The 72089-nt window shown below is 34.3% G+C and overlaps 5 protein-coding genes across 5 annotated transcripts; 2 read left to right on the top strand and 3 right to left on the bottom strand.

Moving 5' to 3' along the window:
• Window positions 1-35019: 35019 nt before the first annotated feature.
• LOC136803908 (uncharacterized) lies at window positions 35020-36121 on the bottom strand. Its single transcript, XM_067060632.1, has one exon. It carries the CDS (start codon window positions 36119-36121, stop codon window positions 35120-35122), a length of 1002 nt encoding a protein of 333 aa, XP_066916733.1. The 3' UTR covers window positions 35020-35119.
• Window positions 36122-42438: 6317 nt separating this feature from the next.
• On the bottom strand, window positions 42439-49284 carry LOC136803907 (uncharacterized). The gene is made up of 11 exons (XM_067060631.1): window positions 48989-49284; window positions 47098-47208; window positions 46898-46938; window positions 46204-46263; window positions 45799-45852; window positions 45639-45701; window positions 45340-45385; window positions 44049-44200; window positions 43386-43439; window positions 43049-43226; window positions 42439-42776 (listed from the first exon to the last, which is right to left on the bottom strand). The coding sequence occupies exons 1-11, from the start codon at window positions 49179-49181 to the stop codon at window positions 42643-42645; spliced, it is 1086 nt and encodes a 361-aa protein (XP_066916732.1). The 5' UTR covers window positions 49182-49284; the 3' UTR covers window positions 42439-42642.
• Window positions 49285-51108: 1824 nt separating this feature from the next.
• LOC136803909 (uncharacterized) lies at window positions 51109-53059 on the top strand. The gene is made up of 6 exons (XM_067060633.1): window positions 51109-51393; window positions 51512-51596; window positions 51812-52211; window positions 52337-52428; window positions 52639-52729; window positions 52849-53059. The coding sequence occupies exons 1-6, from the start codon at window positions 51109-51111 to the stop codon at window positions 53057-53059; spliced, it is 1164 nt and encodes a 387-aa protein (XP_066916734.1).
• A 56-nt stretch (window positions 53060-53115) lies between these two features.
• LOC136803906 (uncharacterized) lies at window positions 53116-56249 on the top strand. The gene is made up of 9 exons (XM_067060630.1): window positions 53116-53248; window positions 53659-53918; window positions 54045-54242; window positions 54380-54476; window positions 54696-54893; window positions 55016-55173; window positions 55327-55436; window positions 55549-55905; window positions 56006-56249. The coding sequence occupies exons 2-9, from the start codon at window positions 53664-53666 to the stop codon at window positions 56118-56120; spliced, it is 1488 nt and encodes a 495-aa protein (XP_066916731.1). The 5' UTR covers window positions 53116-53248; window positions 53659-53663; the 3' UTR covers window positions 56121-56249.
• Window positions 56250-58800: 2551 nt separating this feature from the next.
• LOC136803905 (3'(2'),5'-bisphosphate nucleotidase 1-like) lies at window positions 58801-65032 on the bottom strand. Its single transcript, XM_067060629.1, is given in 5 exon segments — window positions 58801-59666; window positions 59668-59807; window positions 63660-63708; window positions 64198-64302; window positions 64897-65032. Coding segments are annotated over 5 exon segments (774 nt in total). The 5' UTR covers window positions 64954-65032; the 3' UTR covers window positions 58801-59243.
• Between the last annotated feature and the right edge of the window lie 7057 nt (window positions 65033-72089).

Raw genomic sequence — 72089 nt, 5'->3', positions numbered from 1 at the left:
TGGATTTTTGAAAATTCCAAGCCATGGAAAATGCAAAATTTCCAACCTTGGAGAATGTCCCACATTTCCAGGTTGGATTTTCCATTGGGTTTTATCTTTTTTCCAACTAAGAAAACTTGAAATTTCCAACCTTTGAAATCGAAAATTTTTTCCTGTGTAGTTTGCAGTCTAAATACACAGCTTGAAAAACAAAAAACACTTATAATTACATCTCTCTCGACATCCAGCTTGGCAAATGTATAGTTTTGTTTGAGAATTCAAATTCATTAAATTAAATTGGTCAGTGTAGGTTCAGATGCTTATTTATGCCAGAGTAATTCTAACTATTTCCATTAATAAATGTTTGAGTATTTAGTGTCTCTCATTGTCATTCTCTCTCTGCCAAAACTGTTATTTTTATAAGGAACCTTAACTTGGCTCCAAGCCTGGAGTTCCTTATTTTTTCAGAGAATTTCAGCCTCAAACTTCCTTATCCAGTTCCTTATTTACTTAGCTCCTAAGTTTGGACTAGCTAAGTATGTAACTTTTGTATAAGTATAAATTCTGTATATTTTCTCTTTTTGACATACCTTTTTGACACACCACACCTTTTTGACACACCTTGTGTTTAAACTTTTTCATTGTTTCCACAATAGTTCAAATCCACAAAGAAATGTTAAAACTCTTACTGCTCCTTAACTTGTTTTCTTATTCTCAGCATGAGCAGTTCCTTAACAATTCGTTACTTTACGAACCATTTTCAGCCTCAAGTTCCTTATAAACGTGTTCCTTATAAAGTAAAAGACGTGTGTGATATGAAACTTTCTTTTCGCTCTACATCTCTAGAAAATATAACCTTCATATACAGGGTGACCACAAAAAAACTAAATGTCTGTAATGTACAGAGCAATTAGTGGTATAGAAATTTTAAATAATAGAGTGAATCCCTTTTTCTAGTCGCATCATTTTAGGAAATCCCAAGAAAGCTAATGAAGAATTTCTAACAATGCATTCCTCTAGCCTCAAACAATGGATTGATAAGACAGAGATGGACTAATAACAATTGAGTAAGTGATACTTTTTAAACAATTATATGCTTTCCTCTATCCTTTATCTACTAAAGAGTGACATTTGTTGAATTTTTTTTCTGAAATGATCATTTCTGAGGAATGAATTAGGAGAAATTTTTCCTTAATTCTCTTGGGAGGTCGTAAAATGATGTGGCTACACAAAGAGATTCACTCTTTTTTTAAGTTATATATCCCCAATTGCTCTTACAGATAATTTGTTTTCTGACGCTTTTTATGGTCACCCTGTATATAGAACAAACTTTTTCTTCAATTTTTGTATTTTTACAACCCTGCCTAAGACTCGTGAGGTCAAAAGAGGTATCCCAACCAGCTACTCTTAGGTTCCAAATAAACGGCCCCCCCCCCCGTTTATTAATCTCTAAGAATATTTTCAGCTGTCAAAGAGAAGGCCCCTTATTTTGCTCTAAATAGCCTGATTTTAGCCTATTTTTACCTTATTTTTGGGTTTCAGAAATACAATTTCTAACCCCCCCAGCAATTAGGTCCCCCGCGTTTATTAAAATCTAGAAAATTTTCCAACCCCCCCCCGTTTATTTGGAACCTAAGAGTAATCCCTGTACTCCTTTTCAACCAGGGGGTACTCCACAAGATTCAAAAACCAAACTGTAAAAACCATCTTCATACCTGGTGGTTCAGACGTTTGGCAATGCCTTTGAGCAGATTGAATCAAGATATGAACTTTAATTTAATGTAATAAGAAAGTGGAAGGTCTAACTTAAATTTTGAGCTATTACTCTTTATTTTTATTTTATTTATTCTTTATTTAGAGTTAGGTATTAAGAAAATAGAGATTTTACAAGGAATGTAATCTCTAATTATATCCAACTTAGTAAAAAAAACAAGAAGTAATAAAGACAAAAAAACACGTTAAAAGTAAAATATACTATAATTTTAAATGCAACCTTTGCAGGTGCATATTTGGGAAACAGATTTCAGAGCAGCCTTAAATGAATTTAGTGAGTCAAGATTTTTTATATTGGATGGTAATTTGTTCCAGCTGGAGACTGCTCTGAAGTCAAAGGTATTTACAGCAAAAACACAATCATATTTTTTGTATAATGGTAAAGCTTAAGTGTGACCAGAACAGAGGGTATAACCGATTGTCCTGTATTGAAAATATCATGCATAATACTAGGTCCGATGTGCTGGATTGACTTGAAAACTTCAACAGACAAAAGTTTTAGATTACGTGCATGAGTAGTTTCTACATTACAATCTGCTAGTAAGTCCTCATAACTAACACCACTACTGTTTTGAATACCACGGAGTGCTCTGTAGTGGCATTTGTCTATAAGGGTGCATCCCTCTTTACCACAAAACATCCAAATCAGTGGGCAGTAATACACCGTTTAACAGTGTCGACTGCGCAATGAACAATTTGCCATTGTTTTGATTTTGGCAACCACGGGAAACTTCACTCTCCCCCGTAAAAAACGGTAGGTAAACATCCAGTTCTCATAAGAAAACCCAGCAGAGAAATGGTAGGTAAAGAACTTCTTTTAATCTTCTTTTCCTCTAGATGAATTTTTGTGAAATTTTCAGGAGAGATACATAAAATTGTCATTTACATCATGTTCAAAAATCTAAAAAATTCTCTTTAAAGGAAAGAAAAAAAATGGCAATGTTTACATTTCTCTAACCTTCCACAGTACTAAAGTGAGCATTTTTACCTACCGCCTCTACGGTGGAGATGGCGAAACTGTTAAACGATGTATTAAAAGGTGACAAGATATAAGAGTTAACAAGAATCTTACTTTGGTCATCAGACAGAAAGTTCCTCAACCTACGAAGGGCCCTTAAGTTTTGGTTGGATTTTTTACAAAGCTCAGTCACGTGAGGAACAAGAGAAATTTTATCATCGATTTTGAGCCCTAGAAGTTTAACAACCTCAACATTATTTAGAACAATATCCTTGATTTTCAAAGAGAGATTTTGATTGAATGTTCCCGGGTATATCAGCTGAAGTTTTGATGGGTTAGCAACCATATAGTTATACTCAAACCACTCTAATAAAATATTCAAATGATTTAATAAATTTCTATTTACATCGTCAATACTCGAACCAGTAGCGGATAAAGTATTGTCATCAGCAAAGTTTGAAATTGCTTGAATAATATAAAATAAATAAATCATTAATGAATATGTTGAATAGTAAAGGACCTAAAATAGATCCCTGGGGAACGCCTAAGAAAATATCGAGCCAAGAACTAAGATGTGAACCTATACGAACACGATGCTTTCTATTACTGAGGTAACTACGCATGAGTTTTAGACTGTCCTTCCCGAGGCCCCCAGGGGGGGGTACTTAGGCAAAAATAGGTGCTGGGTATGTGCGGACGGTAAGGGTCGGGTTTTTCACCTTTCAAAGTCTCTCTAAGGGTTACAAAAATCAGGAAATTTCAAAGTAGTCTCTCTAAGGGTGGGAAAAAATTTGATTTTGAGAGAAAAAATTACAAAAAAGTCTCACTAAGGGTAGGAAATTTTTGAAAATCAGATAAAATTTTTCGAAAAAGTCTCTCTAAGGGTCGCTTTTTCACTAAAATTTGGTCTCTCTAATGGTCGGTTTTCGGAGGTCCCGTCCGCACATACCCCTCATTCACCAACCCTAGTATCCCCCCCCCCGGGCCGAGGCCATACGCTGAAAGTTTGGCTAACAAAAGGTCATGAGGTAAGCAGTCAAAGGATTTTGATAAGTCAATTAGAACAGCACCCACTTTTTTGTTATCAGCAAGAGCATTTTGCCAATTTCTTAATAGATTTAATACGGCATGCTGCGTGCTATGCCCCTTCCGCAATCCACAAAGGAGTTTTGAAAACGAAGATTCCAAATGCTCGTTAAGCTGATCTGCTAAGATACGTTCAAAAATCTTGGAGACGACAGGAAGTAAACTGATGGGACTTATCAGTCAAGGAGCCTTTTTTAAAACTTGGAATGATGTCAGCGAGTTTAAGCCTATCAGGAAATGTTCCTGACAAAAGACAGTCATTGAAGCAAAATGTTAGAAATGGAACACACGACCTGGCAGCAATTCTAAGCACTCGAGTCAGTATATTTCCACTTACAGATTTTTTTGGTTTAAGGCTCAAAATAGCTTTGAGAATGTCTTGCTCTCCAATTTGGGAAAACTCAAACTTAGCATCAGAATTTCTGTGTGTAATGATTTCCCTGATGCTAGGATGATTTTTAGATTTTGAAATTAAGGAATTATCAGAATTCAAAGACAGCTATCGCAGTCCCAACTTGGAATATCAAGATTTTCGGTGATCCTATTAAAATAGGAATTGAAAATATTTCCAACTTGATTATCAGATGTATATAAAATATCATTTTCAAGCAATTGAATTCTTCCATCATTTACACAACTTTTATCAGAGAATTTAGGTTTAATGGCATCCCAAAAGTGTTTTGACTTATTAGTTGTGTTCATGAAGTAAGACTTCTTCCCTTTTTTATTCATTTTGACAACCAAATTTCTCTGACGCCGATATCAATCCCGGTCCTCAGGTTTTTGAGATGTGATCTCATCATGATAGCTTTTCTGAGGTTCTTGGTTACATGGGGTTTGCTATTTGCTCTAAGATACTTGGTTTTCAAAGGTGCATGTCTATTTATAGTGATGGGCGCACGGGGGTCGTAGACACCGAAATACCGACGCATATTTCTTGAATTACCGTCAACATCGACCGCAAAAGTTGGTAAAATCGATATTTTGTCACCGCATGGCATGTATTACACCGAAATACTGTCACTTTTTTCTTCAAACACCGAAACACCGACAGAAAAAAGGGTTAATACCGTCACACCGTCAAACCCGTACGCCCCCCCCCCTTATAATATTTGTAAAAACATTTTCAAATTCATCATAACTACTCATAGCATTGTTGAAAATACAGCTCGTAAAGAAATTGATCTTCGTTAAAATTTTTATAATCTCGATATTTTATAATTCTAGGTGGTAATTTTACATACTTAGTCTAAGCATAGACACTCAATCCCGTCTCTACGTTTCCTGATTTTTTGATAGAATTTGAATTATTTGTTAAAATCAAATCAATGCATCTGCCATTGACCGATTTAAAGCATGTTTTAGATTTTATTACATTGGGTAATTTATAAAATTCAAGGAAGTTTTTTTAGTTTCAAATCAGTAGGTTCAAGATTGAAATCTCCAGAGATATAGATGTTGTTATAATTTGGTTCATAATAATGAATAACTTCAGATAAAGTAGTAAAAAATAAATCAACATTTATTCTATCTGGTCTATAAATATTGATGACTAAATTTTTTTTAGATCTGAGCCTTAGTTCCAAGGGAAGATATGTAAGGTAGGGTCTATTTCAAACTTAGTTAAATGACGCGCAGGGATGTCGTTTTTTACATAAGTTAACAAACCCCCACTGTTTGAGCTACAATCGATACGAAAGGGAGGAAAGTGATAACCCTCAAACTTAAAATCTGCACTCGGAAAAAACTCATCTAGTTTGGTTTCTGCGATGGTGAGAACATCAAAGGCATTCCCAACAAAAACTTTTAGACCAGAGAACTTATATCTTATCGAGTTTATATTCAAATAGGCAAGAAGAATATTGTTAGAGTTTTTGAACTTAAGATTAACTACAGTGTTCAAACCATTCAATGCATTCAAATCTTCATCAACAACATCATTAACAACAACAAACTGGTCATCACCGTCAGCTTTATCATATCAACAATTTTTCAAAATAAAACATTTTAAATTTTGCGCGAAGCAAGATATTCCTGACCCATTGAGATGCAATTTTCTCTTGGAGAGCATCTTAGGAATAATTAATGTTTTTATGGGTGATCATGTAGAGGTTATTTTCCTCACAAAACTTATCAATAACAGTGTTTATACCTTTTACCATACTCTTCATCCCTGGTTTATCTTCTCTCACCAAGACTTGTGACATAATCAATTCAGTCGACGGACTATGATCATTTATCAAATTACGAATGGTGTCAAGGTTCTCTTTCGTATTGCATCCACTTGTCAGGTCGTTTGTCCCCACATGAAGTATGATACGTTTAGGTTTCCTTTTCACCAGCGGTCGAATATGGTGGATCATGTCGTCACTATTTGCTCCTGGGAAATTCCTCACTGTAACTTTGACATTTTTGTCGGAGATTCCATTTCCAACAATATTATTCAAGATTTAATTGTTATTCTTACAATACCTTCTGGTATCTTTTAATATTCAATGGGGTAGTTAATCACATCGTAAAAATGCGTGTACGTTCAATTGAAACAAAAGAAAACAAATCAAACTAATTTTAATCACCCTTTTTTGACATATTTTTACACTTTTTGAAAAGTGATAACTTTTGAACCAATAGTCCATAGTCCAAATGAATAAAGTAATACATCAAAATTTAAGTTAGGCCCTCCTTAATGCCCTTAATTTTAATGAAGCAAGGTCAACTTTACAGATCATTTGATAGCTCTAAAAACGTCGCCAAACGTCCGAAGTTTATTTTGAACCACCACCCGGTACTTGCATGTATTTTAATTAACTTTTTTTTGCAGAAATTAACTTTTGAGAACTTTTACTTTGGTCGTTATCTAATCATAATTTTGCAGGAACTTGATTTTGTGGGAGCTTGATTAGTTTCCACAGATATTTGCAACCTTTAAGTATGGCAAAGAATCCTGGGTTCAACAGGGGGGGTCAAGCAGTTACTCCAGAACACTATGTGTACTAATTGATTTTTTGAAAAATCTGTACCCTACCACCACCCGCTGTCACTAGTACACAGTGTACTAACTGATTTTGAGGTCAAATTTCAATACACCACCCTCAAACTAACCCAAAATTTTTGGCAGATGCATTTTTCAATATTTGCCATTCGGGTAACTTTTCAACATATTTTTTTATGTTAGAAATTAAACATTTTTTAGAAAAAAATTTAAAATTTTGAAACTTTATTTTATTTTCAAATTTTCTAATTTTTTTTAAGATTGAAATTTTCCCCAAAACCCCTTTTTTTGCCAAAAAAGCTCGACTTTTTGCAGTTAGTACACAACATTTGCTGTTAATTCCCAAGCCTACCACCAGTTTTTGCGCTTAGTACACTGGGTGTACTAACTGCATTTTGCCAATTTTGAAAAAAGACCACCACCATACTAAGTGTCATGGGTGTAATGTACTAGGTAACTGCTTGACCCCCCTGGGTTCAAGAGATATACCAATTTCAATACCCACATACATGATCAAATTTACGACAGGGCAGGGTTTTTGTTTTCTTCTTCTGGCTGTTTCAGCATTGATGCAGGATCCTTTTAGATGTTATTTTGATATTTTTTTGTATTTTTGAGTACTGAAAACTTTGAAAAATGGAGTTTTCGGCAAGATTTGTTGAAAAAAAGAGCATTGCCAGTTTTAAGCTACTAAAATACACCACTGGATACTGGTGCTATGGTAGGTTATCGTCCTTAATTCCTGCAACGGGAGACCAAGGTTCAATTCCCACTCGCGGTGGTTCACTTAGCAAGTGAACGTACCTCTGCATGGGTCAACCTTACCATGTGAGGGGAATTGGGTAGTCAGTTTAAGGTGCTGACGGGACACTAGTCATAATTGCAAAAATGAGCTATAAGAGGCTTACTGCAATTTAACCAATAGAAAAAGCAAGCTGTCTCTTAAAAATCTTATAAAGCAAGCGCAACAGAGGAACAGAGACTCTTAAGAGAGAGATAAAAATATTTGGGTCAAATTTGATAATGACGATTGATATCCCAGACGGTGTCAATAATAGACCTTTTGCAGATCACGATGATGTCATGTTGAATAATTAAAAACTCCAGCATCAAAACCATGACAAGACAAGTTTATTACACTGTTTTACTAATCATGTACTACATTTGTTATTGTTTTATTACTGGAGTTTTTAATTATTCAACATGACTTCGTGATCTGCTAAAAGGTCTTACACAGTGTTTCAATACCATCATCATTAATCACCATTTGCCCCATTTGCACATGACATGGTGGTCTGCAAAAGGTCTATATGGATCATTAACTCTTTGTAATGATGTAAACAAACAAATATAATAAGGAATAATGATTGAATCTCAAATCCTGTCCTGTCAGAGCCTGCACTGCCACTGCGCACTGGGTGCTGCGGAACCGCTTTAGCTGTAAGCTGACCCTGTATAAGTTTGACTTTACTGGGATTACCTGAAGAATAATCCCAATCTTCTTTTCCCCACTGTGGTTTTCACAGATATCATATTCCTTTACACAAAGTAGTTCACCCTGCCGTCCACTAGGCTATTTTTAGCTATCGCGAAATAATCATCTATAAATAACACTGTCTATCGCTGAACAAACCTGTCTATGGGGTTATTTTATTTCACGATAGGGAGTGAAAAAGTTTTCACTCAAAATTTTATCCAATCGCAAAACCTTTGTTTCGTGATAGTTTTTAACAATAGAACCACCTGTTTCTTTTTTTTTCGATGTTTGCATAAGATCGAATTACATTTGATCGAATTAAAACTGAGAGAAAATCATTTTGCGATAAAAACATCTTCATCGCATGAGAGCATTTTTGACTTTTGGTGTGTGCTCTAGTGTTGCGGTTAGTGTAAAACGCAGGTCACAGGTCGCAGGTCAGTGATGACAGGTTGACTCTAATCAATGTCATTGCAGAGGAAAATGTTTGGAAAACACAAAGAATTATCAAAAACATAATTCTCAAGCAATTTCATCCATATAAAACCATTTCAAACATCAAAATTTAACCTTGTGCTTTTATCGATCTTTCGCAGTTTGCGCCGTGTATAACGCAGACCAGAAAATATTTGAAACCATATTATACGTATAACAGGTATATTACATATTGTTATGTTTGTAATGTTATATGATGGTTACATATAATAAAACACATCGCTCTAAAACTACCTTCTCAGAGAACTCACGAGCTTCTGATTGGTGTAATTTTATATCCAGCCATATTGTTATCATCACATTCGGTATTAGCCAAATTCTGGAGCCGCTCGCTGCGCTGCCGTGCGCAGCTTGTAGGGACAAAAATTACTTTCGCTTTCGTTTTTAGGCGGCATTCGCAGATATTTGGTAAGAAAACAGTGAGACTCCCCCCTTCTTTTTACCAGCAAAAAATAGGAAAAAGAGATTGGATAAATGTTGGAACTTTCATTGGATTTCAAGAAAAAGCCTCTTCCAAACATGAAACGTTTATAATCACTCATAGTTGGGGGAATTTTCAATTATCCCGGGCTCAGTCTTTGGCCTATAGCCTATGAACTTTTTGTACTGTATATGCCTTATTTGGACTATTACTTTTCGTAGAAAATCTTTTCTGCTCACTTTGGGCCTCAGTTGAGTATGATAGGTAGATTTTGGGTTGGGAAATAGGTAAAATGAGTGTTTGAGAGTATTTTGACTTGACTTCATGTTATGTTTTTCTTATCTTTACCACCACAAAATTATTCAACAGAATAGAATTTAAAACCAATTTCAAGCATAAAAATATTTGGCTGAAGCAAATTTTGTACAAATTTTATATATTTAAATAATAATCCTTTGTGACAGTACTTTTTCTGTTGGGAAGTTGGAAGCTTTTCCGCCGAACAGAATTGAGCACTGATAACTAATAATCCATATAAAAAAATAATTTCAGACAGTGCTTTAGGCATCATAACTTTGCCTGAAAATGCAATGACTACAAAGTGGATTTGTACCGTCAAGGGCTCTAACTGGGACCAGTCTGACAAAACATGGGACAGCAATTCGGCAATCATTTTACCGAACCTCTACCTATTAAAAGTCATTTTAAATTAACATAGTCCCAAATCATAGAAAACAAACTTGTTGTCAACAGAGATTTAACAGTGAAAAAACAGTTCAGAAAGTCAACCATCCCATGATATGACACTCGTCCCAAGTTAGAGCCGTTGACGGTATGCCGGATATCCAAAACAATAACAATCCATTATATGATATACACAATCATATGTCAATGTCATAAGGTACTTTCAATTTTTTGCGGTACTTTCAAAATTTCAGAATTTTTGGGCACTTTCTTTGGATTCGCTTATCCTTTTCTTGTCCTGGATCCAATCAAAACCTGCACGTAAAACATACCCCGAAATCAGTCACGTTTATAACATTATAACTCGGTCTTTGACGACTGGGAAGATTCAACGACAAAATTTTGAGAGTTAAAGTAAAGTTTATCCCTCAGCGCATTCAGCGATGAATCCGATCTGACCGTTAGTGTCTCTTCAGCCATTTTTGAGATGAATAAAATGAATCATGAAATTTTTGTTATCTAAATAAAGGGATGGGTGAAACCATGTTTGAATGAGCCTATATCATCTCTGGATATCTCTCTCATATCAAAACTGTTCAATGCGATCGAAAAAATCTTTCTCAGCTGAATTCCATGATAGGGAATGTTTGTGAAGCTATTATAGTCATTGTTTGCACCAATATAAAGTTACTTCAGCAAGTCAGTAGTCTCCATCAACAGCTTTCGAAAGCAGCGAAATCGACGAAACTACTTGAGTGAAGTTTGTAAACAAAAAAGCAAGTTTCACACATTCATTATGTTCAAAAAGTATTGTCTTTTATTCCAATGTATGGTATAAGTCTATTCCAATACATTTGATGTTGGTTCCAAGTAGTATTCTTCTTCTTTCTTCCCAAGAATCACCAAATCTACTCAAAAAGCACTGTTTTGCAGTGCTTCCCCAGCCAAAAATGTAAACAAAATGGCTTCCGCCTCGATTTTTGTCCCGACACGCACATCAACTGCAGCGCAGCGAGCGGCTCCAGAATTTGGCTAATGCTAAATATTTTTGGTGTTTTTGTCTTGTAAGACATGATATTTTGTTATTCTGTCAATATTTTTGTCAAAAATTGTCATTAAGTATTAAAATTAATGTTTAGAAAAAGGGGTTACGCGCGCTCCAGAACGCTTTAAAAAAGCAAGTTTCACACATTCTTATGTTCAAAAAGTATGTCTTTTATTCCAATGTATGGTATAAGTCTATTCCAATACATTTGATGTTGGTTCCAAGTAGTATTCTTCTTCTTTCTTCCCAAGAAACACCAAATCTACCAAAAGCACTGTTTTGCAGTGCTTCCCCAGCCAAAATGAACAAAATGGCTTCCGCTCGATTTTGTGTCCCCACACACATCACGGCAGCGCAGCGGCGGCTCCAGAATGCTAAAGTATTTTTTGGTTTGTTTGACAATGAGGTTGTCTTCATTTTTTCAAAAATTGTCATTAAGGAAAAAAAATGTTTAGAAAAAGGGGGGGGAACGCGCTCCGAACCGCTTAAGTACGTTTCCTCCCTCCCCTGCGCTGCAAATATATTGAGGATCCAGGTAATCAGACGATCGGCGAAAAATTTAAGGCTAGTGAAAAATATTTTATTGGTTGAAACGCTGGGCCGGTTACGGGGTGGGCCGTCGTGCGTATGCCGAGGGTGCTAGTTAACCTCACAAATATTTAGAGGGTAGAGTCTTGAGAAGCACTATGAAAAGGTGAAAACAACACTTTTAATTGGATATTCTTTTCCGGAAATCTTTTAGACAAAACTAGAGTGCCTTTTCTGGGTAAATATGTCGGGGGAAAGTGACGAAAATTATAAGAACTAAGGCGACGACATTTTTCCTAGTTGAAAAAACTTTTATTTACCTGTTTTTTTATCCCCAGCCGAAAATTTTACAACAGCCTCAGGATCTATAAAGTCCAAAATATCTGAAAAACACATCTTCCGCCTTGTAGTTTCGAATGTTTTTATTCGAAAATCTAATTCGAACGTTATAGATTCGAACGAAAATATTCGATTTTAGTGTTTGCATCTTTTGACAAAATAGAGAAGCATTTTTCGATCCCAGAAGCTTTGTTTCGCAGTGAGGGGTGTTGCAGATTTTTCAGAGATGTATTTGAAAGTTTCTAGATTGATAATTGAAAATGCAGATGGTGTATTATTTCGATAGACAAGAAACCCTTCATCATTGGATTAATCAGATTGAAAGCACTGAGTATTTTTCTATGTTTTTGTTTCGATATGCATGGAAAAGAAAAGCAGAGGAAAGGAATTCCATGATTGAAACGTATGCGTTTGGTTGTAATAATGGTTAAAAGACAACATTTTTGAAACAGTAAACAAGGTAATATTTCTTGATGTATCGCGGGCCGTAAATGATTTTGAGATCTTAAAAGTCCAAGCACATACCTTTGTCGCAAACGAGAGAATTGGAAGAGAACTTTTATAAATATAGCTCGTCATATGGTTTTTAAATACAAGACATTACATTCAGTTACATTCCCCTTATTATGATATCAGAAATCTCGCATATTGGCAAACATTCAAGAATCTCAGATTTTTTGTATGCAGTGATGAAAAACTGTTTGGCTTCACACACGGACAATACTTGGATCATGTCAAGTAGTTTTATAAATTTCTTAGTTCATCAGATTTGATTTTAGTGTATTTTCTGGAAGAACTCCAAATTAAAAGTTCATCTGAAAATATATTTGTTGCGTTTTCCCCCTTTCCCTTTGTCTTTGACACTTCCCTATTCCGAAAAAGTCATCTTTTCGACTGTTTTTGATTTGATTTTTCTCAGACAGGCCTGTCTGTTGGATATTTTTCGTGCTTTTGTCTTGTTGGGCATCATATTTCATGATTTTGTCATTATTTTTGTAAGTAAGTGTCACTAGGGGTTTTTATTTCTAATTCATGTTTTATATATCTAATAACATGTATTACTTTTTTGTAATTTAATGCGTTATGTATTGATGTTTTGTTATGTATATGTTATGATCTTATTATCTTTTTTTATCGATCAACCTGCACCTTTAGGTGAAAAGTTCAAGGGTTAATGCTGTTAAGCCCATCATTACAGCACCAAAAACAGGGTTGCGATCAACCTGCACCTTTAGGTGAAAGAAAGGTTAAGCCCATCATTACACGCACCAAAAACAGGGTTGCGATCAACCTGCACCTTTAGGTGAAAGGTTGACGGACAATATGGTCGCCAGTCATCCTATATTACTCAAACAACTGCAGACACCTATCCCATGTTTAAAATGTGGTCACTTGAATGTAAATGGTCTTTTCCACAAACTTGAAGATGTGAGAATTCTTTTAAGAGAAAGTAAATTTGACTTATTTGCAATCACAGAGACTCACTTAAACGAAACTGAGCATGATGATGATGATCTAAAAATTGACAATTATCTCTTCTATCGGAGAGACAGAAAAGCTAAACAACAGTTGGGGGGTGGTGTCCTCTTCTATTAAAGAGACCTTGTGGTGATGAAATTGAAGTTATACAAAGAATCGATCGATTTGGATGAAGGAACTATTAACTCTCAAAAATACCCTTCGGTTGTTTTATCACCCTCCAAATGAAAAAGTTTCTTCAAAGTTTTACACTAATTCTGAAACCGTTTTAAACATCGATCAAATATATTCTTCTTGGTGACTTCACATTGACATGTCCGAAGATAACAATAAATAACAAAAGACTTTAAACCAAGTTCTTTGCTAACATTCTTGACGAACGTTTTATAATGAAATTTACTCGTATCACTGCAACCTCAAAGACACTTATTGATCTGGCCATTACATCGAAGCCAGATAAAGTTTTGAAAAAAGGAACATCTGCAATGGGGGCTTTCTGATCATGACCTCATTATTTCTTATTGAATCTACGGCGTATAAGTTCATCACCAAAATTGATTTCTGTTAGAAATTACAAGGACATTGATAACGCCAAACTTAACAAGGCCTGGAAAACCTGTCCATGGCATATTATTTCTATGTTTGACGACCCAGACGACTCGTTATGGTGTTGGGAAACATCTTTTAAAAACGTCCCTCCTCTCACATTACAACTAGGAAAGTGAGAGTTCGAAACAACAATCAACCCTAGATGAATGGGGATGTACGTAAAGCTATAAATGACCGCTTCAAACTATTAAATAAAGCAAGACAAAACCCCACGAAATTCCAAAGAATGGAAGGACTACAAAAGAGCCAAAAACAATGCACCAACTTGATAAAACCACTAAAGTAAATTACTGGAGAGAGAAATTTGTGACATGCGAGTCCTCAAAATCATTCTGGTCGCTTGTAAAAAAAATTCAAGGGAAATCAAATAGCCGACACATTGGCCCCTTAAAAAATGAAAATGATACCATTGTTACTGATGACACTGATATAAAGCAAAACAATGAATAATTTTTTTGCTAATATTGGAAAACAACTTGCGACACTCCCACAGACTGACGAATATGGATCTTTGAACTCGTACATTTATCGAGTGACCCCTACTATATCTACAATCCAATTCTCAAAAGAACTTCTTCAAAAATCGTCCAAAGCTGCTGTAAAAATTGGTAAAGCCGGGGGTCCTGATAACATCACCGCTAAGGACCTATCTTTGAACCCGGAAGCCTCAGTTGAGGGTTTACAGTACGTTGTCAAATGTAGTTTATCGTCTGGTACTTTTCCAACTCAATGGAAAACTTCCAAAGTATCTGCAGTCTTCAAAAAAGGCTCTAAATCGGATTGTTCAAATTACAGGCCGATATCATTACTCTCAATCCCAAGTAAAATTGTTGAACATCTTGTCTGCTCACAATTAACTGACCATCTCAGTTGAGTTTAACCTGTGACCTGTGACCTGCGTTTTACACTAACCGCTAGTGTTGTGTGATTGTATTGTATCCTATTTAATAGTGGACATGTAAAATCTAAAAATAACTTCAGACATGAAAAATGATTTCGCACCAATAGCACTAGTGGACGGCAGGCTTTAAAGACCAGTGGATTTTACCAAGTGTAAGCTAACCTGAAAAAGCTAAGCTTGTTAGAGCTGCCTGCTCGAGCGTACTCGACATGAAAACTCTCTAACATCAGGTTATGTAATGCGCATCTTTAGTTAGTCTGTTAAAATCTACTTAAACAGTAGAATTTATTTTTTTACAATATAAGGAGATTTTAGATAATTTACATATTGCTATATATTGTAGATTTAAGTGCGAGACTGGCCTGTCATATCATACTCTTTGACCAACTGAGCATTTGCAATTGCTAACAATCGCACCGAACAATGCTTTGTTCTTTTAGAACAAAGGGGCACTCGATTTTGAAAACGATCGTACGTTCGGCCAAAAATCAGGTTCATCGTGGTCAAGGATAAGCATCAATGCATCTGGATGTTTTTTGAAATAATCTACTTCTCTTTAAATCGCATCATCACATATGTCATAATAAACTCCAGGTCCTGAAAATGTTGGTTTCTTTAAAACAAGTGCTCTAATACGTTCATTACTAAAGTTGTCTTATGCTTTCAAGTGGAGGAATGTAGATAAAACTTTCTACTATTTCATCTAAAACACGTTTATGTGATTTTTTCCTGGTTGTTAGTTTTCTTCCAGGAGTTATTTTACTGTAGTCAACCTGGTTAAAATTTACCTTTCCATAGGTATTTTGTAGATTTCTTGTTGTATTTTATAATAGTTTTACAATTTCGTCTTTACAATCCGATGTGCATTGTTCCAAAACTCTTTCAATCTCCCTCTTTTTTGAAGCAATAATTTGCTCCATTAGAAGCTCAGTTCCTTCAACGATCGAATCAACAGCTGTCTGAATAAAGAAATATTGAAGTGAATTAATTTCGGCATCAATATTTTGAAAATTTACCAATCAATAAATTGAAAATCAGCCTTTAAAAAAAGAATGATTTGACATAAATCTTCAATTTTGAATACTAAAGTTCAAGTTATCATGAGAAGCTAATTTTAATATTGCTTATTTAAACTGGTATCAGAGAAATATGATAAAAATCAAGAACTGTGTTAGTTTATTTCGTTCCCTAATTTTCAATTCCCCCCTTATGAACGAAAGCTGACCATGTTTGAGTTCTTTCGATGTTTTTTCGGATGATAAAAGTTAGTTTACATAATGCTTGTTAAGTGCAAAGCACTTAATACAAAGAATAAAAAAGGATTATAAGTTGATTTGATTAATTTCCTCTTCTAACTCTGATTTGTGTTAGCACTAGCCCGGCATTAGTCCATTCAGCGTCAGCGGTAAGTGAAAGTGTATTGAAGTGTCCTTCTTCTTACCTGGGAAAAAACGCTCTATCAGAAACACTATTACTGCTATTTGAACAATAACTTCATCATCTCTATTATTTCCTGAAGTCAAAGGTGATGATGATGATGATGGATGGGTCTTCTCCACTCCTATAATTTTAATCTGTGCTATTATTGTAGAAAGAGGAATCATTTGTCTCACTCTGGTGATCAATTACATGAATGTCACTATCATTAGTTTCATTAGTGGAAACTTCTTCATTACTAACAGTATTCACATCGCCATTGTCATTATATTCATCTGCATGATGTTGCTTCAATGTGTGTTTGTAGAGGGAGTTATACTTCGTAAAAATGGAAGGACATCCATTTACTTACTCCACATTGTACTTTAAAATTTATTTGTTTACTATTTACAGAATTGATATGCTGAAGTAGTAACCTCAGTGTTAAACATTTGAAATAAGGACAGCATTTACAATGGAAAACAGCGACCATCCATATTTAGACCATTCAACTTTTTGATGTTTTGATCGGTCTGGACTATAGCTTATAGTTTCTATTTTTTTCAAGAAACAAAGTTGATAGATTTCCACAGATTTCCTGTGAGAATTTTAAAAATTGTTGTGCGTATATTGTTTGATCATAATGACTTCTTTTATCAATCTCTTCATTTTACTTTATTATTTTGAAAAAAGGATTCTTTATGAAATCTTCAATGATTATAAAATCTTCAGCAAAAAAGTCTGCTTTGCTCTATCACTAAACCGCGTTTTTGCAAAAGTCTCCCACAAATGCCCGCGAATGTTCACACTCCACATGCAGCAGTAAAGTTTAGTGAATGAATGTCACGAGGCAGGTCACGATGGGAATTCTACAAAACATAGACCAACTATCAAAATCTGCAGCCAAAAAGTTTACAGGTAACTTGTTTATATTCTTTCCTACTCTACTGACATCTTTTCTTGAATTCAGTCGAGCTAAAATTTGAGAATCTCTGTATATATCAGTCGACGGGTACAAAATGCATAGCATAATAGTATTGTATAATTTACAGAACGATTATATAATTTACAGCACTCTCCTTTGTAGAAGCAAAGTTCTATTTTAAAGAATGTTTACTTTTCGAATCCGAGTGAAAGGGAAAACATTCGAATCAGAACAGAGGGATTTCCTCTTAGAATAAACAATACTAGCCGGTACCCGGCGTTGCACACCGGTTAAGCTGTAGCTGAACGCACTAAAAGTCCTATGGATGTTGAAGCTGGCTTAAAAAACGACCCCTCGATCCCTCTCCCGGAGATCTTTTTCTCGCTTCGCTCGCATTAAATACGCCGTCCAGTTTTCGACAATTTGAGAAAATGTCATGGTAAAGAAGAGTGAAATGTAAAAATTACAATTCTTCAAGAAAAAACGGGAAAGCCCCAAAGAATAGTGCAACTTTGTTTTTATCAGATTTAAAAAGATAAATAAGTCAATTCTAAATTGCTTTTTCTAAACCCTTGTCATAACTTTTCAAATTCAAACATGTAAAATGACGTACACACTTTTTAACAGTAACGACGACTTGAAATTTCTTCTCTTGCTTTTTATCGCCCTTTGAATACTGTTATTGTTCGAAAAACCTTTTAATTTTTATGTTTTGATTTACATTTGAAATGCTCTTTTCTATAAAAGAAACTTGTTTTGTTTTGAAAAGAATTCGAATGTCATAAATAAATACGATCGTTAAATACATTCGAAAACATTTCAAACAAAAGAAAAGAGAAAAACAGGATCGGGCAAAGCTGGGCAGAAATTAAAATTACTAAATGTACTAAATTTCAAAACAAAGGCTGAATAAAGTCTAATGTGCCCCGTCTTTTGAAATGGCGCAAATCCAATAGAACAAATATGTGGAGCAAGAGACTAAAAGTCATAATTTTAAAACACAAACAAAGCGAAAAAGAAAGTGGTGACACACAGACACACAAAGCACCGCTATTAATATATAGAAGAAGACGCAAAAAATCAGAAGCAGCCGCCGAGACAATTTTTTAGAAATATGTGTTCTTAGTTTCTAGGAAGGACTTTTCATAAACCTCGATTTTTGTTTTCGCGTTTCCCAAACAATCTCTTCTGATTTCTAGGAGCCCTAAAAACTATATTATTTCATGATATTTTCTGAAATCTAAAAGAAGGTATTTGTCAACATTCGAATGTTGACTGACTACCAAAACCTCTAATTTTTTTCTTCTTGAAAAGTCTTTTGTTTAAACTTTTGCGCAAACTTCTTTGAATCATTATTTGCTATAAGCCTTTGTTTACTTACCCGCATTGAGTCCTTTTTGAGTTTTTTCGTGCACCCTGATTGAAATTTTCAAGACGAAAGTTAGTGACGCGATAGAGCCAGTACACCCCCGAGAGCCGAAAATTAGGTCCGCCTTTATAGTTGGGGCATGCGCGTGCCAATTTTAATGGATTTAGTTCGGCAAATTAAAGATGTCGGTAAAGGCTTGTTGATTACTGATTTATTATCGGGATTCAATTGGTGATCGGGATTAGGTAAATGGTAAAGTTAAAGTGAAAAAATAAAGTTAATCGAATCAATCGAATCCGATCGAAGTCATTCATAAAGTGCAAAAAGATGTAAATCTTCGATCGCTTCGATCGACTTTTGATTCGACGATTGATTCGACCGATTACATCGATCGCCTTCGATTGGCTTCAATCGATTTTCGATGGACGTACCCAGGATACACCCGAAATACAGGTCAAAAATCTCAAAACCTACAAAAATGAAAGACCATGAAATTTTGGCGACCATCAAAAATATGTTCCATCCGGGTCATAAACCATCTTCACATCCAGTCGGTCGATGGTACTCTTAGGTTCCAAATAAACGGGCCCCCCCGCTTGTTAATTTTTCGAAAATTTTCCAACCCCCCCGGACCTTATTAGGACCCCCCCGTTTATTAATCTCGAAGAATATTTTCAGCTGTCAAAGAGAAGGTCCCTTATTTTGCTTTAAATAGCGTAGTTTTAGCCTATTTTTACCTTATTTTTGGGTTTCAGAAGTACAATTTTCAACCCCCCCCCCCAATTAGGTCCCCCCCGTTTATTAAAATCTAGAAAATTTTCCAACCCCCCCGTTTATTCGAACCCCCCCGTTTATTTGGAACCTAAGAGTAAGGGAATTTTTAACCCCTCTCCTCTGGGAAAATCTATTTTCGGCAAAAGATTCTACTATTTACCGACAGGATATATCATCATCATGATTTTCTAAAATGTTGGATTTTTTTAGATCATTTTTTCAAAAATCTCTAGGAAAACGACCAAATTTCAGCAAAAAGTGGGTGTTGAGCTCGAGCGCAAAAATTAGTTCTGCAAAAAATAAATATTTCAGACACTTGTAGTGCAAAAATAAGTTATGCTAAAATTAGTTTCCGCGAAAATAGTTCCTTTAAGGTAGATGATGCATTTCATTGTTACAGTTTGCTGCAACTTAAACCTCCAAATTTCAGGCATAATCTATCTCCTCTTTCTCTTTCTCGGGGTCATCCATTAAGTTTGTATGCCAAGATTTTCAAAATATTTAATCCCTCCCTACCCTTCACTTTTTATAAACCCCTCTCCATAGTTTCTACACTCTAGATTTAAGGGGAGGGGCTTGGAAGGTTTTTTTCCCGTGCTGATTTTTTTGGGGGGTCTTTTCTCTGCTGATTTCTTTTGGGGATCAGCCTATTTAAGGGGGGATTTCATGTTTTTGTAAAAGTTTTGCCTGCCGTGCTAGTTTTGTACCATTATTACATCCAGCTACATCTAAATTAAAAAAATATTTTTGGCTACAAAAAACAACTATGAAATTGTTTGTTATAAAACATTGTAGGAAGAATTCTTTTAGAAGGGTCTTAATTTGTTCCGGTTTTTTTAGGGGATGGTCTTCCTATTTAAAGGGGGTCTTGACCTCTCTAGAAATTATGCTCTCCCCCCTTCATCTATATTTATGGCCACTTTCTCTTCGTCCTGTTTTGGTTTTCTTACTCCCCCTTAGCATCTTCCTTTTGTTTGGTATTTGGGAATATTGTAAATCTTATTTTAAAATTTTCAGAGATGTGGGTAAACATGCCAAGAAATTAATCTGTCGCACAGAGGTTGTTGAAAATGATACAAAAGAGCCCACTTTGTTGCGCCATGTAAGTACAATTCCTCTTTGACCTTCTACATTTTTGGCTCCCATCGTAAAGCAACTTGTGTTAAACTTCTTCTGGTGCTCAAGATTTTTATTTCATATCATCATCATTATCACTAACAGGACTTTTCAATATTTTTGATATTGTATTTTCATGGTTAAGTTCTTGAAAGGTAAATCTTTTTTGGTTTAAAATCTAATCTAACTTCTATTCAATATTTCAGAGCCAACTTAGAGGTCCAATTTATGACCTTCATCACGATACTGTCTTTCTCAGAGGCGGTGCGACAACCCTCACTGCATGAAATATACGTCTTTCCGGGTTCTTGTTATTGAAAACTTAATATTTTCGAGCATACGATTTCGGGCAGATCGACTTTTCCTTATAGTTTTAAAAGAAGATTCAGTTTCTTTAATCTTTAAAAAAAGATGATCTTTTAATATTTCTTACTTTGAAAAGGTGTTAATTTCTTTAGTCGTTTTTCATTAAAATGTAAACATTTCATGTTTCTAGATTGACCATCTTTTCTTTGTTTGCATCGTAAGAAATTATAAAGTTTTTTTCTTGAAATTTAAACGAAAAGATTTTTCATGAAAATATCAAATTTTCATGCCGAATTTATCGAAAATTCAATAACATCAAAAAAATTAAAGATCATCATTTCGAATTTAAAGAACATTACAATTTCTACCTCGAGAAAAAAGTAAGGAGTAGCTTTTCTTGTACCTGATTTAGCAAAAGTAATATATTTTCTATTTTATGAGAGCAAGATGAAAATGTCTTCTTTAAGTGATTTCTTGATTGACAAGATTATTTTTTCGCTAAAAAATGTTATGATGTCCAATGAAAAACCCCTGTGTCTGGTAGTGTGGTGGCAGTTCACCATATTTGGTCCCCCATCTGTTTTTTTGAGACTTAGAAGTTTTAAGCCGAAAAGAGAAAAAAATGCCCTACATTTAGATGCTCACTTTGCAAAATGCAAACTTACAGAATTGCCTACCCAGTTTGCCCCATATTTTATCTATCCATCTCTGTACTGCCGTAGACCTGGTGGGACCAACTACAATAAAATTGGACCAAAAATTCGTCTGATGGGGAAATGTCCTGTATAAAACTTCCATCCTCACAGTAAGAGTAGCTCCACCGCGGGGCTGTGACACTATGACAGGGGTGCAATTAGCTCTCTTTTTACCCTAATGCTATGTAAATCTTTTAAATTCCAGATTTTTCTTTTAAACCGTTGATTTTGACAATAACAACAGATCAACAATAACTGTTGAAAATGCCAACCACACTTGGCCCAACTTCAGCATTTTTTGCATTATTATCACGATCACGCAAATCAGCAAAATAAATGGACAATCACGCTTCCCTTTGAAAAAATCACGTATCACGGCTCAAAAATCTTTCAAATTACGATCACGTTTTGACCTTTCATCACGCAATCACGAAAAATAAATTCTCAAATCATGTAATCGCGCTGCAAAAAAGTTCCTATCACGTCATCACGAAAGCTTCTTCGTAGGCCAAATTTGTAAAATCATAGATCGTATAAAAAACCCTGGTCTGGAAGCCTTTTACTTCTAATTCCATTGTTTCTGACTTGAACTTACGTTGAGAAATTAGTTTGTTTCTCTTTTCAAGAGAAGTACTTGGTAATAACGTAATCAAAAACTGAGCAAATCAATTTTCTTCCTTCAGGGGGGGGGGGGGTTCAACATTTATTATACCAACCCATAGCCCAAAAACCTGACTTTTGACCTTTTGAGCTAAGTTAACACCACCACCCCAAAATTGGTATCGATACCAACTTGAAAATCATAATTTTCAGAGAAAGGGGGGACCCACCCCCTTATTTTGGTATCGATACCAACTTGAAAGCCATAATTTTCAGAAAAACTAATTTAGTACCAATACCAATCTGACAAATTTGAGTTTAAAGCTGTTTAAAGGGAACCCACCCCTCCCACACAAACAGGGTACTAAGAGAAACTTCAAAAAAACTCATTTTTGAAATACTCTTGCTTTCTTCAACACAACACAAAAAATGTCATATGCTAAAATAGAAAATGACTGAAAACTGACAATGTAATAAAAACAAACCCAATGAAGCTAGCAAAATCAATCTGAATCAATATTATCTGAATATAATTGATGTGCAAAAACTAGGACACCCCTGTCTCAGTGCCCCGATAGAACTTTTTCCTTCAGTGGGGATGAAAATTTCTATCAAAATGCCAATGGGGATAGAAAATCTATTGTTTCCAGCTCGAAAATTCCAGTGGGGATGGTTTTGGAGTGCAACTTTTTACATTCAGTTTTCAATGGGGATAAAATCATAGAGCAATTTTGCAGTGGGGTTGAAATTGTAGGTTATTTTTTCCACCGGGAACGATTTTTTGGTCTATTTTTCCACCGGGGTGGGGTGTCCACCGGGTCTGTGACACAGGGGTGTACTAGGAGAAGCTATTATTAGTACATAATTTTAGAACAGAATAGATTCACTCATTACCAAATGCTATCACAGAAAAAATGTTTTTGCTTCAGGCTTGATCAAAAATAAAACTTGGAAATATCGATCGAAAAAGTCCAAAATAAACAAACTTCAAAGTCATTTATATACTTTTTACTCATTTACAGTCATTATACTCAAAAGCTAAAACAAACCCATTGAAACCTGTTTAGACTGATGTGTACCCCGGAGTATTTTCTAGCTATAAGGGCAAAAATTTGGAAATTTTGCTGTCATTTTGATATGGATACCAAGTTTCTGGACCATATTATTTAAAAAAAGGGGTACCCACCCCCTATTTTGGTATCAATACCAACTGAAGATAACTCTTTTTTTCTAAAAAAGGGGGATTCCACCCCCATCAATACCAACTTGACTTTTCAGACTTTTAAAGGAAAAAGAGACACCACCACCCGGCTATGGGTCATCTGGTATCTGGATGTTGACCCCCCCTGCTTCCTTTGATAATACATAACAAAGGAAAAAGCTAACAAAAAGTTAAAACAATAGCTTCCAGACCAGTGTTTATAAGGACTATGGTAAAATTGATAAGATAAGTTTGATCAAACAAAATCCAAGGTTTCTAGAAGTCTAATTGGCTAGTAATATTTTAACTTTGTTTAAGGTGCAAAAACTCATCGATTGCCCCATTAATTAAAAAAAAAATTTTCGCAAGATATTCATCACCCGAGGAACAAGTGAGCTAAATATCAGTTAAATTGGACTATGTTAGACGTCTCGCTTAAAATCGATCTGTGCATGTTTTTTTTGTATTGGAAGTTTGTCATGGCTTGGATCACAAGATTTACGTTTCGCTATTTAAATGATGCAGTCAGTTTTTATTTGACGTCAGTTAGTCAACACGCATTTTGTGCAGTTCTTCAAAAATGGTTGAAATTTAGCAAAATCAAAAACATGAACAAAAAAACCGACAAAAAGCAAGAAAAACAACCATTTGAAGAAGCTAAACAAAACCAAACATGCACTCCCACCTCCTGCTCAGATGATGATGACCAAAACCGTCTAAAATGCCGAAAATGCCACCGCATGGTACACTACGAGTGCACACAATTACCGCTTTATCAGCTGCAAATTTTTGCCAACACTTATAACGAACAATATCTATGTCAGAATTGCGTGCGGATAACACGATCTCTAATGAGTAAAATAGGTGAGAACTCGTATCATATGATGCAGAGGGAGATTGAGAAGAAGGACGACGTCATTAAAAAGCTCAACAACCAGCTAGCAAAGAACCGCAGCCTTAAGAACGATATCGAAAACATCTTAACCAATAAGATGGCTGACTTTGAAATAAAAACCAAGCAGATTATAAAAGAAGAAATAAAGCAAACGACGAATTACATAGAGAAAACATCAGAAAAAACATACGCTGAAATAACTAAGAAACACAAGGATAATTTCAAATCAGCAGTGAGAGAACACCAACAAGAAAACAAGAATGAAGAAAGAGACATCGAATCAAGAAAACGAAATATTATTATACATGGAATGGTGGAATTAGAGGTAGACAACAAAGAGGAACAACAGGAACAAGACAAAATAGATATTGAAGGTATACTAGGTAACATTGGCGTTCAAGATATCAAACCGTCCCACCATCATCGCATTGGACAAAACCAAAAAGGGCTACATTGGCGTCCAATCAAGTTGATCTTAAAAAGTATAGAGGAAAAAGAACGGATAATGAAAAATCTGCATAAGCTGAAACGATTCAATGAAATTGGTGGCTATAGCATCACAGACGACTTCACCATCAACGAAAGAAAAATTATTAAAGATATGTGCCAAAAGGCGAAAAAAATGAATTCAAAAAATGACGATTTCGTTTGGCATGTAAGAGGAAGCCCTAGAACAAACCTTCGCCTAGCTCGAAAACCTAGGACAAAGACCAAAACAACGTCTTCTCTTCTGTCCATATCTTCTGAAGACTGGACGACAGATGAAGAATTAGACAATTTATACATTTAAAATTATTTCGTAGAGGTCGATAGACCTGTGAAATATAATTCTATGAATAAATAAATAAATAACTATAATCTTATGTTTTACAATTAAAGAACTCAATACACATCTGTCTCCCAGCCCCGGAGGAAACTTTTTCCCACAGGGAACCTCAACCCACTGGGAAATTGACTTTGATTTCATCCCAATTCGAAATTTATTTTGGAAATTTATAATCTTTACAAAAATAACGGTAATATACACTAACTCGGGTTTGTTTCCAATCTTTTCAAATGTCCAGGAACAATATGGCTAGCGATGATGCCTACAAAGATTTTTTATTTTTAAGTCTGAAATCCCGATACTTCATTATTGTTGAAAAATACAATGCAAGGCAATTTTTTACGCCTTATATATTTTAATCAAGGGCAAGCTTGTAGAAGAAAAAAAAAAGAAAAATTTCTTTGAGGCATTTTTTCATAAATTAAGAATAATATAATCCTTAATAATCCTTCGGCAGCTATCTTTGTTTCGTTGAGTATTTTAAATGTATAGTGATTCACTTTTTTAGATCATAGCATAAAATTGTTTGAAATTAGATATTTCGCAAATCAGCCGAAAATAATGGTCCGTGAGTTTGACAGAATGAATCGTGAAAGTATATAAAAAGATATGACATTTTTTATCTACTTTGAAATACTATTCATCTTTTCGACAGTTTGAAAAAATTTCGGTGTCAGTATTTCGTAAAAAATGTGTCGGTATTGCGGTGATTTTGTGAAAAACTGTCGGTATTTCGGTGTCCAGGATCCTCGTACACTTATATTTAGTATTGAAATTAGTGTTGTGCACGAAAAGTTAAAAAGAAAACGATTCGATTAATTAAACTTGTTAAAATTCAACTCAGATGATTTATTTAACATGACGGAAGAGAAAAATCAATTCATACTTTCTCTTTCTTTGCGATATTTCAAAGGCGATGAAAAAATTGGTTCGGCGGTTTCATCAAAAAAATTACAATTAACTGTTTGAACTGAACAATACCATTCCCTTTGGGACCCTGTGTTAACACATTTATAATTGTGGAGAAACTACGATATTTTCAATTGCAGTCCAATTAAGTCTCTTATTGAAAATGGTTTATCAAAAGATTTTAATTGGCAAAAAATTAAAAGGGGAAAGATAGATCCTTGACCTGTCACGAAATCTTAGCATGCTTTTTATGTGAATGTGGACTTTTACTGAAAATCTTTGTAGTTTCCAAAAAATAAACTATTCCCTTGAAAATGAGGCTGGAGTTTGAAAATTAAAATCAAGCAAAACTTTTATGGGTCAATAAAAAATTAATTTCTACGCAGACACCAACGAAATTTTTGTTTTTGCGAAAACAAGAGAAAATTAGGAATTAGAGAAAAACTTAGTCTACATATATCTTATATATATCATTCAAGAAATATTTTTTATAAATCAATACTTTAATACTCGAAATTTTAAGTTTAAAAAAATTAACTCTATTGTCACCTTTATGAGGCCCCCCAGCGGCACCCCTAATCACGCCATAACGCAAAAAAAAATTTCTCCGTCACGCATCACGAAAATCGCTAAAATTTGTCATCACGCAAAAAATAGCGAAAAATAGCCCAAACCACGCATCACGCCTCAAATTTTTGCTCTATCACGCATCACGCCAAAATCTTGATCACGCCATCACGCAAACCACTGGGGGGCCTCCTTTATAGAAAGTAACACGAGTAGATTTGAAAAATTAGATCAAGCTGCGGTTCAGGAAAAATGGTTTTAAAAAACATTTTAGATGAAAATTCTAAGAATGAAATATTTTTTATCATTTTTTTACCTACTAAAAGAAATTATTAAATCAATTCTCGATTGCGTTTAAAGATTAGTAGTTCAAAGAAGACCTTAGTCTTGGTAGTACAATCAACACGTTATGACCATTCATGGATGTCTGAACATTAACAAATTTAGAATGTAAACGTCTGATTGGAATGAAGGAAGCTGGTCCAGTAGAACAGCATAATGTACGATGCCAAACTTCTACCGGCTTACCATAGTAGTCTTTCGATTCAAATTCTAAAAACCATGAAACATATGCTAGAATATGAATCGTTGGCGTTTCTTTGTAAAAAACAGTATGCTTCAATATATGTTGAATTTGGCCTGGCCTTGGTTTCAAGGGCATCTGATCAAAGGGTACAATATTACCATTTTCAGTCGACCAAAATGCCTGTACATAACTTGACTTGAAACTTCTGGAAGAGCTCCCGGCAAAGATATCTTTTCCATCACGAAACACTTCTGTTGTCTTCCATGCTGATGGTGATATGGTCAGGTTATTGTATTTTTCTGGGTATAGATTTTGATATAAACATTTAAGGTGATTAAATTCACGATCCGAAAAGTTAAAAATCGTAAATTTTCTAGGAAAAACAATATCGATCATACCTGTCCAGCATTCTTTATTTCGGATGTCAAAATTTCTAGAGCCCCAATAAGTTCTCTCTGAAATGTCTATTATGTTCAAATCATTTAAAGTTCCCCTGTTTACTCTTTCTTCGAAAAGTTGTGTGCAACAGTCTCTGAGGTTGTAGAAATCTTCGTCAACTTCAGGAATCGGCAGATTAAGAATGTAATTATCCCTTGTAAATCGATTCATTAATTGTAACTCTACGTTTCGGTTATTTGTTGGGATATCCCCAAGTATTCCATTATATCTCTCAAATGAAAAAAGCCAAAAGGCGTAAATTGGTCCAAAATCAAGAATACAATCTTGGAGATGTAAATGCAAATGCATATTTGGTGTTACAAAGGCCTTCCCATACAATTGTTCAACTTTGATACAGAACCTTTTAAGAAGATTATGAGCATTAGTGATATCTTGTTTGGTAATTATCTTCACACAGAGAATTTGACAGGCTAAAACAAAGAGTCGCCAACACTCAAGATGCTTAGTAGGTAACAATCCCTTTAGGGCAAATATGGAAAAAAAAATTATTGTCCAATTTTTCCACTCATCTGCTGTCAGTTTACTAAAGCCAGAGGTAATCTTCTTCGGTAGTTTCCCAACATCTGAAGGCGCCTTAAAGAGAAAAAGATATCATTCAATAGGCTGGGAATAAATATAATTACAAATCTGTTTGAAAGCTTACGTAGTTTGAAAATGTAAATTTTTACTTTCAAAAATTGTAAACTTGCGATAACTTTAAAAATGTTTTCAAAAACCATAAAGTTGCTTGGGTCTGATAACTTTCTGTATTGCTTTATCTACCGGAATCATAACTTGTAGTAAAAGTTAATACTGTAGCAAAAGTGATCTGGAAAACAGTTTTCTCTCTAATTGAGATGGGGAGCCCCATACATACCTCAGCCATGTCAACTCTGTCCTGAATTGTCAATAGATCGTTTTTGGATAGAAGTTGTTCTTCTTTCCATTTCTTCATCATACGTTTGGCTGTTCCTATAGGTGATTTCATTCATAATTCTGACATGTCTACGTTCAATTGGCAATTTAAAATTGCCGCAAAACCAGGCATTACAGTACTCTAAAAAAATCCCAGATTGCAAGTCGAAAATCAAGGGATAATCTTTAACGGTGTACAGCTAAGAAGCCTTGGTAGGATCCTCAAACAATAAACACTGTAGGTAGGTATTTGAATAAAAATTTCACCTTATTTCAAAATTAACAGGAAGTGGTAAGATTTGACATACCTAAAAAAAGATTGTGCATCGGATCAACAATAGTCATTATAACCAAATCTGTGTATGGAAGCTCCGATAAAACAGAATATCTTGTACCGTACTTTGATTCAAATTGTTCACGCTGTGTAGGAGTCCTTGCTGATAAGATCTCGGTCATTTGCATTCTGTGCTCATTGTTATTTCGAGGTATCCATGTTTCCAGGTCAAAACCACTATAGTCGCGGGCACCGATCGGGCCAGGAAATTCCTTTTTGCATTTCGAACAACCTTTTACTGCACAATGTCCTGAAAATTAAATTAAAATGAGTAGAAAGATTTCAATGTATAAAACAAGATAATATTAAACTCAAATAAGACTAAATTCCGAAAATTAAACAGCTGGTCTAAATTCCTAACGTTAAAAAATGTAAAATTTTATATTTAAAACCTCACTTTCCTGGGTTATTGATACAGGGTTAGTTATCTGGATTTTATGAACAATAAAAATCTAAAAGTACCTAAAAATCCACAAAGCTTTCGAGCTGCAGGGATATCACATCCGATAATTATCAGGGCAAGCCGGAAGTCTTTAACAATATTGTCAGATTTAAGCTTAATTCCAATGAATGCTTCTTTCAACTCATTGACAAGTGGCTGTAGAAATGTATTTGTTGATGGTTCACTCTCGAGATTCGGAATAAGACCAGCTAAAATTACATTTTTCCTTTGATGTCTCTCAACGCGAGGGAGATTTAAGATAACTAAATAGATAGCTCCGACAGAAAAGTTCTTCACATGCTTAAACGGTTGAAACCAGTCAACATTCAACATAAGGCCATAGTTCCTAGGGAGATTAAAAAAATTGACTGAATTTTCGCCAAATCCACTAAATTGTTTCCAAACCCGTCCATCATAAACGTCACTCATGCTATTTTCATCTTGCCTCAGTTTTCTCCAATGTTCACATGAAGTTTCAAAATTAGGATTGTCAAGTAAGCCCTGTAAACTTTCTTTTATCGACTGAGAACAGAATATTTTGAATGGATACAATGCATATCCTCTTGATGGAGTAGCAATTTTTTTCATTAGCAGGTTACCACACTCAGCTTGTCTTGCCTTTTGGGTGTGGTTGGGAAATAAAACATTATTGCAACGTTTAGAAATATTTTCGCCGCGTACCTTGATAATACACTCGTGTAATTCATATAGTTTTAAGCATTTTGTACAAACAGCATATTTCTTGAAGCTCTCTTTTCTTGTACCAAGGTACTTATGAAACAGGTACATAGAGGAGGGTAGATCTTCTTCCGCGCTAATAGAAGTATTATGCTGATTGATTCCATTTATAAGTTTGCTCAAAAATTTGATTAAGCATGAAAGCGCAGCGTCAGTTATTCCAAAAACAAACTGCCAGAGAGCCAAGAAATAAACAACTACTTTAATGAATGTTGATGGAGTTTCCAAATCACCGGTATTTCTAGGATAACTTCCCTGAAACATTTCGACGGTCATTTCTTGTAAGATATCCTCGTTTACTATGTCGTTTGGAAGTGCAATTGGATCTGTTGGCTGGGTTGGGATGACCTATATGTTTTCTATGGTATTTACTTGACCACGTTCTTCCGCTGGTTCCTGCTGTAATTCATTATCAGTCATAGCCTCACGTTGAAGTTCATTAAATTCGTCTGTCATGCTTATAAGGTTTGGTCGTTTGCATTTTGAAACGTGTCTTGTAAAGTATCTGGGTGAAAATGTTCCAGAGCAGTAACATACATTTTCTGAAAATAAGAATTTTACAATTTAACATTGAAATTAAAAAGTCATGGGTTAAGTAAGAAAAGGTGCAGCAATACCCGAAAATAGAAATAGTTTAGTCTAATTGTATTTTGGATGTTAAACACCATAATTTCATCGAGGAAAATTTCGTCACCTGATTTTGATTTTTCCAGAAGGACGTACATCATCCCAAGATACAATTTAGCCAAGTGATTTGCTTAGCAGCAAAGCTAATTTATACACCCCTGCATCACAAAAACCGTTTAGATCCTATCGCTCAAAACAATCGGCTGAATTTTCGACCCCTACCGAAATGTACCCTAAAATATCAAGCTGCAAAGAAACCTTTTCCCGAATAGAAAAAAAATACTAGAATTTCGGTTATCCTCAAAGATTCTGGACCTGTAAACAATATAGTTCAAAACCCTCGCTCATTAAAAGAATTATTTAGCATTCCCTTTAGCATTTGGCTGCTTCAAGTTAACCTGCTTCAAGTTAAGAATTCCTCACCAGGTAACTGAGACAGGGATGTATTTACATAATTGCATGTTAAAATATTTGGTGGGGCGGTATTTAGGTTAGCGAGTGCCTCACTAAAAACCGAGATTTTTTATCCCGTTTCTTAGTGAGTTCCACTTTGGTGCGCTTTTGAAAATAAGGAACCAAACGGTGGAGGGTGCGATCGGTCTCGGGCAGATAGTGGGCCCTTATATGTAAACTCCATGGCGGACAGACCCAAACAAATCCTAACAAACCAAACGGTGGTGCGCAAAATGGTAGACCTCTAGAGTGAGGAGCGTTGGAGATACAGACGAAAAAACATAAACAAAGCAATGCAAGGGAATCTGTTTTTGTTTTGGTTCAAAGGTTTGGCAAATTTTTTTGACAGCCAAGAAAAGGAAAAAATACAGCAGTCAGTCAAGTTTTGCATTGTTTTTTTTTTGTGTAGCACATGAAATATTTTTAAATGAAGGAAGTTTTTTTTATCAATAATGGATGAATTATTAACAAGTAAGTTTGATAGTTATACAGCTCAGTAACTTTATTTATTTTTCTCTAATTACACATTGTATATATCTAGTTAAAAACTATGAAAGAGACAGTAGATAGATGGTTTAGATTTTATGTTTATGAAAGCCTCTACTGAAGAGATGCAAACCTTAAACATAAGACTTATTCCATCGTCCTTGGTAAAATAGTGTTAAGTCTGGGTCCGAATCCTGTGGTAGACAAAACTATAAACATTTTTTAAAACCTAAAACATTATAAGGGTACAAGAGGTCTCTTTAATTTATCAAAAACAATGAAATAAACCATATGTGAAATAACCTCCTGTACCATGGAAGTGGCAACTCGTCTACTAGCCACGCTTAGCATTATTTGACCGGGGACAAATTTTTATTTCATTATTAGATCCAGATATTGAGTGGTCAATAGAGGTAGAGTCAAACTGTGTTGCATGTAAAACACCAGTTCCAGTCAGTGGAAAGCATGTTTATAATGTCAATCCAGTGATAAGATCTGCTGATCAGTTCTTGCCAAAGCCAGTGCTAGATCGTATCGGAATAGCCAGTCAAGGTGGTGATGATAAACTTTGCAGAAAGTGTAGAGATTCGTTATTCAAAATAAAAAATTTGTTCGCAAAAATTTCAACTTTACGAAAAGAAATGATCAATCCACAACAGAAAGAACTTGAGAAAACCAGGCCAATTTCCAACTGCTCTGTCCCAACTCCCATATGTATACCCAGCGACAATCCATGTAATTCCAAAAACACTTCTGTTGATTCTGATAATTCTCACCTCCATACTGGTGTGAAAATAACATCGCAAGGATGGTCAAAGGAGCGTACACTACCTCCAGAACTTGCATCAATAGGGAAGGCCCTTTGTCGTGGGAATATCAAAGATGTGGTTTTGGCAGCATACAAACAGCCTAAAATGAAGGAAATTATACATAAATTGGTCATCAAAGACGTACAAAAAAGAAGCAGATGACATGTGCTGCAAGAAAAAAAACCATCAATCCTGAGAACAACTCAAAAATCAAAAATGAAAATATTTAGCTTTCAAGATTTGGTGAAAGAAATGGAAAACAAAGCCCCACTCAGCAAGAGTTTGTTAATGGCGATTGCAATCAAGAATGAGAAAGATTACCTCGCAAACCATTGGAAGGCATCAATATCGTCTGCCATATCTGTTCTACTGAAAAACCGCTGTTGCCATATGAATGCATATCAAATCCTCATCAATACCATTTTGCAACATTCAAGTCATACCGTGAGTCAATCAATTTATATTTATTCGCTAAAATGAAAAATGGGAAACAAGTCTATATTTTTTGTGTGCATTCTTGTTTGCCTTTAAAATATTCTGTCATAATTTCATTTAAGCTTTGCTGTTCAAATAGTAGCTAAAAATAAAGAGAACTGAAGGCAATTCTATCAACAACTACAAAAAAGTTATTATCTAATAAATAGTTTTTTCTTCAAAGTTTACTAACGTACAAGTCTATATTAATCTATCTATTCCTGTGTTAACCATGCACAGGAGACTAAATAAAAAATTATCATTCTAGTGTAAAGGAACAAATTTTAATGAAAAATTATTCAAAATTTTATTAATTCCTAAGAGAACTTAATTTTTGCAAAGAAATAATTATAAATAGTTTAGTAGCTATCATAAAACACGCCATTTTTTATTTTCTTTTAGAATACAATCCGCAGGTTACAGCCTCTACGTCTTACCACTTCAGTTACAACCTATTACAACAAAATGAATGAGTATGGTGTAGATTTTGATAAAAAGCTGAAAGACAAGGTTGAAGTTGAAACAGAGAGAATTGCTCAAGAAAATGAAGGAAACCTCATTCAAGTACTGTGTAGGAAGAAGATACACACACTAAAACGCGTTCCAAGGATATCTCTTGATAAAACCGCAGAAATCCCAGTCAAAGTTATTAAGTCACAAAAATTGGGAAGATTTAACATAGCACCAGATAGTGACAGCGATGAAGAGCAAGAGCGTCAACACAATAGATTTTCTGATCATAAAGTAACTATTGACTATAATCATTTCAAATGAGACTTTCACGTACTCCTTGTTATTCATTATGATAGAATGATACTTCTCCTTAAAATGAACTCGGAGACTTTTTTTGCTTTATAAAATATGAATTTGTGTCATTACTTTAAAATTAATGGATTAATTTTCCTTCAAAAATACAAATTCACTAAGATTTGAAGTTTTGAAGTAATTAACCCAAATATCTATTATATATAGTTTTTTTTTTCTTTGAAGCTCGAATTACGCAGTGCTGTGCTGAAAATACCTTCAAAACCAACAAAGTCCCGGCCAGTTGATAATGGGCGCAAGGTGACTATCGATAATCTGGACAAGAAACAGACAACCCATGATGAGACCCTTGAAAATAAGGATGAGGTATGGCAGTTTCAAATCTGTTTTAAATCCTTTAAAACTTGATTTTGTTGGAATACATATAAGCGATAATTACTGAAATTTATCTATACATCTCATAAATTTTGAATAAATTTCTTTTTATTTCATATCCTTTTATTCAGTTTGTGCATTGGACATCCTGGATGTCAACTGAGAACAGATGTCCATGCAATGATTTTTCTGATGTCAATGACAGAAGTTTAGAAGACTTGGAAAATTCAATTTTTTTGCCGAGTGACGCAGAGCAATTAATTCAAAGAAAGAATTACATTTCCCTCATTGGTCGGGTTGTAACCAAATATATACCATGTCTGAAATTTCTGGAAGATCACACGGACAAGCATATAGAAAATCGATATTCACATTTATTATCAGAACCTACTGAAACTGTAAGTTTAGAATACTTTACTTGGTTAAAAGCTTTGAATCTTTCATTGTTGTTTTTCTTATCAAAATTTAATCATAAAATGCAAAAAACTTTGATAGATAATATGAGCAATTTCATAAATAATCCTCCAAAAAGATTTTTTACACTACTACAAAAGTGGATATTGAATAAAGGGTCATAAGTTCTTTCTATTTTAGACATTCCTTGGTGTCCTATTTGAAAACGAGAATACAAGTGATGGTATGCTTAACATATTGGGTGGGCAGAGGTGGTAACATCCCTTTGGACCTATCCCTGGAACATTTCAATGGTTTGATCAAAGTAGGATTACGTAAAATGGGTCCTAACAACACTAATAAACATGCTGTAGATAGATTTTGCCGTTCCCTTGAGGTGAACAAAGAAATTATTGCAAATTTTGATGCAATGGTGGGTAAAATGGATATTGGCGGTGGTAACCACAAGAAGGCTGATGTCACTGTTGACTTGAGAAAACTGGTTGGCGAAATGCTTGAAGGAAAAGCTTTGGTCTTTGAAACTGGTCGTCGATTTCAGACTTACAAAAACTTTTCACAAAGCCTTTTGGAAGGTTTAAATTTGAGTGAAACATACAAATGGATTGAATTGCACAAAAAAAAGACAAAATCAGGAATGTTTGCTAGATAAATTGTTATGACTATTTATGTACTTTATTTTAAACAAGGTTTTATAAGAATTATCAATGAGTGAAAATTGATCTTAATTTGCAAATTTGCTTCTGAAACAAAAACGAGTAATGCTGATTTCATTATGATAATTTGAAAAAATACCAGGACCCTGCAATAAAGCATTATGTAAAAGTGGAGAGCAATGAAATGTAAACTATCTAGCTTATAAACAAAAGAACTTACAAACAAAATACTGTATAATATCGAATGTTATGGTGCAGTTGAAACTATAATACTATTAAAATTCACTCATATTTATGTAATTTTATTAATAATAATCATCATCATCAGTCATATCATCATTGTAAATATTGGAATAATCTGGATCTGACTCAAATTCACTTTCATTTGACACAATCAAACCTTGCCAATGTTCTTCTACAAAATTTTCTTCTAACTCATCATTGTCATCTTCCTTTAAAGAACCACAATCTCCAAAAACCAAGCTAATAGTATTGAGGATTTTCACAGCATGTCGTTTTTTCCAAACCTCAACGTAGTTGTAAACATCAACAAGATTAAAAATTTTATCAACATTTGACATTACTTGCTGAATTTGAAGTTCATTAAAGGAAAACAAAGTTGTAGGCAGTGATAATTTACTTGAAGTTGGTATCATTAAATCATTTCGTAATATTTGCTCAACATCTTCCTTTTGGGATTTGGTGATAGATCTGACCTTTACTTCTTTGATACACATCGATAGATCGTCAAATAACTGAACTTCATGATTTAAATCACATATACAATCCCTTGAACAATAGTCACAGCATTGACACCCAACCATTCCCTCCTCTCCTGAAGCCTCGAAACTTTCACGTAGCTGCCTCCTTCTACAACTCTCCTTATTTTGTACATAAGTTCTCATTTCATCACTTGTAAACAGCATAAGCATGCCATTATAAATTAAGTGGCATTTGCTTGGTTCACCATCTCTCCCTGCTCTCCCACATTCCTGAATGTAACTTTCTATTGATCGAGGTGGTCCAAAATGGATGATCTGAGTGATACCCTTTGTATTTACACCCATTCCAAAAGCTGAAGTGCATATCAAAATTTTGATGTTACCCCCTTTGTCAGTCATGTCTTCGACTATGTGTTCCTTCACTGGATCAGGTGTTTTAGCATGAAACATATCTACCCGTCGTTTACGTTCATCAGGTACCGAGCTCACAGAATTTATTTCCCAAAATAGCTTTGAAGTGGTGTTTGTACTAAAGTGATGTTTGTTTGCGTGATTGACAAATAATAAGTGTTCGAGGGTAATCATGTAAATTGTTTTGAAATATATCAATGAAGTTGTCAAAAATCTCTTCTACTCGACATTTTTCTACATAGTTGACACTGAATCTAATATTGTCTTTCAGAGGTGATTTTACAACAGAAAATGTATTTGAATGACAGAAAGACAAAAGGGAATAAATTTTTAATTTGTTGGTTGCAGTGACAGTTGCTGATAATGCAATGAAGGGAACATGTCTCAAAATTGAGCGAAGTTGGTCTAATTTGTAGTACCATTTTTCTGAACGCATTGCGGTTAGATTGAGAATTCTGATCCAATCCCCTAAAAAAATGTTTGATAGGATACGTTTAATTTCTAAATTATTATAACTTTGAATTGTACGTACCCATCTTTATCTTTATTAATATATAAATACGAATTTGAGCTGATGATGTTTTGTACACAGTTATATATGTTAAAAATTTGTATATAATTCTGAAACAATTTTTTAACAGCATCTTACTTCAAAATGTAGTTGTCACAAAATAAAAAGAAAGATGCCGAAATGAAATGAAATACCTTACCTGTTTTTTTATATGGGCCGAAAGTGTCAAAAGTGTGAATAAATTTTGCCTTGGTATTGAAAATGTTTTTAGAGACTCAGGAGTATTTTTTCAATGAACGCTTGAAATGTAACGCAAAATTTTGATAATTTCTAAAAGGCTCATCTTTGAAAAACTGACAGTTAGTGGAAGTGTCTTTTTAATCTGCCATGAAGTGTTATAAAATTCCTTATTGAATGATACGTTCTTCTACTAAGAAGTCTAAAAAATGGCGTAGAAGCAAGAAACTGAAAATTGATTACAAAACATACGTCACAAACACGGAGTGCTGACTTTTAGTTTTAATGACTTGTTCTCACTTGTTTCCGTAATAAAAAGAAAATCGCTATTGTGAACTTTGAACATGCTTTAAATGGAGGTATTTCCACTAACTGACTGAAATAATTTTATATATATATATGCCAGTCAGCCTGTCCCAAGCCAGGATAAAGACAGAGGGACCCAGAGAGGACTAATTACCCTTTCATTGTAACATCGTCTCTCTAAGAGGAAAAAGAATTCGGCCACTCTTTGTTGTTTGTAGGTCTGACAGGAGAAAACATTTTATTTTCATACTATATATATACTTATAAAGTTTCCATAGTTTTAATGAGAATCTTGCTAACTCTTTTTGACAAGAGAAGTGTTTGAAAAAAATGACAGTTTCTTACCATTCAACTATACAATGGGCTTCATCAATTGCAACACCAATGACATTCTCTTTAAATGTTTGGGATGACAATGCATTTCTCCAAACTGGGATATCTAATACTTCCGGCGAACAAAAAAGATGACTGACTGCCACACCGCCCTCATCAGTTATAATGTCATCTAACTTTGTGTGACAGTTCAGGATTTTAGCATTGAATCCTTGCTTTTGGAGGGTATTCATTTGGTCGGCCATCAAAGCTTTCAATGGGGAGATTATTAAAATTGTCGAATAGACCGGTTTGTCTGGAACAGACTCATACATAAAATCATGTATCAGTGGCAAGCTTTGATAAATGAGGCTTTTTCCAAAGCCTGTAGGAACACTACAAAATACATTTTTGCCAGCAAAGACTTGTCTTATGCATTCAATTTGCTCGTCATGAAAATGTTCAATCTCAAAATGTCTACAAGCGAATCTAACACTTTCTTCAAACTTTTCCATTCTAACTGTGTAACTTTTCTCTAAATTAAAAAAAAAGAAGATTACCATGTATTTGCAGCTACCAAAAAGATTATCTCTGTTTTGTGTTTAAAGCAAAAAGGTAAACAAACTATGTGAAATTCAGGGAAATCCAAAAAAATTCTCCATCGCCAACAGCTCGCAAAGTTAAATAATTCCAGTTAAGACATGATGCATTTATCCATATAGACGACTTGAGCTACGACTGAGTGCGACCTAAGCTCCCGCCACCACGGCTGTTGAAAGCTACGGCAAAATCGCGATTGCCGAGAACAAAATCGGAGCCCGAAAACCCGGGCTCAAAACATTCGAAAAAGTCGCAAAGTGGAATAGACGTTAATTGCGTAGAAAAAACGCGGGTGACGTCTAGTATAGGCTATATTTAGGTTTGGTAATATTTCGTTATTTGATGAAAGAATTTCTTAATTTTCTAAATCCCAAGCATAACCGCCTTTTAGCAAAAGTAAAATCATCCCTTTTCAGGAAAACTAAAACAAAGAACTTAAAATGAATAAAAATGACGAAAAAAGTTCCTACCTATTCATTTTTGACCAGCATATGATTTCTTTTTTTTTATTCTTTCAACAAACCACCATTTGGTTCAGTTTGGATTAAAATGTGAATGAATTAAATTCTAATATTTGCTAATCTATACACCTATAACATCCACTCGTAAAAAAAACGACTGAATTCCGGAGATAAAAAGAACACGCAACAGTGAATGCACACACGCCCCTCTAAGGCAGCACTTTTGTGTTGTAGATATTAGGAAACTTTAAGTACAAAACACTCCTGCCTCAGGAGAATTTTATTAAATTTGAAGAAAACAAGAAAGGGATGATGATTACAATAAACTTTTTGATTACATATTCGCATTGGGAGTCTGCAGTGTGATAAATCTTGCTAGATTACAAATACTGTAGTTCATGCCATGCAAAAGAACCAAACAGGCAGGGAATTCATAAAAAAAGAGGAAAAGAAAAGATTACTCGTTCATCGTTCAATGATAATTAAACACCACTTCATTGAAATATCTGACCAATCAGAATTAAGTATTTCTCTTTTTTTAATTGCGAGCAATTTTTGACTTCGAACACTATCTTGTTACAAAAACGTGATCATTCTCGACTTGACAACAAATTTCAACATAAACAGTAATACAGTATTAAAGTAATTTTTTACCATGGAAGACTTTGCTGAATTTATTCAATTGGATTTAGATGAAAATAATTCAACAAAATCGAGGTAAGATCGGTTTTATTTCAAATTATTTTGACAGATATTTGTTTTTCATTTCAAATAGAATCGGCGAATTCAAAGGCAATAGATCATAATGATCTTTCTAGAAATAAACCCTTGCTTCACAGCCCCGGTGGATTTTTCCCCCACAGCGGGAGTAAATATTCTTATCGAAATGCCAATGGGGAAGCTCTAAGGACTATTGCAAACATTTATTTTTTGTCTAAATCAGGAATCAAAGTTTTATGACATCATCTGCGTTAAAGTCACCGCACCAGGCTAAACACGGGAGCCCAAAGGTATCACCCATCGATTACAAAAAGAAAAGAAAACGAATTGCGATTGAATCCGATGACGAAGATAGCGAGAAAAGCGGCTCTGACAAAGACTTCAAAGTGATTGAGAATGATGGTAAACTTTTGTGCTCCTATTATGTTTGTGAAAATTATCTTCAAGATTTTTCCAGGTGTTAGCTTATACGAGGTCTCTAGCAGACCTTTTAATTTACACATTCACGCAATTTCTTTTGAAATTCATGCAATTTCTGTCCATGCAAGATTTTTCAATTCACGTATTCATGCAAATTTTTTAAAATTTTGACGCAAATGATAAGGCCCATTCACATAAACCGCTGGGACCCCTTATACGGGAATGATCCGTGTATTAACGTGTATTAATATGGATGCATACGGATACTCAGGATTATTGAAGTATTACTTTTTTCATGTTAATCTAAAGGAAATTGTAACTTGCATCTAGATTTATCGATGGGTGAGATCAAAAGTCTATTCGCCAAGTTGAGTGAAAGGTGCAACAAACTAGAAAAACAAAACGATGTGCTAGAACGATCAAACAAAGCCCTGGTGGAAAAGCTGGATAATCAAGTTGTTAAGAGGAAAAGAAAGTACAACGCATCAAATAAGACCAAGGTATGCTTAATATTAACGCCAGCAATTGAATTAAAGATTTAAAATGGGCAATGAAAAAACCATTGCAATAAAAATATTGCGAGTTTAAACTGACATTATAACGGTGTGAATAGAAATTACTTACTGTACTTCTAAAGCAACAGTTTTTGAGAGAATAATTCAATATTAAAGACTTGAACTGTAGAGATTCTTCATTCTTTCTGTCTCGGCTGGGGTGGAAAAATGATACTGATAAACATCATTAGAGCAGTCGTGAGACAGGGGTGAAATTTTTTGTAGCTTAAATCTGGTAACAAGTTTTATAGATGGACATGATGACGCTGGCCTCATGTGGTTGTTTAGATTTGCAAACAGTTTGGCAATTGACGATTTATTACGTAAAAATTGATCTTGTCAGCTTAAAACCTTGAAAAATTTATTCGTGTATGAATAACGAATACGATAAGGCATATGAACGAAGAAAACCTGCATCTAAATTAATGACAATGATTTTTTCATAGCGCCTGGTTCGACAGCAATACAGCATTTTGGCAGAAGAAGAAGGGGAATGGACAATTAGCAAAAAGGAAACGTAAGCTACTCATTGTTTAAGCTAATTTTGAATTAGTAAAATTTAAAAGTTCATTCATCATTTGCGCATTTTTAGGTTGACATCTTCATGACTTTTCGTCCCTGTAAAATAGTACGTTTCTCAGAAACCCTGGTATCAAAATCAAGGATAATCCAAGGATATACTTTGGACAAATCAAGTACAAAATTAAGTACACCTTGGGAGCAAAAATCCTTGGATATCAAGTACAAGAAATCAAGTACAATTAAGGATAATAAAGGACTTTTTGAAATGGGATATCCATATTTTTAATCCCGGGTTATCCAAGGTTATCCTTTGATTTAAAGTCCATGGTTGTACCAGATTGTACCAGGTTTATTTTCGTTTTTAAACAGTGTTATCCTTGGATATCCAAGGTTATCCCTGGATTCTAAAACCATTAACGTCCATAAAGCATCTTTTAAACGTCTTTCAGATGTACCGATTTATAAAAAGTTTGTTATAAGAACCAAAAATTGATATCAGTTCTCCTTGAATATCCAAGGTTATCACTGGATTTTAAAACTATCAACGTCCATGAAGCATCTTTTAAACGTCTTTCAGATGTACCGTTTTATAAAAAGTTTGTTATAAGAACCAAAAATTGATATCATTTCCTTGCATAAACAACCTTCCCTATGACTATTGTAATGTTGTCAACATCAGATATAAATCCCTTTCCATAAACTCAGTGTCTGTAATAAATGAGGACTTTATTGTGGGGAACTGAAAATTGTACCCCTCTACCAAAAATAAGGTAATAAGTAATCAAAGACCTGGCTATTTAGCTATTTAGGGGTACTTATTAGGCACATCAGAATGAAAAGTTTTATCCAAAACCAGTGTCATGAGCCCCCCCCCAGCGGCACCCACAATCACGCAATCATGCAAAAAAATTTTCTCCATCACGCATCACGAAGATCGCTAAAATTTGTCATCACGCAAAAAAAAGCGAAAAATAGCCCAAATCACGCATCACGCCTCAAATTTTTGCCCTATCACGTGTCACGCCAAAATCTTGATCACGCCATCACGCCATAAAGATCTCTAATCACGACATCAAGCAAACCGCTGGGGGGCCTCTTTCATTACAAAGGAAAGTCAAGGTAAAATTAATGCAAAATATACCTGAATTGAAGTTCAACTTTAAGCAATCAGGGACCGAGCCAAAGGAACAGTGATCAAGTCCAGTATCAATAATTTCGATTTGAATCTTTTTGAATAACTTGCTCAAATTTTTAATCACATTTTAAAATTTTTATTTTCATCATTCTGAAAAGAAAAGAAATTCAATTAATATACAGATTTTTGTTATAAATCAAATTTAAGACCTGTTTTGACCAATAGATTTGAGACAAAAAAATAACTTTTCAAGTTTGGAATCATACAGACAGAAAATAGAAGTCTTGCAAATTAAGAGCGTTTAAAGCAACAAAATACTAGTACCAGATTCTTTAAAAGTTTGTTAAAACAGATATGATGCTAAAATTAAAAAACAATGCTAAATAGATAAAAGAAATAGTTATAAAGAGAAAATAACAAATAAAAATTAAAATAGGAAAAATATATAACAAGAGAATGAAAGTGAAAGAAATATGTATAGAATAAAAAAATACAAAGAAATATAAGGGCAATCAAAAAGTGAGTACTAAAAACAAGATGTAGAACAAAATATTTACAGCAAAATGGACCTATAGTAAGGGTTTTTCATCAATAAAATAGGAAATATAAAATATTACTGTATCATGTTGGGTGATTGTAATTTTTAAATATTACATTGACCAGTTAAAACGTTGTGAAATTGAAAAGTTTAAATATAGAATAGATAACTCTGCAGTAACAAAATGAATATGGGGTGGCAGGAATAGGCTTCTAATGATTAAAATAATAAGAAAAAGTAGTCTCTGGTAGAGTAATATAGTTTTAAGAATCATTTTTTCACAAGAGCTCTTAAATTTTCAAAATTTACTTATGTCTTACCAAAAGAACAGTGTTAACCTAAAAATGGAAATAGCTCAAAAAATAACTGAAAATAATTCTCAATTTTTTGACGGCCTCATTCTTGAATTGAAGGCTCTAACCACAACCTTCAAATGATTTGTCATCTGACTGTGCATTTTGGAATTATTTTCCCCATCCGGAAATTCGTCAGGAAATCTTTTTCTGATGTATTCTATAAATAAAGTCTTTGAATTAATATAATATAACAATCTTTATTATAATCTACACAAAAGCACAAGAGTAAGCAGGAGTAAGGCCAAAAATAAATAGAAATTGCGCTGTCCAACAGATATTCTAGTTGCTAAATTAAAAAAAAAGATACACACAGGAAGCCATATAAAGTGGTGTGTGTTTATTCAAGTTATTCTAATTCACAAAATCATATCTTTCTTGTGCTTAAAAAAAAACAGATCTTCACTCAAATTAAAAAAAAACTACTCTTACTATAAATTATATTCATTCCATCAGATGGTAATGCCCCTCTCGCCTCTTTATTTTTTTGACTTGCCTGACCACAAGGTGTACAAGAAATCATTTCTTGTTCAGTGAACACAACATCCATCATCCGGTTTATTCCACCCTTGTAATTCACACAAGTTTTACCAATCTCTTTGACTTTTTTCTAAATAAATAGAATGACAAGTTGACAAAGATTTGTTAAAAACGTTATAATTAGAAACATTTCTGTAAATGTCAATAATAATTATGTTAATGTTGACTATCAACTATTTCCAAATTGTAAAATTTGCTGTGAAATAATTTTATGTTTTTTAAAACTTACAATTTGCTCCTTTGACAGTTGGCCGTAATGTCCATCTACTTCTTGATCAGGATTCTTAAATAACAATAATTGTTACACATTACCAAGTGCAATATGGGAAAATTTTTTGAGATTTTGAGACAAATGTAACAAAATAACAAGATTAAAGTGGCTATTTACATTTGGTCTGTTATCGTTTTGGCTTTTCTCCATCAACATATGTACAACTGTCTTCAGGTTTGAATTTTCATCTTCAAGAGCCTTGACCCTTGCTTGAAGACCGTTGACAATCTCGCACAAAGATGTCAAGGATTGAGAATTATACATTCTTTGGTTATTGGTAACAGAATTTGATGGTGTATTGTTATTTGAATTATTCCAATATCCATAATTGTTGTTTAATTCATTAACAAAGCCAGGAGACCCAGTACTACTGGTACTACTCTCTAAAAAACCAAGTGGGTTTATTCCCAAAAAATTATTAGACGTTGGAGTGCTGTTTGTAACTTGCTTTTGTGTTTGCTGTTGCCAAGGTTGTTGTTCAAAATTATTTAAGTTAATTGAAGGCCTTGGTAGGCTATTATGGGCTTTTTTTCTTGGCGAAGTCCTTTGAATGGGCTGTAGAGTGGTAAAGTTTGTCTTTTCAGGACTTTTGGTCATCGAAGGTATCAGGTTATGTTGTACCTTTTCATGACCTTGTGTCTGTCTAGCCACCGTCGTTCTCTTTGGTGAGGCAGGTTCAGCTACATGATCGCTACTCTCACATGACACTTTGTTGGGAGACAATGTGCTGACATTCAGTAGCTCCTCGTCGTTTTCTGTATCAGAGTTAACACCTTAAAAAAAATAGCTATTTTTGTAGTGGCTGAGACACAGTGACTGTTATGGTTCTCCTCAGGATGTTTGGGGTTTTCCCTATTTTTGGGGTTTTCAGCTTTTTTCTGTGTTTTTCTATTTGGTCAGTGTTTTTCTGTATGGTCAGTGTTTTTCTGTATGGTCAGTGTTTTTCTGTATGGTCAGTGTTTTTCTGTTTGGTCAGTGTTTTTCTGTTTGGTCAGTGTTTTTCTGTTTGGTCAGTGTTTTCCTTTGTTTCCAGTCTCTTTTTTGTTTGCAGCTTTTGCACGTCTTTTCAGTATCCAAGCCATCATTAATTAAGTCTAGTACATTATAGTAGCATTTGTTTATATATTGTGACTTTATTCTGTAAATTATCAATGTTAAATGTTGGTCTGTAAATTGCACATTTTTGTTGTGATGTATCAAGTTGTCGGTAGCATTGTCATCTCAATGTTGTCATAGTGATGTCATGTTATGTTATTGTATTATTTTAGTGTTATATGTTACCTTAAGAGAATGAATTAATGCGAGAATTAATTAATGCAGAATAAATTAATGCGGAATCAATTAATGCAAATTTGAAATTCCGCAAAACTTAAAAAATTTCGGCCATTCACCATTCGCATTAATAAATTCCGCATTTTTTTCTAAAATATTGCTGATTTTGGAGGTGTAAATCCCAAATATTCATTTTCTGGACTCCAATGCATAAATTAAGCACTTGTATTCCCATATTTGACATTATTATCTTACTTAAAAAGCGCCCAAACTAATTCCGCAATTCCGCAAAACTCCTTAAAATGGGCCTTTTCGCATTAATTTATTCCGCAAAACATATAATTTTTTGGGGGTTACTCGCATTAACTTATTCCGCAATAATTAATTCTCGCATTAATTTATTCCCTTAAGGTAACTCATGCATACTAATTGTCTATCATCTTGTGAATGCACTGTTGTGTAAAGTCTTTTGGATTCATTTGTTACATACTTGTGTATATAATATTCATATAACATAGAGAGAAAAATTCAAGCAGTTTTGAGTTTAAAACCATCTGACAAAGTATATTTTTATTAATTCCCCTTAAAGATCGAATCAGAGAGCATCAACTGCACTTTCAAAACAAATAGTAAAACTCACTGGTTTGTTCGATTGGTATTTTAGCAGCATTCAATTTTTCTTTCATCTGTAAAAAAAAGTAAACTCCTAGTCCTTTAATCATGCATATCTTTAAGTAAAAAAAAACAAACCTTTAGGATAAATTCCAATCAAAAACAAAATACATCTATTGTTCAAGTATAATTCCCTTATTCGAAGAAACAAAATACCTTTTTATGCTATAAAAAAAGGGGAGAAAACTCAAAAAAGAGGCTACTTTCAACTATAAAAGTTTGAACAAAACCTGAGCTATACAAAGATAATTTACAAAATGTATTTACTGTTTTTATTTCAGTCATAAAATCTTGGTGTGTTGCTTTCTGAGCATCTGCATTAACGTTCACCTTGTAAAATGGAAATAAATGAATGACTGCTTCAATAATTCAAAACTGGTGTTTTGTTTTTTTATACCAAACTCTGAATGTAGTTTTACAATGTTACCTTTTTTTTCTTTCCATGTTTATCATCTGCTTTCACTGATACTTGTTGATTGCCCTAGAAAAAATGAATGAATGATTTGAAACTATGAAGTGCAAAATGTGGGTTTCATAAATTTATTAAGTATAAAAATCTTACTGTTCATCAGTATATTTCTATTACAGGCCTGACCTGGCATGCTCTCGCACACGCTGACACACACGTAAAATGATTTGCAACTGCTAAAATATCACTCCTAAAATATACAAGTTTGAACAAAACCCTCTTTAGGAGTGCTAATAGCACGTCATAATCTGTTATATATTTTTCATAGAGTGCTACTTTAGCACATGCAGGCTTTGTTCATGGCCATAGGTCTGCTATTAATTCATTTCTTAAACAAAACAAAATTTAAGCTTGTTTTCTTACATTTTTCTTTTTGCTTGTAACAGTCTTCAGAATTCCAGTGTTATTTTCTTTATTCTCACTCTGTGATAAAAAAGATGCTATTATTAAAATATAGACGCGTAAAAACAGAAATTTGGCTTGAGCGAAAATTAAAAAATCTAAATATTCAAGAAGGATTGTGATCATGATTACTTAATTTTGGAAACAATTATTATGGATATCATAATGAGATCATATATATGGATCTGATATAGATAGATAGATAGATATGCCCTCCGATGTATCGGAATGGGTCCTACCCACGGTGGAGTAGGAATCACAGCGCAAGCAGACATTGCAACCCTGCAGATGCGAGCTGCCGAGCCATGGTGTATACCACGACACTCGAACTACACGGGAGAACGGATGTCCTCGCAAGTGTAGAACCTCCTGAGTGTCACGGCACACCACAATGTCTGAAATATCTACCCATACTCTTGTATCAGAGTTATGGTACCCAATTCCCCTCACATGGCATGGGTTGACCCGGGCGAAGGAACATTCACTTGCCAAGTGAATCGTAGTGCCACGGTGGGTATCGAACTCGAGCCTCCTGATATTGATCACAAAAATAGCAAATTTACTGGGACTTACCTTAGTTTCAGAAAATGAATCTTGGCATGAAATTCAATAATTTGTACGTTAACATAATTTCTATTGAAGAATATTTTCTTACTAATTTCTGTTTTTTTTCTTTCGCTGACTCGTCCTCATCATCTGAGTAGAAAAAAAGAAATAAAAAGTGCAGGAGCAAATGCAACACTGAAGTCCAGCTTAAAAGAAAATTTGAGTCATAACACATAGCACAAAATCTTTTTATTAAGATTTTTCCCTGCTAATCTCTTTATTTCTATTGCACATCTCAAATAATCTTACCATATTCGTACATGTTTTCTGATTTCTTCTTTCTAGCCCTTTTTCCATCAATGGCTTTTTCAATAAAGATATCCACTTTTGGGAGTGTAGCTTCAGCAGCTCGTTTATTATCTGCAATGAAAAAACATACCCTTCAACTCCTGGCTACGCCTCTGACAGAGCTGCTATTAGAGGGCTCCCCCAGCGGTCTGCGTGAATGTGTGAATGGGCTTTTTTGGTTGCGTGAATGTGTGAAAATTGAAAAAAAATTTTGTGAATGCGTGAATTGAAAAAACTTGCGTGAACGTGAAAATCTACTTTCCGATTCCGTGAATGCGTGGGGGGGGGCTCATTAAAAAACTTATACAGGACTCTATCATAGTGTGCAAGGGGGTTCCAGGTCCCACCTGAAAATTCAGGTCCCACCTTATCCTAAAATTCCCAACTTCAGCCCAGACTCCCAGATCCCAGCTAAGAATAAAAAAAATATACTAATTCGAGGAACAAAACAAAATTTCTTTACCGTAATATGAAGATGCAATATATTGTTCGTCAATATACGATTATGATTGTTAAAAATAAGAGCAAGAATATTTCTTGCGTATTGTTCACATTATGTAAGTCTAGTTTTTATCATTATTTTACTGTGGTAATTATTCGTATATGTATAGTTCCATTTCTTACATTTTGGTGCTTCTCAAAATACCTTATTAATTACACTCATATAACTACTCATGTTATTAATGCGAATTGCTTACCTCGCGTTAATAACAAATGTTTAAACAAAATTCGAGCCGTGGTTATTTTGAACCCTGCCTTTCGCGTTAATAAATTCTCGCACTCATTTTAACCGCGTACTTTTACTTGACTAGTTATATAAGTGTAATAAGGTAATCAAAAGTAAAAAAAATCATTCTTAAAGATATTTATTCACACATCAAATGACCTTAATAATAAAAGAAAAGTTTAGCATGGTAAAAAATTATTTATGAAATATATAAAGAAAATATATCATAGAATGTTTTTCCAAAACACCCAAAGTCCCACCTAAAGAAATTAACTCCCACCTTAACTTGTTTCTCCCACCTAAAACCTGGAAAACCCCAAATCCCACCTGAAAATTTTCGACCCAAATCAACAAAACCCCCCCCACTATTCTGGGGGGGGTGCACACTATGTCTATGCGGGTGAAGTAATAAACAAAACCTAAAGCAAATGCCGATATAGAAAAGGGCTTTATAGCTGTCGAAAAAAATTTCCAACATTACTGGGGACTGGGCCATCAACTCAGCGAACTCAGGATTTACGTTTTAGTTTAGAAGGTGAGGTCGCACAATGTCAATGCGAACAACATATATGGTCGCCTACTGTAATCAATAAAAAACAATTGCATCTATCTAAAAAGAGATCGATAATCGCAAGCAGCCCAAGCTGCATAGTTCATTTGTTTTGAAATTTTGCTGCTTAGATTGGTCAGCCATTTGAGGGCGGGCTATGCATGTTAGCCTCCACTGATGCAAGTTACCCGATCTCACAGTATCAAAATCTATCATATAGCTATAATTGAGTCACAAAAAATTGTGAATCAGTGATATGATCAGCCAGGGGATCGATTGGCTTTAAGTTTGATAGAGGGTACCGTGAGATTGGGTAACTTGCATCAGTGGAGGCTAACATGCATAGCCCTCAAATTAATGACCTGGCTGGTCATTAAAATACAACTACGCAGCTCCACTCACAGCTCTACTCTACCATTTTTGTTTTGATTTAACTTTGTGTTTTAATGACCAGTCCGGTCATTTATTTGAGGGCTATGATGCATCATGTTAGCCTCCACTAATGCAAGTTACCCCATCTCACGGTACGTAAAATAAAAAGAGGAGATTAATTGAAAAAAAGAGCAATAATATACCATGAAAACTTTTAATTGTGCCTGTGGATATGACATATTTGTTGGTTGTTCTTTCTTGGACAATTGGATTTAAGAATCTTCCTTGGACTTTACTTCCAATCTCTTTCACTGCACCACCTTCCGTCCACAACTCCTCCACTTTTGCAGACATTTCTCCACCATCATTCCAGTTTACTACAGCCCATGTTTGCATCTTGATAACCTTTAGAAATCAATGTTCGATGAATATTTATAACTAGCATGAATTTGAAGCAGGTCTGCTAGCAGCGTGATAAGTAGAAGAAACGCGAAGGTAGTCTCATTCGGTTGCCGTAGATATTTTCTTATCACTCTTTATTGTCACACGAAGCGTGCATTTATGACTACGCTTAATATTGACGTATTAATCGCGCGGTGGTACAAATAAAATAGTGCGAGTCAAAAGGGCAATAAGCAAAATGGCGTCGACTCGAGAGTAGCGTCACAGAAGTAAAGTCACAAATGTTTTTTGAAGATTTTAATTGCAGTTACAATGCTATTTCAAAAAATCCTTATTATACCTTCGAATACATTGTTCAAGGATTCATATTTACAAAGTTTTGTTCATGAAATGCATGGTGATGTATGTATAAAAGTTGGCATATAAATTGACAGCTTGGTAAATCGTGTGTTTTGTTTTTGATTTAAATAAAAGTTCTCACAGTCTTTTTACGCCCCTTGACAGCTGACAATTATGCCAGGCTAGACTTACCTATTTTCTCTTTTCATTCCTAACAATAAATTGCTTGTCTGACACATATCTAATACACTTTATTGACAGAATATTTCCATGCATGTTTATTATACTATCAGACTATAGAGCAGCGAAATCTGCAATAAAAGCAAAAGTGGTCCTTATGGTCTCTTCTTCTCGGTGGCTTCCGGAGAATACGCTCCATCGGAAAGTCTTTTTTAAATTTCGACTAATGAGATTGCTGCGTATAATGAATGTCAACGACTGGCTCTCTGATTATTGGCGCTAAATGACGACCAGCAGTATGGATTTCGTGTAACTGACGTCGCAAAAGATCTTCGGAAGACACGCAGTCATGTGGTGCTGGCATACTGGCGCAAAAGATGACATTGAATTTTGGATTTGACGTACAAAATTATTCTACACGGTGTTAGTTTCGGCCCCCAACCATATTCTTCAAACTTTTTCTCTCTGTGATCTAAGTGCTCTCTTGCAGGTTTGGAGCAATTCCGTTTCAACTGCACACTTGCTTTGCTATGCTGTATTTGTAAAGCAGATGATCGGCCACACACAGTGGCGCACACTGAGTTTTTTTCTTTACGGCTGTTACCTATATAAGTGTCCACACAGCAAAGCTAAAAAGTGGACATTCATCATCAGGTCTTTGAATTCGCAACCTAATGAATGCACATGTACTTTCTAGCTTATAGACCTTTTTTCAAAGAGGCCACCCTGTTGTATAATTATGTAGTCCAGCAGAAAAACAATGATAAAACCATGCATAATTATTACAATATGCATGATACAGTAATTATGCATGGTTCTATCATTGTTTTTATGGCTGGACTACATAATTATTCAACAGGACGTCCTCTTTGAAAAAAGGTCTATTGCCACGCAGACACTTGTATATAACAATCGATATGACCGTGATTGGATGCTGTAATAAAATATTTGACGCTTTCATGAGCGTTTGTGATGGAACAAAATAAAATAATCTAAGTTTTATTTCCAGGGGTGAATGATTTTTAGTTTTTCTTCAATTTCTTCAAGTTTGCCAATCCAAGGAGTCTCATGAAAGCTGCTAACTTTATTGAAAAAGAAGAAAAGTGGCGGGACTTAACATACGGATAATGGGCCTTAGGGCCTCTTAGTACCAAATATATAGATAGTTAGATAAACTGCAATTTATAGTATTTAGAGGGATAAACTGCAATTATATATTATGTATAAGGTCTTTTGATATCTGTCGGGATTGCATGTTAATAATGTTTTAACTTTTCCATTAAAGAGGTTTTTTCACCATTTTCATTTTTACAGCTTTTCTAGCTTATATCATCATAATGGACTCAAAAAAAAAGTTTAAATATGATATACCAAAAATAAAAAATAAATACATATGTCAAATATGTTTTATTACATCTTCGAATTCAACATAGAGAGACATATGGACACAGTTCATGCTCCATTAATGTCACAAGATGTGAAAAGTAATACTGATAATGCAAAAAGCAACCTTGATATTTCCATCAATGATTATGATGGTGATTGCAATAATGATAAATTTAATGAAGAGCAAACAAATGACTCATTGGATGAACAATCTGATGTGTATGATGCATCCCATTCACATTCATCCAAAGAAACTGCTATATTGGAAAACAGTCATGACACAGATATGTTCCAAAACAAGGTCATTATTATAAAAACTCTACACTGAGACCTTACAACCTCTAAAGAATTGTGTGTACTTTCTATGATAATTTAAACCTTTACAGCAATTTTTCTGAATCTCTTTGTTTTTGTGTTAGGATGGAGAAGGATTTCATTTGAGCGCAAAGGATTTATTACAAAAAATGAAAGAAAGTATGCTAGCTTCAAAGGCAGCAGACTCAGGTTAATTTTTTTGATCATATATAACTCTCCTTTTTTTCACAGGTCCCGTACTTTAACCACTTCTGTTTTGTAAATATATGTTACCTACAGACTACAGTGGGTTGAAGAAAATCTCGGCTGTAGGTTTTTCTGGGTTTTTAAAGCGTTAAGATAACATTTTTATAAGGAAATTTTCCTACAATAATAATGGAATGCTAATTTTCTTTAATATTTAGATTCTGATATTTCTGATTCTACCTCTGATGTCACTACCAGTGAAAGTGAATCCAGTGATGATGATACTCATTCAGACAGTGATCTTTCAGATTATGAAGATGATTGGCTCTTTGATGAGTCACCAGGACATTCAAGGCTAACAAAGAAAGATCACGCTGCTATAATACTTGGCCTTGCTTTGAGGCATAACTTGTCCAACGAGTGTTTAAAGGATATTTTATTTGCTCTTAAACTTCATTTGCCTGATTCTAATCGAAGTTTCTTGAATCAATACAAAGTGAAAGCTAGTATTTCTGGGATGAGCAGTACACTCAAATTTATCGAATACTGTGAGAAATGCTTTGCATTATGGCCTGAAGATGAAAGTGTTTCTAAATGTCCAAATACTTCCTGCTCTGGGTAGGTGTCAAAGAACTTTTTGAAAAACAGTTTTATTTACATTAAATCATGTCTGGTTTCTCTTTTGTTTAATAAATGCAAGCTTTGAATTCAAACATTTTTACAATATAGTTTCATCTTTTTAGCCAGCGATACAGAGGAAACCCATTGAAGAAGGTCAAAAAGAGTTTTATTTTGACATCCTGCTTAAAGGAACAACTTAAAGCTATTCTTGATAGTAAGTTTAGACTGGCAAGCAGAAGCTTTTTTAAATACATCAGAAAAATGAAGATGTTCTATGGTACTAGCTAGACACTTGAATTGAACTATATTTTATTATTTTTTCATGCATACATAATTTAATCCTACTCTAACTCATTACTAACCTTTCGTCATTAAACTCACTCGTGTGTTGTTCTAATCAATCTTCAATATTGTTGATTTCAAGGAGATGGAATGTGGGAAAAAGTTCTTAATGTAATAAAATCAAGGGAAAGTAACAATGGGGACTGTATAACAGATGTGACTGATGGAAAAAGGTATAAAAGCTGTTTCTTTTTATCATTTTATCCAAATAATAGCTACAAAGTGGAAGTGAGAAAAAAAAAATAGACGTTTTGACCTAAATGTCATTAAATAAATTTTTGTGTTTTTTTAGATATAGGGAGCTCTGTCAGCCTGGTGGTGTACTTCATGGAACTGAAAATCTAACTATAATCTTTAATACTGATGGTGTTGCCTTGTACAAATCATCGAGAATAGAAATATGGCCTGTGTATGTTGCCATAAATGAAATACCAGCCAAAAGAAAGGTGATCCTTTTTCACTACCTTCTCCTTCTTTCTTCTACCTGCTTCTACATCAATTAAGATTTTATTTTAGCCTTCATACATATTTTTACTGATTTATTTTATTTTTTATTTATTTTATTTTATGACATTACAGATTCCAATGCAAAAATGTTGCTTTATGGGGTCTTTGGCAAGGGAAAGGTAAACCACCAACCTATGCCTTCACGAAGCCTTTGGTAGAAGCATTAAGAGAAATTGCTATTGATGGTAAGGTTATGCTAGTGAAATTCTTCCTTTGTCAGATTTTTCATATGTATTCATCATCATCATCCTTCAATCTAGGTCTTTGAAGACCTTTAGGTCGGAAACATACAATCATCCATTCTGCCGGTCAGAACAGTTGTCATATGTATCAAACAACCCATTTAAAGTGTGCAATCATTAGTGGTATACTTTATGAATTTATTTCAAAATTGTGATGTTAAAAAAAGTTCATTGCTTCCTGTTGCTTCATGTTTTCTAGTTTTATTTGTATGCTAGACATGAAACTGTTTTAAACATCATTTTGAAATAAATTCATTAATTTACTCCACAAAGTTATTGAGCACTCTTTTAAATGGTGTTCGGCAACAATATTTTAGTGGCATACTGCTTAATATATCAATGCTTTTTGTTAGGATTGATGTTAACTAGTGGCAAAAGAATCAAGTTCTACACCCTAATATCAACAATGGACTTGATTGCAAAAGCGCAAATCTTGTGTATGAACCAACATAACGGTTTCCATGGTTGCTCAACCTGCCTTATCAAAGGAGTTCATGAAAACAATGTTCAAGTATATCCATATTCAGAAGCAATCGATCAGAAGAAAAGTGCAAAGAGAAATGATGAGAAGACTTTTAATGACGCCATAAAAGCCATCTCATCAGGACAAAAAGTAACTCATTCACATTTAAAGTATTATCATATCCTTTAGCTTGCTTTTCTTTTTTTATCTTTCATTTTAAGTATTTTATTTAAAAAAGACATAAGAGTATTATTGTATTACACGTAATCTTTTTAGGTCAATGGTATCAAAGGGCCATCTTCCCTTCACCTTATACCAGAATTCAGTATAACAGACGGTGTTGTCCCTGACTACATGCATGGAGTTTTATTGGGTGTCGCAAAGGTCTTAGTTGCATGCTGGTTTGACCCCTCAGAGCATAGAATCTTTTATAAAGAAAACAGGACATACCCAGAATATTATATTGGACACATGGTATGAATTTAAACTAATGAAAATTATGTTTTTCTCAGATATCTTGCTTGCCGCGAGAACAGTTTTTTTAATGTTCTAGCTAATTAACCTTTGTACACAGTCATAAGAGACTTTGAATTTTATCTAACTATATCCAGATTCATGATGTAGATGTACGATTAGAAGGTATGAGGCCAGTGGATTATATATCACGCAGACCAAGACCACTGTCTGGAAACCTCGGACATCTAAAAGGTTTATAGTAAAGTACTTTTACAAAAAATGATAAACTTGTTCTTTTAAATTCGAAATTCCTAACTACTTTTATGATAATGGGTTTCAACTTCCAGTTCTTTTATTTTCATGATGTAATAACATTAGATCTTGAAAAAAGCAACTAACCAAACTATTCATGGAAAAAATGATTTATTGTGCTTTTTTTGCCTACATTGTATCATTATTATGTTGTTCTAGCTAATGAATTAAGAACTTGGTTACTGTATTATTCGCTACCCTGTTTGGAAGGTATACTTTTGCCAATCTACTGGAATCACCTAGCGCTGCTTGTAGAAGCAACACATATTTTGCTTGGCGAAAAAATCAGCAAGACAGATTTGGAATGGGCAAATGATTGCTTACAACTCTTCTACAAATATTTTAGTGAATTTTATGGTATGATTTTTAAAACTCATTTGCAAACCTTTTTTCACCATAGAAAGCTCTCTTCTATTTAAAGCATTTTATAAAAATTTTCATTTTTGATTATTGTAATGACTGAATCGTTTTATTAATAGAAAGAAGAAAAAGTGGATTGAATATCCACAATTTGATTCACCTTCCACTTTATGTTGAGTACTGGGGACCTCTATGGGCATATTCATGTTTTGGTTTCGAAAGCTTGAATGGATCAATTATTAAGCAGGTCCATGGAACGAAAAATGGTAGTACACAGGTAATTCTATAAAGGTCACGTCCAAACCGTACTCTGTCCTGTCCTGTCAGAATTTTTGTATTGAAAACTGACTTTCTTTTAGAATTTTGGTTGTTCTCATTTGTTGTTGTTGATATTTAATGATGTTAGATACTCTACAATTTGTTTCCATAGATCATTAAGACTTTCAATGCACTCAAAGCAATCCATATCATGATGCAATCACAAAATACCAAGGAAATTGTGCGAAATGCCTTGTCATCCATGCTTATGAAAAATCGTAGGTTAGCAAATTATTTATGTCTTATCTTTGTAAGTATCATAAACTATATGCACAGATTTCAAATAATCAAAATAATGTTTCTTGATTATTTGAATGTATTTTTTCTACATTAGAAACACAAATTCCTGGAAAGCTGTAAATGAAAAATGTTCTGTTGGTGGAAAAGCAATGCATCTTGATAAGCAAGAACTTGAAAAGTTCAAGTTGAAATCACATTGTAAAAAATATTTGCAGCTTAAAAAAAAGGGAGTTTATTTCACCTCATATCAGTACAAGCGTGCCGTTAAAACGGTTAACTATTTTGCTATGTGCCACAAGGACGGAGAAAAGGTCATTGCAAAAATTCACTATTTCGTTGTTGATGATGAAAAAGTATATTTTTGTGCACAAGAAGTACAAAGAAACAGTGAATGGAAAGTTGTTCCACAGTGGAATCGTAGTTGCATCATTAGAATCGAACCTAATGAAAGGTTAGAACATTTGATTTTGCTAATTCTTTATTAAATTTAAAAAACCAAAATGATATGAAACAAATTTAAATTATGTATCCTTTGTATTCTTTCTTTACAGTGCTCCACTGTTTCTCGCACCATCAGATTTCCTCAATGAAAAGCTATTTTTAATGGATGGCAATTTGGATTTTATGTGTGTTTGCAAGATTCCTAACACAGTTGAAGGAGATTGATATAACAAAGATGTGTTCTATTGGATTTTTCACTAGACTTTTGTAATCTTCTAATTAATTTGTAAAATATATTGGTTGTTTACTTGTCAATTTATCATAATTTTCTATAAAAAATGAATATTATAAAGACGGGGATCTTATCATCATTTTTCTGAGCCCTTTAAACTAATAAGATCTACATCATTAACTGTTAATAACATTTCAGGATTCAGAAGAAAATCCAAACGACAACCTGTAATATGTTTCTATTCTTTTTCAGCAAAAAAAACTAGAAAAAAAACGGTAAAATAAAATTGAAAAATTTGCAAGTGAATGAAGGAGAGATTAAGCTTGTCTGGACAGAAAGTTGTAGTAACTTGCTTGTATAAAGGAAAACATCCAAACAGCATCTAGAAGCAAGTAAAATTATGTTTATATCCTATTTTTCTATCTTTTGTCTGCTAAAAATATAGCAGCCAGTTTATTTCACACATAACAGGGAATAAAGTTTAAAATGTCCATGATAGTACCTAATTATCCCTATCTTTAATTTTTCTAAATTAAGTTTTTCTTCAGGAGATTTAAGGTGTACCGAATTGTACTTGATTATCCCTATCTTTAATTTTTCTAAATTAAGTTTTTCTTCAGGAGATTTAAGGTGTACCGAATTGTACTTGATTGTACTAGATCCTATCCAGATTTATCCCTGGTTGTACTTTGTTTGAATTTCTTATCGTTTTACTGTCCTAAATTATCCATATTTTATCCCTGCTTTTCTCAACATATATCTTTTAAAAACCAGGGATAATTAAGTACACCTTGATTGTACCTAATGTACCAAGTTTTGTCCAAAGTTTGAATACCAGGGTGTCAATTTTGACCAATAGATTTTTTTTGACGAGTTTTCAAACGTTTTCGTAATAATATTTTATGTTCACTGGAGGGTCTTCTTTTCAAAAAACCAAAAATTTTCGAATTTTCGCAAATTTTGATTTTTCGATGACATCATCGTTTGATGACGTCATTTTGCCTTATTTCCTTTATATCTCCTAATATATTCATTTTCAGATATAGGTTGTGACCTTTTTCTTTGTCAGTTTTTCATGCTCTTTCGAATGAAACAAAAATTTTTCAATTGTGACGTCTTTTTATTTTGGTTGCCATAGTAACCGATGACGTCAGTTTCCATGGCAACGGGTAGTCACACCCGGCCCCACCTTTCAAATTTTGATCTTCTACATTCAAGGAACAATATTCAATCATAAAATCCCTTTGCACAAGCTGCTGCACACGGGAAGACATAGTGGCCTCTACTATAATAATGTTAAATACCCCTGTACATTTTTTTTTTTGGAATAGCCCAGGGCAGGGTACATCTAAGCTTTAAATTTCAGACAAAAGTCAAAATTCCCCATAAGACACTCTGAACCATGATAAAAATGAAATAAACACAGTAAAAATATAAAAAATCAAACCCATTATGCTGGAGTTCTGCTCTGGTGGTTTTAGTGCAGTGTGATCAGTCTTGCTAGCGCTGTGGACGTCTACCATATTTGTTTATGTTCTTATTTGCTGATTACAAACCGGGGGTTGCACCTCATAATGTGATAGAAATCGATAGAAATGAGAATATGAATATGAATATATTTTGATATTCATTTAACCTTTTGAAAGTTTCTATTTTAACGAAAGAATTTAGTTAAGAAATAAATAGTATTAAAAAACCGTGTCAAGATCAAAATCAAATTTCTAAAACTGAACAACTTTACCCCCGGTTGAGCTAACTTAAATAATTGCGCGGGAAAGGGGTCTGGGGAAGACAAAGCTGGCATTGGAAATTCCCGGAATTCTAAAAACCTTTCCGACCGACCAACTAGGGCCCGTTTAGACTAGTATAGTCGTTGAATGAAAAACATCACACCGGAAAATCTTACTAGAAATGTAAAATCGGTCTGAGATTTCAGTACGCCCAACGTTTGGTACACTCACGCTTTTTTCATAAGAATGGTGTAAAGTAAATCTATTTCTTTTTCATCATGAATATTCTTAACTTTTTTGGGAAAATCTTCCTAAAATATTCTCATCCTAAAATAATCATCCGGGAAAATGTACATATGTACCCTTCGGATTCATTTATAGAAATAGATAATACTCTTACAGTATATATTCTTAGGTTAGGGTCCTAATTCAGACTAGATTTAACATTTAGTTCATACGTCTCAAGCATAAGATGACATTTTTTTGAAGGAGTGATCCTTACTTGGTGGGGGTAATTGACAATTTATAATTGAAAATGCTCTAAAAATGGCATTCTTAGCATAAAGTAGCAAAATTCCATGATGGTGATATTCTTAGCATATTTTTAATTTTTTGGCCATGTTCATCATGGACATTCTTATAAAGTGTATTCTTATAAAAAAAGCATGTACGGTCCAAATCACTACCGTGAATATCATCCCATATCTTCCGAAGGACTTTTCTGTTTGCCTTGAAATTTAACAAACTTCTTAACCTAAGGTTTAACTACCACTGGTGTAAAAATGAACGTTAAAGCATAAGTAGAAAAAAAGCTCAATTTTTACAATCGCAAATTTAACCGCTAAAAATCGCGAATTTTTCAACAAAAATACATTCAAATATAGCGCTTTCGATTCTCTGAAACATGCAAAAAAATTCCATAATTATATTTGACTATCAAAAGTTACAGGCATTCTTGTTTCCACTGCCAATTATATCTGTACAGACTTTAGTCATGTTTAACATTGCATTAAAAAAATAATCAAAAATACAACTACATCATTACATAGATAGTTCTAATAAATATAATGACCTTAAAAGATTAACAAAGTGAATATTCGATAAACAAAAGGCATAATGGTTAAATTTATTACCGAATTTTAATTCAGGAGCGACCAAACATTAACCGGAAATGGCGACAAGGAACAACCTCGATATAGTATTGGGTTATCGAGAATGTCTCCAGAGTGGTCCCCGTTCTTTGTCGAGGTTACCTCAGAAAGTTTTCGAATTTTAAATTGTGCTAAATGTATTTAATATAAAAGAATATAAATAGATGGATTAAAAACCCAATGAATTTCCTAAAGGCAGTATTATACACAAGAAATTGTGTTTTCTGTCGTATCATTATAATTTAGTTTTGACATCATAATCGGCTTGAAGAGCTTCTTTCGTTTTCAATGGAATTTGCTCGATAACCTTTTGATGGTCTTTACCCAAAGAGGCAACTAATCCTCTCCAGTTGACATGAAAACGTTTCTCGACTGCCGCATAGTCAATTTCATCTCCTAAACCATCAGTCACTACTCCACCCACTGACCGTAAGATAGCTTCAGGGCCACAGGAGTCCCATTTCTTAGTACCTCTTTGCGGATAAAGGTATACATCTGCATTGCCTTCAATAACTTGCATCACTTTATAGCCACTACCACCCGCTTTCAAAACGGTGGCATCTTTAAAAGACGCAAAAGTTTCTTTTAACGAATCACTCCAATGTGATTTGGAAGTGATGAGATGAAAACGGTTTGGATCTTCAGGTTTTTGTTGTGTTGATTCCAAAAGCCCCTAAACCGACCACACCCCAAAATGTACGTCCAACATCTTGTTCATAAAACGGTTGATGTATGACACCAGCGATTGCTTTGCCGTGAGCCGAAATGCCAATCAGTACTGTGACGTTCTCAACTGATCCTGTGGAAGTGAACAAAAAGAAAACAATATCAGTGATAACTTCCAATATGCAAGATTTTCAGGCTTTAAGGTTTTACGCAAAGGGAATCGGTCGTATACACTATTCGTATACATGAATCATTAATATATTTGTATTGTTTTTTGTCTGCTTATCCTCGTTGCAAAATAATAAAAAGTTTCTTATACAACGGAGTTTCTTTAACTCGAACCTCTTTAACCCGAAAGTCTCCTTAACTAAGTAGAACAAGTTTGCTCGTCCTTTCCTGTAACGATGCCTTATCAACCTTACTCCATAACTCCTTTCCTTATCTCGACCAAATTTGTGTTCCCCGTGCGTTTTCGAGTTAATGGAGACTCCACACTCCACAGAAGAAATATAGGCTACTAACTTGCGTAACCAGGGGGTATGTTCTATGCGGATGGCCTTTTCTATTTTCTTTCAAATCTATAAAAATGTTATCAACGGAGAGACGTAAACACGTTGCATTATTTGAATGGTGAATTTACCCAGCTTTGAGACATGCTTATAGCATTTTGCTTATTTGTTTAGCAAATTTTGAGCCTCGCATGCTTAAAACATTAAGATTATAAAAAAGTTTCGTAGGATATCAGGTAAAATTAAGATAATATACTAAGAAAGTTCAAAAGTGATAGTACAAAATGTCTTCATTGCATTTTATCATTTAAAACATCAGACAGTCTTTTATGAATAAACATGAAAGTTTTATGAATTCAGGAAACTTGATAATCTTAAGTATTTAAAGCCACTATCTTAAGACTTTAAAAAAAATAACAGTATATAATGCAATTCGATAAGGAAATCATTGTACTCATTGTGCCAATACAAACTATTATAATTAAATTATGTACTGTGATGTACTTTATTAATTGTTTTAGACTATTTAGACTAATAGTTGTTTTGTACTTTTGTAATTTCATATACTGAATAAACAAAGGTAAACAACCAAAAGTACCTCTTTTTCTATTTATTAGTTGACATTGTCTTCACTGCCTTCATTCAAGCGCGTATTAGACAGTGAGAGGGGAAAGAAAAAACACTCTCATAAGTTTAGTCAAAAGGGCAGTTACAGATGGCGGACTCAACTACAGGGGGAGATATGTTGGATGGGCGACCTTTTGTCACGAAGAAAAATGCCGATGACGGAACAGATTTACTGAATTGCTTCAAAACCAAAGAAGGAAAATCAGGAGCAGATGGAGAAGATAACCTGAAGACATTGCTGTATGCTAAAATACAAACGTTTCCCCCTGAAATCAAAGAAGGGGAGCTCTTGATAACTGAGCCTGCAAAATAAACTGGAAGGTTTTACGAGATAAAGGGAGTGATGCCACGTGGCATACTTCTTTTGATTAATTGTGAATATTTTGATGAACGCTTGGATACTCCTAATAAGAAATACAAAAGACGTGTAACACCTTCTACCCGAGAAGGTACAGAACAAGACGCGACAGCCTTGACTAAGCTATTCAAGGATTTGGGATTTGAAGTTGTTCGGCTTGATAACCCAACAAAAAAGGAGATTGGAATGTTTATGGAAGACATGGTAACCGAGGAAAAGATGAAAGAAAATTCTGTGTGTGCATTTACCATTTTGAGCCATGACGGTATAGAAGAGGGGACTGTCAGCACAAAGGACAGAGAAATTGAGATCAAAACTCTCGTCCAATATTATAAAAAGGAGTATCTGGCTGGCAAACCAAAATTTTTCATTATCCAGGCTTGCCGTGGTGGTCAATATATGCCAGCGATTGATGGCGGGAGCTCGAAATCACAATATGGTAGTGATGGTGGCGATGTGACAGATTCTGGTCCTCGTCAATCAGAATTTAGCGATCAAGATCAAATCAATAATCTTGCCTTACCAAGTGAAGCTGATTTTTTGTACGCATATTCAACACCTCCTGAATACCTGAGTTGGAGAAATGAAAAAGACGGAAGTTGGTTTATACAGGATTTGGTGGAGGTATTCAATGATAACGCTGATAAAATGCACGTTATTGATATGCTTGCCGAGGTGAATCACCAAATGGCAGGTCGTAAATCCGAGAAAGGTGACCCAAAGAATAGCGGAAAGAAGCAAATTTCATCTTGTACAACACAGTTAAGAAAGACATTGTTTTTGCTTCCACCTTACGAGCTGCTCCGAGAGAAAACAGAAGTCAGACCTATTGGCAAATAAGGACTAATATTCTATGTTCCATGTATTTTTCTTCAAACGAATTCATATACATAATAACTTAAAAACAAAAGCAAAATATTTTCGAATGAACAAAACTTTTTTCGTCCTATTTATTTTTTGCCGATCAACCTTTGAATTTAGTTCAAATTGGCCAATGAAGGAGATTATTTCACAATTATGGTACAGAGTCCCACTTTTCCAAATATTTTAATGGGACAAATTTTCGCAAATTTCGCGGATTTGTGTGCCATCCGTGAAATAAAGTCCAAATGGAAAATTGGAGAGGTCTTTTTCGCGAAATTATTACAAAATGTTAACTGACATCAAAGAAAGCGCTAATAATACGTATTTCAACAACCAGTATGTATAATTTGGCAGTAAAAAGACAAAAAAATCATGAAAAAATATTTTCTCTTGATAATGCCATTCGCGAAATTAACTCTCCACGAAAAAAATCCTCCCATTACCCAAAGTAGCTAATTCGATTCCCTTGAAAATCGAATTAGAGAGCGTCAACTGTAGTAGCATCTCTCTAAGTGATGTTAATGAGTGATAGTGAAAATGTTGCCTTATGAATTGAATTCATCTATGATTTTATCGGAAAGATTCATGATATGTTTACTCTTGACTTTATTTCCCATTTCAAAAGGTGATTTACAAAATTTGGATTTTTATATCACACCAAGCAAGAAAGAAAGTTTAAGCATTCGCAAAAACATTTTTGGTAGATATACTTTTGAAGTAATTTATAAAATAGTTATAAGAAATCCAAAGAAATCGGTTGACATGTAAAGTAATTCAAACCCTGATGTTTGAAAACCTTCTAGCAGGGTTACTCCTCAAATATATGGTTAGATCAGGTTAGATTCCATTCTAAACGGACATTCATTTTTTACTTGATGACAAAACACAGAAAATTGATTTTAAAAACTTAAATGTTTTTTTTTATAAGTATATATACAAAAATCCAAAAGCTGGCTCGGAAATGCTTAGATCGAGAGTTTTACAAAGCTGAAAGATGCTTTAAGGGATGCTTATCTCTGTTTGCGACCGCAGTCGGAGGCGACCCGAAGGCTACTCTTTCGATAGCTATCTACACGAAGGTAGGGGAGTGCGCCACTCTTTCTCCCTGGATTTCTCCACTTACCCTTGATCCTTCTCTTAATTGCTGAGCATCAAGCAGAGAGGCATCAAGTACCATTTTGGAAATTTTTGGTATGACCCGGCTGGGGGTTGAACCCACAACCTTGCGAACCGTAGCCGGATGCTCTACCACTGCACTACAGTCTAAGGGATGCTTATATGCTAAGCAAAATGTTAGAGAAATTTCTAAAATTTGTAAAATTCAAATCAAAAACAAAGAAACTCTCTGAGTCTGAAGGCTCAAGGTAATAAGCGCAATGCTTACAAAGACAATAACCATGTAATCGAGTAGTCGAGTTATCATAAAAATCAGTGTATTTTTCTTTTTAATATTCCGAAACTAGACTTTCTGAGAAGATTTCTGGGTAAGGAAGCAAGTTCAACATAATAACTATGAAATTTTCTCAAATCTCTAGTGGTCAGGCGTTATGTCAAATGAACTTTATAGAATGAGATTACGTCATGTCACTCGGGTCTTAAAGGTTCAAAATTCCAAGAATCGCCATACCTTCAGTGAATTCTCGTGTTGCGTCAAGAGGATCAACCCAAACAATCAGCTATACGAATAAAAGAACAGAAAAGGGTAAATCATCTCAGAATTTGTCAAAATTATCAAAATATTGAATTCAAATAAATAATATTTTCAGATTGATTTTGTCGATACAAAAAAGTTCTGCATTCTATTTCGAAGTCTGAAAGAGTGATCCAAGATTTATGTAAATTCAAACTGCTAAGATATTATCAAAAATTGATAAGTATTTTGCTCAAAACGTATTTCCTTTATTCATGAACGCCCTCCGATCAGCACCGCCCTCTAAATTTGGATTCTATATAAACCATCTTTCCTTTTAATGTTTGTAAGAAACAAGATAAATCAATTTAAACAGCTAGCCTTTTCTATTTTTTAGCATGAAAGGTTAGAACAAAGCAAAGGTACGCAGGAAAAATTTGGGTTTTCGTTTGTTCAAAATATATCTTTCGAATTTTGAGCATGGCTTTTTGAGGAAATGTGATAATTGATAATAGAAAGCAATATAAACGCTTACGTCTTTTATTTGAAGGTCTTTTAGACTTTCTGGACATGTTTTCCCTATAACTTCATGATCTATTTCTTTGACTACTTCATTTTCTTCAATAGAGTCACAGCCTTCCTACAGTAAGATTATAAAGAAAAAAAGTTAAGAAATCGTAAATGGATAAAATAAAATGTCTTGAGGCGTAGTGGTATAGTGGTAATTGCCGTTGCCTTCTGTGTATGAGGTCTGAGTTCAATTCTCACTGCAATATTGCAGATTTTTTTCCTTCATTGGACGGAGACCTGATTTAGGGGGGGCCTACGGGATTTGCGATTTCCGAAATACTGAATAATTTTGTCAAAATTTTCGAAATTCAATAAAAAAATACTTGCAATTCCGATAACGATTTTTTGGGTAATTTTCCTTGTTTTGACTAATTTTTCATCAAATTTGATTTTTCATGTATGAATTCCGAAAAAGGGGGATAAAAACTTTATAACACCGAAATTTCGAAGCAAAAATTCATAGATTTCCGATACTGAAACAATTTCAGAATTCCGAAATACCGAAAAAAGGGTTGATTTCCGCAATTCCGAAATAGCGTACGCCCCCACATTTAGTGGCGGAAGACCTCATGTTGGGAATTTAGATAACCCTGAACAGAGGGCAAGTGAGAAAATCACTGAAAGCCAGAAGTTTGAACCCAAAAATAAGATTTATGTGGATTACCTCTTCGCCAATAATCAAAAGGTCAGGGTATAAGTGACTCAATGAGCCAATGATCATTTTTTGCGCAGATCGATCAGCCTCAGTTTGTGGGTCAAATTCTTTCGCTGTTTCAGCCTGTTAAAGGAAAAAACGATTATTAGCAGACTATATTAAACAAGAGCAAGCAAAGGCTATATGGTTAAAAAGAATTATGTATAATGCTTTTAGGGTCATTACATTGTCTTTTCAATGCTTTTCTAAGAATCTAAGACTTTTTCTTATACTGATGCCTTATAAATTATACGGACTCCTTGTTCATCTGCAACCCTACAGTCCCTAAAAACTTACAAACAAATGACAAGAAAAAAATTTGAACACAACTTAAGTACAAAGCTGATCAGTCATGATTCCAACCTTATTTTTCCTATCACTAAAAAGGGTGTCAGAATCAAATGTGAGATGTTGACATTAGACCATTAGACTGTACTTCAGACCAGATAGCTGCTATGGCAGAATTAGACAAGGTATATTAACAGTACAAAGAAATTACAATGGCAAAAGGTGGATCCATGGAATGAATCATAAGTAGTTTAGACTAAAATTCCTATGTCAAGATTACGAGAATTGGAGTGCGAGTCGACTTTACTTTTGTTTTCAGTAGTTTCATTTTCAATTTCAAGCCAACATATTAGCAACAGGGTGCTTACCCATAGTTACAGGGTTTTGCTGTGTAAACAAACAAACATAGAAAATTTAGCAAATTCCTAATTTTGATTTTAAACCAATAAAAAGTAAAACTTTTCTATGTTTCACTTTTTTGCATCAATTCTTCAATAATTAAAATATTTTTAATTCAATGATTTTGTACGGGAGAAGACATAACTTGGACCCCCCCCCATATAGACCCCAATATGGACCCCCCTCAAAAATTGAATTGTATCATGGCTACCAAATGTTTAATTTCATATACTTACTATTTATTTGTATTTCTTGAAATAAAATCATTTCATTATCATAAAATAACTTTGAAATTATGTTTTAGAACAGTAGGTCACAGGTGTCATAGAAATGACAGGTCATACAAATTACGGACCAGAAAAATTGTAACGCGCTCATATCATATAATTTATAACATGAAAATAATATATGCAATGGGAATTTTGTATACAAAATGTGCTATTTAGAAAATTTCAATGACAAGTCATCAATTCCAAATATTGACAAAATGATACTTAAGTTATGTAAATAATGACATTCTCACAAAATATGAGGGGTACCAAGGGTATAAAATTTTGGCGGGGATTATATTTTGCAAATTTTTGCGAATTTCGCCTTTTTGGCGAAATATAATCGTAATAACTAAAACGTGAAACGTCAGAGAAACGGGTGGAAATGATATGGAAACGGGGGGAATCGCCCTGGAAACGGGGAGAAATGACAGGGAAACTGGTGGAAACGACATGGAAACGGGGAGAAACGATTGGAAACGGGTAAACAACCAACAGTGAACAAAGCTTCTGTTGTATCATTAGTCGGTTCCCTTCGTCGCAAACGCCGGTTTAGCAAAGCCCTTAGGATGATAAGGATGGTATTGTTGATGCTCTCAAACTTTATTTTTAAGGGGAATTCGAATAAGTTTTCATCAACCACGGGAGTACATATCATATCGTAAATATCTTTTTATGCTTCAAATGGAATAAGAGATAGAATGGGAATTCTTCACCAGAAATAGTAAATAAATAGTAAATAAAAGCTTAGTAAATAATAAATCTTTAATTGTGAGAGTTTCTTCAGTAAGTTTGAAAGCGGTTTCACTTTAATTTTTTGATCGAAAACGGGAACTTATTGACTTGAGCAGTAAAACGTCAAATTGAGAGCGTCAATATATTATCAGTGTGTAAGAATGGAAAATATTTTAAAAAATGTTGCTTGCTGTATTTACGAATTTGAGGTCGACATGACGCGCCTTAGAAGACCAAATAATAACAGCATTTTCAAAAAACAATAAGATTTCTTGTTTTAAAACTGCACAAATCCCTCTTTCATACTCGAATCAACCCCTTGGGGCTTGGCAAAATAAACTCGCCAAGGAGTAGATAAGCTGAACGCATCATAAGCCCTTTTGATAGTAAAGGAGAAACTATAGACTGAATTAATCCCAAAGAAAGAACAAAAAATTACCACTTAAAATGGTTTAAAACTAAAGATACTCCAGGGGAATAAGGCGGGTTTGTGGAGGTCAAAATTCTTGCAACGTTACAAATCATTTTCAAAAGCTCATTTTGGGCTCAAATGAAGCGTTTAACTAATTAGAATAAGATTCAGTCTAGGCAGATGTTTTATCATTTTTGCGTAATTCGCAAAAATCCTCAATTTTGCGCTATTTTGATGACGTCATAAAATTTGAAATTCAAATAACTTTTGATAGAATCATCAAAATAATTTCAAACTTTCACCAAAGATGCATTTCAATGCAAATTTTCAAAAAATTTCAAAAGATTTTCAAAATCTTGATGACGTCAGCATTTTTAAAGGATTTTAGTTTTTTGCCTTAAAAGTGATGACGTCATCAAATTTCATTAAAAACTTTTTTTTAATTCTAAAAACATTAATAATATGCAAATTATATATTTGGTCAAAATTTGAAATTATTTTGATAATTGTATCAAAAGTTATTGGGATTTCAGTTTTTATGACGTCATCAAAATAGCGCAAAATTGAGGATTTTTGCGAATTACGCAAAATTTCAAAATGAAAAAACATCTGCCAAGACTGAATCCTATTCTACTTAGTCATACGCTTCGTTTGAGCCCAAAATGAGCTTCTGAAAATGATTTGTAACGTTGCAAGCATTTTGACCCCGCCTTAATCCCCTGGGCCCGGTTGTTCAAAAGTCGATTAGATTAAATCCCGATTAGCGCTAATCGCGATTAGATTTCGATTAGTTAATCCCGGCGATTAACTTCCGTTGTTCGAACGTCAGATTAACTAATCGTGGACATTTTGCCTGTGTTTTCAAAAATCTTAATCTTGACGTCACTTTTCGAACGTTTTCAAAACATTCGAAAATATTTTTTCGTTCGAATTTCTCACTTCAATGCAGTGACTTCACTCTTTTTGTAGGAAAAAGCTTCTTAATCCTCGTTAATCCTGGGTCAGAGCAGGATTAAAAATAGGCTGATTTAATCGGGATTTAATCCAGATTTAAGCTTAATTTTTTTCGAACAACCGACGGTTCTGTGCTAATCAGCGCTAATCGAGATTTAATCGAAAATTAAGCTAATCGGCCGCTAATCCACTTTTGAACAACCGGGCCCTGGAGTATGACAAATTTTATGTTTTGTTACGTCATTTGGGCTCTAAATGATGTCATCGAATGTGTAATAAACTTTTCACTCTACTGTAACTATTTCTTCATTGACCAAATATATGCTCATGATGATTTCCGATCCAATAAGGGGTCAATCATTGCTTAAATCCTTCTCAAACTCTAGATATTGTATTTTTCAGTTTTTGATGACGTCATCGGACCTAAGATGCCTCAATTTGAATATATTTTATTTCGAAAGTCTCTATATACCCACTCTTACCCCTCCTAACTTATCTTCCATTAAAATTCTCAATCCAATGAGGGGTCAACGACCTCCCAACTCCTTTTCAAACTCGAGATATCGCATTTTGAAGTTTTTCCCAAACTTGTGACGTCATTGGGTCCCGTTCTAATGTTGTCAATGACAATTCAAGAATTTTGGAATTTTTGTGGTCAACGGGTAGCTTATGCCCCAAGGGTCCCAAAAAAACAAAAAACATCAATTTTTTCCACAGGAAAGTGGGTTTTTAAATTTGCGAAAGGTTTGCACTGCAACGACTTTTTCATAGATTACCTATATCCGTATACTCTAACGGTTATGCGAAGCCTGTGATAGACGGAGATGTATCTTAATGCTGGGCTAGCGTTACATAAATTTCCGTATCGTTTCCACTAGTTTCCACCCGTTTCCACCCGTTTCAGTGTCGTTTCCACCCGTTTCCGTGTCGTTTCCACCCGTTTCCGTGTCGTTTCCACCCGTTTCCGTATCGTTTCCACCCGTTTCTGTATCGTTTCCACCCGTTTCTCTGACGTTTCACCTTTTAGTTACTACTAAATATAATCCCTTGTGGAAACTTTCAAACTTTCATCTCTCGCGAAATTCACGAAATTTAATCCTCACGAAAATTGAGTTTTTGACGCTAAAAATTCTTTCAGCTAAGAAACTCTATTACTTGAATATCTCTAAATTTGAATAAATTTTCATTCCTCGTAGCCGTTCGAGTTGTGGAGACTCTATCGTAATCAAACTAGTAAGGAAAAATGTGAACATCTGAAAAAATTCGGATATTCGCGAACTTAAATCTTCGCGTACAGTTGAAATTAGTTGCAAAAATAAGTCCCGAGAAAATTAAATTATTTTGCAAGGGACGCTGTATTGCAAAAATTAGTTGCCGCGAAAATTAGTTTCCACAAAAATTAATTCCATTAAGGTATACACCAATTTACAACGAGATGTTTTTCATGCCCAATAGGATGCTGGTGGTGCAAATGGATATAGATTGTCATGCAATGAAAACATTAAATACTCCAAGAGAGCTGTTTTAGAGATATGAAAATAGTACTTTTATTATTATTTTTATTTCTATTTTTGTACTCTTAGGTTCCAAATAAACGGGGGGGGGTTCGAATAAACGGGGGGGGGGGGGTTGGAAAATTTTCTAGATTTTAATAAACGGGGGGACCTAATTGCCGGGGGGGGGGGGGGTTGGAAATTTGTACTTCTGAAACCCAAAAATAAGGTAAAAATAGGCTAAAATCAGGCAATTTAGAGCAAAATAAGGGGCCTTCTCTTTGACAGCTGAAAATATTCTTAGAGATTAATAAACGGGGGGGTCCTAATAAGGTCCGGGGGGTTGGAAGATTTTCGAAAAATTAACAAGCGGGGGGGGGGGGGGCGTTTATTTGGAACCTAAGAGTATGAACAGAGCATTACATAACTTCAAAAGTTTTGAAAGAACGTGTTTCTTCCACGAGAAAGACTTTACCTGTCATTTTCTTGACAAAGTGACACTTTTCGACAAAAATATTGACAGGGGACTTAAGTGGGATACCTGCTTTCTTACACTAAATATTTTAACTGTACCAAATGAGATGCCTTTGATATAAAAAGATAAATAGTGTGAAGAGGCAAAGCCTGGGAAGTGCAGTTTTAGAGATACAATTTTCATCAGGCCGACCCTAAAAATTTCTTTCTTTTCCGGTCCACCGACCGGGTGAAATTCTTTTTCGCTGTCACGCGGCTGTATTTTTTTCATAAAAACCAAATAGATAACAGATGAAACTTTCTTCTTAAAAACCTTTACTCATGACTCATTCAAACTGTTACACCGTTCCTATATAACACTCTTCAAAAAGTTTGTTTATTTAGCATGCTTTCTGGACATCAAAGATCAAAGGAATAGTGTTATGCATATTAAATGAATTTATTAGAATGAAAAGTTAGTTGATTTATAGTACAGCCTTTTCAGTGAAAGAGAGAAAAAATATAAAGACAGAATGTGAGGCAACACTAATAGACAGAGAGGTGATTTTTTTCTTCCTAATTTTTTTTATTAGAAATCATGGAAAGGACCAAAAGAAATTTTTTCCTGGCCACCCGCATGACTTTTTTTTCGTCACCTAGTGGACAGGAAACGAAAATTTTTTAGGGTCGGCCTCAATTATTCTTTTGTCCTTATGTTGACAAAATGACTTATTTTTACAAAATAATGATCAGATGGTCAAATATAAAGCTTCTTTAATTAGACAGGCAGCTGACGACATCTAAAATCTGGACGACTTTGGGACAAGCGTCGAGTTGATTTTTCTTGTTCCCATATATCTACTGATCCTAAAAATTTTACTTGGCGTCCGAAAATTCATTTAACGGACATGTTCGGTAGTAATTTGTCAAATGATGACGTCACCACCAAAAGTGAAAATTTGATTTCAGCATATAATGATATATATATATATATATGTATGCAGTGCTGACGAGTCCTAATAAGGACGAAATGCATATGCTGCTCTGCCACCCAAATCTCCTGAAAGAAGATAGTTGGACAGAAATTCTTTGAATTTCTTCACATATATATATACCATTCGACGCATTTTTCGATCTAGATTCTAAATCACGTATCAGGTTCAATAGGTAAAAATTTAGATTTCAAAAGTTATGACTTAAATTTGACATGTGATTTTGGTCAATCATGACCCGTCACCCTAAAATGTCAAATTTCAACATCAAATCAAACAAAAAAAACAACCCACCATTCGAAAGCTCGTCAAAAACTATATAGAAGACAATTAACGGGTATATTCCATTTCTCAGCCTAACTCGAGAAAATTGAGATCGTAATTCCTTATAAAATGAGGCATTTTTTTCAAAAATGACGTCATAGAAAAGCTACGGACCTTAATAACTTTTCGTATTCAAATTTTTACTTATTGAGATTGATTTGATTTGAAATCTACATCAAAAAACGCTTCAAATGGTATACAAAACTTTGAATTTTTGCAACATCAATTTTTCACTTTTGCTTATGACGTCATCAATTAATAAATTATTCTCGGACACGTCCGGTAACTCAATATTTGTCCCTCGAATTTTCACTTATTCACTTTTTTTGATGTCGTCAGCTGCCTGTCTAAATCAACCAAAATGCGTTCTCCCCATTTTTGAGGGGGTCCATATAGATAGGGGGGTCCAAGTTATGTCTTCTCTCGATTTTGATTTGTATGGCACTTTGTTGAAAAGAACTATCTCTCTCATCAAATTCCCACTTTCTTCAGAGAATTAAAGATAAAAAATAGTTTACACCTTAGGATTACGGATTTAAACAAATAAAAAAGGTGTCATGAAGGGTGAGATTTTACAGTTGTGCCCGTCGTGCAAGGCACTGAGAGGCCACGGGTGAAAAACAAAGGGCTGTTATGAGGCAATCTGGGTTTCATTTTGTCACAGATTTCAATACAAATTTCTCAGAGGGACAATGTGTTATGTCAACTTGTCAGCATTGTATTGTTGCAAAGAGAGGATAAAAGAGGCAGAGACTAGTCTAGTTTCTAATCCCTAAAGTTTAGACACTGCTGATAAAGTGTGGTTATTGCGAAGCGAATTTAATAGCGAAGCAGTTTTGCTATA

Source organism: Clytia hemisphaerica, unplaced genomic scaffold, assembly GCF_902728285.1.
Source record: "Clytia hemisphaerica strain Z4C2 unplaced genomic scaffold, Clytia hemisphaerica genome assembly, whole genome shotgun sequence".
Taxonomy (NCBI): domain Eukaryota; kingdom Metazoa; phylum Cnidaria; class Hydrozoa; order Leptothecata; family Clytiidae; genus Clytia; species Clytia hemisphaerica.
The sequence above is the reverse complement of the archived record's forward strand: the minus strand, read 5'-3'. Positions and strand labels throughout refer to the sequence as shown.

Excerpts from the sequence above, each read along its gene's own strand:
- LOC136803906 (XM_067060630.1), top strand. The coding sequence starts at position 53,664 with ATGTTAACTAGTGGCAAAAGAATCAAGTTCTACACCCTAATATCAACA. Across the intron at positions 54,243-54,379 it reads AATATTATATTGGACACATG|ATTCATGATGTAGATGTACG; the intron begins GTATGAATTTAA and ends AACTATATCCAG. Across the intron at positions 55,437-55,548 it reads ATGCTTATGAAAAATCGTAG|AAACACAAATTCCTGGAAAG; the intron begins GTTAGCAAATTA and ends TTTCTACATTAG.
- LOC136803907 (XM_067060631.1), bottom strand. The coding sequence starts at position 49,181 with ATGCAAACATGGGCTGTAGTAAACTGGAATGATGGTGGAGAAATGTCT. Across the intron at positions 45,702-45,798 it reads AACATGGAAAGAAAAAAAAG|GTGAACGTTAATGCAGATGC; the intron begins GTAACATTGTAA and ends CCATTTTACAAG. Across the intron at positions 45,386-45,638 it reads TTATGACTGAAATAAAAACA|ATGAAAGAAAAATTGAATGC; the intron begins GTAAATACATTT and ends TTTTTTTTACAG.
- LOC136803909 (XM_067060633.1), top strand. The coding sequence starts at position 51,109 with ATGTTTTATTACATCTTCGAATTCAACATAGAGAGACATATGGACACA. Across the intron at positions 51,597-51,811 it reads TTCAAAGGCAGCAGACTCAG|ATTCTGATATTTCTGATTCT; the intron begins GTTAATTTTTTT and ends TTTAATATTTAG. Across the intron at positions 52,429-52,638 it reads ACTTAAAGCTATTCTTGATA|GAGATGGAATGTGGGAAAAA; the intron begins GTAAGTTTAGAC and ends GTTGATTTCAAG.
- LOC136803908 (XM_067060632.1), bottom strand. The coding sequence starts at position 36,121 with ATGATTACCCTCGAACACTTATTATTTGTCAATCACGCAAACAAACAT.